At 39.0% G+C, this 72,089-nt stretch overlaps 1 protein-coding gene and 1 long non-coding RNA gene across 2 annotated transcripts; one reads left to right on the forward strand and one right to left on the reverse strand.

The window, feature by feature from the left end:
* Positions 1–15,554: 15,554 nt before the first annotated feature.
* Positions 15,555–18,199, reverse strand: LOC139784132 (uncharacterized). The gene is made up of 3 exons (XR_011721480.1): positions 18,039–18,199; positions 17,825–17,953; positions 15,555–17,739 (listed from the first exon to the last, which is right to left on the reverse strand). It is a non-coding gene; the product is annotated as an uncharacterized lncRNA (long non-coding RNA).
* A 12,202-nt stretch (positions 18,200–30,401) lies between these two features.
* Positions 30,402–33,062, forward strand: LOC139784134 (uncharacterized). The gene is made up of 2 exons (XM_071723300.1): positions 30,402–30,760; positions 31,676–33,062. Exons 1-2 carry the CDS (start codon positions 30,402–30,404, stop codon positions 33,060–33,062), a joined length of 1,746 nt encoding a protein of 581 aa, XP_071579401.1.
* Positions 33,063–72,089: the final 39,027 nt, after the last annotated feature.

Raw genomic sequence — 72,089 nt, forward strand, 5'->3', positions numbered from 1 at the left:
TCTAATTTTGAAAAGTCACTATTATTTTTTTAGTTTCTGTATAAGTTTGGTAATTTTTACATATAGAAAACTACGAGCTGGACAAAATGGAAAATTTTCTTCTCACTTTGTAAACCTGTCACGTGCACAAAAAAATCTGCGAAAATTTTCGACTTCCTAACCTGAAGCTTGAAGTTTTCCCTACATTTCCCTACAAAATCTTTTTTTAAAAATGTTTCTACGATTTTTTGTTACTGAGTTATCACGGATTGAATAAGAAATGAACATTTTAACTTCGATTGCTCATAACTTCGTTAAAAATCATTATACCGCAATTCAAAAAACAGATTCTTAAAGCTAAAAATTTGCTCTATTAAATGGTATAACTGCCAAATTTTATAAATAACATGTAGCCATAATACAAATGGATGAAAATAATGTAAAAATTAGCGATTTTTCCCTTTTTTATTTTGATCTAGAAAACAATTGTGCAGAACAACAACACAAATTTATTCTTTAATTTTTTTTGTACTTTTAAGTATTCTGCATTTAAAAAAATTTGCCAAATAGTTATGAGATTTTTTTCATGGTACCCACTATGGTTTTATAGGGCAAAACGTACAAAAGATTGTGAAATTGCTTAAGGAAAGTATGCAAAATTGAGGTTTTGAGAACTGTTAGGGGAACAAATAAATCTTACGTATTCTTACGTATTTTGAGTCGTATAATCCGAAAACGGCAATAAAGGTCGGTGGTTCTACATTAGTCGCAAGCAATCCGTATTGTCGCAAGTTACAAGAAGCTTGCGATTTGAGTTTTTACATTACAGTCGTAGAGAATTGTTTAAAAATGTCATTTTAAGCAAGCAGAACTACTAGTAGTACAAGCAAGTAGTACTGTTTTCTTCGCAAGCAGTATTACTTCCGGTCGTAACGTAGTCGCAAATAGCAATCGCAAGGTTTGATCAAATCCAAAATTTGCGTCTCTACGATTTGTGACAGGTAATATAAGCATCGAGCTCCGTTGTCACGGCATCGAGCTCCGTTGTCTATTTGGCTTGCTCGTTCGTTTCGTGTTTTATTGTAACCCGCAAAGATATTGATAAGTTAGAAAATTTTATTTTTATAATAAGTGATTTAGAATGGAATCAAGATGAATCTCTGGACGCGAACGTTTATGAAGATGACGGCAGAGAGGCAAATTTTGGATTTGATCATACCTTGCAATTGCTATTTGCGACAGGAAGTAGTACTGCTTGCGTTCATGTAATTATCTGCTTGCGACTAATGTAGAACGATCATAAAAATTACGTCTGTAGCGGGGAAATCGTAGTAAATGAAGAAAAATGGGAAAAAACATGAAATCGTTTAAATTCCCAGTAATTTTGGGAAGTAATACGGAAGTAATTATATATAATTATATATAATTACTTCCGTATTACTTCCCAATATAATATATTTATCTTGATACGATATAATTAAATTATATATTTATAATATATAATTATATTTGATGAACAGTGGTATAAGAACGGTATCAGACACGGCAGTGTCGTGCTAAGTTGCGCCAAGTTATGTAAATCGTGGAACGGCACAACTTTTGTATCGTGGAGTCCTCTTTTATAATAAAGTGGCACATTTAAAAAATAACATTTGAAAACAACAATTTTCTGCAGTGGATGGACACCGGATTGGATCAGATCTACTCATGTCTGATTGGATCTGAGCAGATATAATAGATTATTCTCGTTACATATCTGACTCTATCCGCTAGGATCGGATCAGATCTACTCATGTCTGATTGGATCTGATCAGATAGGGCCAATATTTTGATCAAACCAGGTCTGAGTGGATCGGATCTGATGAGATCTGATCAAGTTTGTTCAGATCTCTTCCATTTTTTCCCGGGGTGCCAAAGTTATAATATATGGAATAAATCATTTCACTTTTGATTCTATAGCTTTTGAAAAAATATAAATCTTAATTTATCAATGCTTTATTATCAAAGTTAACAGTTCTTTTTTAATATATATTGACTATATATGGTCATATTGGTCATATATGATTATATCTATTTACATATATATAATCTCATTATATATGTTCATATATGATTATATATGATTATATATAATTATATATGATCATATAGAGACAAAATTCATATATAATTGCATTATATATTTATATATAATTATATATAATCTTTTTTTCCCGGGCAGTTGCTAAATATCGGAGGGTTGCACTCACAAGGGAACGGTTGGAAGTGTCCCTACCCGATTTGGATGCGCTTTGGATATGTTGTTGAGCATCAAAAAATATTAGACACGTATTTTTTTTAGCGGCTTATCTCGACGTTTAGGGGTTGGAACAACCCCTCAAAAATAACAGATTTTATAGTTTTTAGCGAATATCTTCGGAAATATAAGGCTTAACGACAAAAAATTTATACGAAATGTTTATGGCTTTTTGTGCTCTTTACAATGGCGTAATCAGATTTTTCAAATTTGTCAAATTTTTTAATTTAACCCCACCCCCACCTATTATTTTGCCAAATATAACAATTTTTTCAACGCAAATTTAAGAGCGTCGAATTCCAAATACATCCATGTATATTTTTATTATGATACCATTATTCGATTTTTGGCAAGACGAGATGATATGTGGTATAGGCGTCGCGCGCTGTAGGTAGGTGTTGCGTTATTTCTGTTCAGTTGCGCCGTACGCTTAAAAATTTCCATTTCAACCCCGGGATGATTGATGCGAAGGCCAGCGCAAGGCGCTGACAGCGAGAGGTTAACGCTATTTCGAGAGTCCTGGACTAGCAACTGAATGTCGACTCCGAAATTATAAATACCGCCGAATTGTAAGATCGGGCGGGCAGTCGCAAATCATAATCTGAACGAACACGTGCGTCACATTAACCGCTACAATAATATACTATCCCGGTTACGGTACAACAAAATCAACAACCAAATTCACGCATTTGAATATCATTTGCTCGTGTCATAATTCCTGAAAGCAAGCATTTCAGATCGTAAGTTTAAAGTGTAAAGAACTGTGTGTTGTACGCTGTCGTTTTGTGAACATGTAAGTGCATTTTTATTGTTAACTTTTATTGGTTTCTTACGCTTGTTACTTTTTCCTTTAATATTGAATATTTAATATAATTTTTTATTCAGCTCTTACTCAATTCTTTGCCAGTTTTGCCAGTGACTATATAATCTTCTGGGAGAGGTGCACTTGGACACGGTACATTTGGACACCGTTCATTTGGACATGATCAATTGGACACCGTTTATTTGGACACGGTTCATTTGGACACCGTTTATTTGGACACGGTTCAATTGGACACGGTTCGTTTGAACACCGTGTGTTTGGACACGGTTTATTTAGACACCGTGTATTTGGACACGGTTTATTTGGACACGATTCATCTGGACATTGTAATAAATACGGCCTGTGCAGTTGGACACCGTAAAAAATGCGGCCTGTGCAGTTGGACACCGAAATGCGCGACCTGTGCAGTTGGACACCGAAATGCGTGTGCATGGGGGGTGCAGGGGGGGGGGCAAAGCCCGCCCCGCTCACGCTTAAAGCGAGGTACATTTCCTACCCGGGCACGCCGAAAGCGTGTCCTAGGTGGGTGCGGGGGGGCGTAGCCCCCCTGCCTACGCTTCAACGTCACCCACACCAACACGTGCATGGGGGGTGCGGGGGGAGAGCAAAGCCTCCCCGCCCACACTCCTAGGTCCACTCATACCGACCATGGGGGGTGCAGGGGGAACGAGGTTGCCCCCCCGCCTAAGCATGTACTTTGAAATATTATATAGGATATATTGACGAGTAAGGATATTAACATAATTTATGCAACAATATTAACATAATTTATGATTAACATGTCTATCATTTTCGTGTCCATCTGCACAGGTCGCGCATTTCGGTGTCCAATTGCACAAGTCGCGCATTTTCGTGTCCATCTGCACAGATCGCGCATTTTGGTGTCCAACTGCACAGGCCGCATTTTTTACGGTGTCCAACTGCACAGGCCGTATTTTTTACGATGTCCAGATGATTCGTGTCCAAATAAACCGTGTCCAAATACACGGTGTCTAAATAAACCGTGTCCAAACACACGGTGTTCAAACGAACCGTGTCCAATTAAACAGTGTCCAAATGAACCGTGTCCAATTGATCGTGTCCGAATGATCGTGTCCAAATGAACGGTGTCCAAATGCACCGTGTCGAAATGAACGGTGTCCAAATGAATCGTGTCCAAATAAACGGTGTCTAATTGATTGTGTCCAAATGAACGGTGTCCAAATGCACCGTGTCCAAATGCACCGTGTCCAAATGAACATTGTCCAAATGCACCGTGTCCAAATGAACATTGTCCAAATGCACCGTGTCCAAATGAACGGTGTTCAAATGAACCGTGTCCAAATGAACCGTGTCTAAATGAACCGTGTCCAAATAAACCGTGTCCAAATGAACCGTGTCCAAATAAACGGTGTCCAATTGATCGTGTCCAAATGATCGTGTCCAAATAAACAGTGTCCAAATAAACCGTGTCCAAATAAACGGTGTCCAATTGATCGTGTCCAAATGAACCGTGTCCAAATAAACCGTGTCCAAATAAACGGTGTCCAATTGATCATGTCCAAATGAACGGTGTCCAAATGTACCGTGTCCAAGTGCACCTCTCCCAGAAGATTATATAGTCACTGGCAAAACTGGCAAAGAATTGAGTAAGAGCTGAATAAAAAATTATATTAAATATTCAATATCAAAGGAAAAAGTAACAAGCGTAAGAAACCAATAAAAGTTAACAATAAAAATGCACTTACATGTTTACAAAACGACAGCGTACAACACACAGTTCTTTACACTTTAAACTTACGATCTGAAATGCTTGCTTTCAGGAATTATGACACGAGCAAATGATATTCAAATGCGTGAATTTGGTTGTTGATTTTGTTGTACCGTAACCGGGATAGTATATTATTGTAGCGGTTAATGTGACGCACGTGTTCGTTCAGATTATGATTTGCGACTGCCCGCCCGATCTTACAATTCGGCGGTATTTATAATGTCGGAGTCGACATTCCGTTGCTAGTCCAGGACTCTCGAAATAGCGTTAACCTCTCGCTGTCAGCGCCTTGCGCTGGCCTTCGCATCAGCGTTTTCGGTCATCCCGGAGTTGAAATGGAAATTTTTAAGCGTACGGCGCAACTGAACAGAAATAACGCAACACCTACCTACAGCGCGCGACGCCTATACCACATATCATCACGTCTTGCCAAAAATCGAATAATGATATCATAATAAAAATATACATGGATGTATTTGGAATTTGACGCTCTTAAATTTGCGTTGAAAAAATTGTTATATTTGGCAAAAATAATAGGTGGGGGTGGGGTTAAATTAAAAAATTTGACAAATTTGAAAAATCTGATTACGCCATTGTAAAGAGCACAAAAAGCCATAAACATTTCGTATAAATTTTTTGTCGTTACGCCTTATATTTTCGAAGATATTCGCTAAATACTATAAAATCCGTTATTTTCGAGGGGTTGTTCCAACCCCTAAACGTCGAGATAAGCAGCTAAAAAAAATACGTGTCTAATATTTTTTGATGCTCAACAACATATCCAAAGCGCATCCAAATCGGGTAGGGACACTACCAACCGTTCCCGTAAAGAGAAATAATAATTCCTACATAACCACTTCCTGCATTCGAACATAATTTTGAAAAGATCTTGGATCTTTAGGTCTACAAGAAATACAAAAAGCAAGAAATACAATTTAAACATATAAGACAGTAAAGGTAAATACCACGAAAAATTATATTTACCCGAGTTCTTTAAATAACATTGTAAGCACACTCATATCGCATTGCTGCAACCATTGTCGACTCCACAAACGTCGGTGACGTTGGTTCCGTCGTAATTTATCTATAATTAGAAATAATGCAATTGCATTTTTTCGACGTTGTACTGCAGTAGTAATGGCCAGTTCCATATTTATTTACTGGATGCCAGTACGAAAGCCAGTACGAAAGCCTGCATCGTCTGACGCCAAGCCAGCAACACGGTCAGCAGCACTGCCAGCAATGTTGCCTACAAGGTAGCAAGCACGCAAATCCAGCTAGCAATCCAGCAGATAAAATAGCATCGTGTGCCGCTATCGCGGAGATCGAAGGCGCGAATATCGCAGCGGAGATATGTATAGTGATGGTCGCGGAGATCGAAGGCGCGAATATTGCAGCGGAGATATGTACAGTGATGGTCGTGGAGAATCGAAAGCGCGAAGATCGCGGAGATCGAAGGCGCGAATATCGCAGCGGAGATATGTACAGTGATGGTCGCGGAAATCGAAAGCGCGAATGGTGAAGCGGGAATACGGACAGCGATTGGCTACGCGGAACGATGTACAGAGAGTACACGGATTTGTGAGCGCGGGTTGGCGGGCGCGGTGCTTGCAGAATGCGGCGCGGGGATTCGTCGACGGTCGGCGTGGGAGCGCGGATTCGGACGCGGAGGTGATCGGACGTGATGATACCCGAGCGTGAAGACGGGATCGTGCGGCTAAGACCCTTAGCGAGTACAAAGAAGGGCTCTTTATACTGGCGCGCAGCGATGCGTCAATCCGGAGGCGGTACCGGGCGGCCAAGACCTTTGGCGAGTAGAGAGTAGCTCTTTTACCTTCGTTTTGCGTCGGTACCGCGTGCTGAAGAGGTTAACCGGGCGGGATCGAATCGACTGTCAAGATGCTTCACTTGACGGAGCCAGAGAGTGACTCTCTACCTCCTGGTTGATTCGTTTGGCAGGATTTTGGGATCCGTGAGCAGCGGAGAATCGGTCGGGTCGGTTGATGGCTCACGGCGGAATTTGATATTTCTAAAAAGATCCGAGCTTATATACCTCGGCGCCGTCAGGTGGCGGCGGGGATATCGGCAACGGCGATGGCGAGCACCGGGATAAATCGGCGGTATGGTCGAGTATTATACGGGTACCCCGACGCCGCGATCGCGTTCGGCGGCTCTCGGCCGTGTTCGGCACCGCTCGGCGCTCCGAGTTGGTTGCCGCGGTAAGGGTAAGTCCTTTCGAGGACTTATACGCGAGATGGTATAATTAATAATGGGCACACCGTGCCTTTTCTCGCCCGGCGGATGTTCGGCCGGGCGGCATCCGGCTGGTGTTCGCCGGGAACGATGCATTTCGGGGTGCATCGTTACAAGTATCCACATCAATAATTTTCCAAGTTTACAAACATTACATATAAGGAATATCTACATATTTAAAAAATATTTAACTGATAAAGTATGACTGATAAATTCTTCTTTTAATATAAGATATAAGCTTTGAAGAAAACAATTGTTCCGTTCACATATCTATTAACATCTGCTAATATTATAACAATTGATAAATGTATGGTAATATGGTACCAAACCCTTTACCGGACAATTACCAAGTAAGATAATAATGGATTTTAATGTGCTTTGACTTCTGATTATAATTTTAATTATTTGGCAAATAACATTTTTGTTATCGCAGTATTTTACTACTGTTTTTGCATATAGTACATATAATTGTTAAAATAATATATTTGCAATCACAACATTTCCTATACGGTTGGTAGTCCTTTCGTGAGAATAAGTACCCGGGAAAAAAAGATTATATATTATATAATTATATATAAATATATATGATTATATATAATGCAATTATATATGAATTTTGTCTCTATATGATCATATATAATTATATATAATCATATATAATCATATATGAACATATATAATGATATTATATATGTAAATATATATGATCATATATGACCATATATAGTCAATATATATTAAAAGAGAACTGTCAACTTCGATAATAAAGCATTGATAAATTAAGATGTATTTTTTTTAAAGCTGTAGAATCAAAAGTGAAATGATTTATTCCATATATTATAACTTGGCACTGCTTGACGTGAGACAGTGCCGTGTCTCTTGATACCGTTTTTATATTACTGTTTGTCAAATTTTAAATACGAGAAACGAATCCTATTGAATGCCATCTATTGGATAATCCGAATTTAAAGTTTATATATGATTATATATAATCATATATAATCTACATGGGTAAATGCTTCTTATATATAATTTATATATAAATTATATGAACTCATATATAATCATGTCAAATTGTATATGAAACATTTATACATATTTAAATATATTTTAATCGCCTGTATAATTATATATATATATATATACTCCGCTATTATATGTAGGTATTTAATTTATTTTTTGTATATACGTTTAATTTTACCGATTTTCATGCATTCTGTTATTGATTTTTTGTAGTTTCGCTGAAGATGGTCCAAAAATTCGGACCGAAACGTACGTTTTTTAAAATTTGATATCATAAACAAAGAAATAACCTTTGTGCACCGTCAACAGCGCTTGGCTCTTACTTAGCCCGTTCCACACTCTCTTTGATAAAATATATTATTTTTGAAGATTTTTGCTCGCTGAAAATAAGCGTCGAGCGTCAACGTGAAATGGCATCTTAGAATTGAGCGGTCCGTTCCAGTTCCGTTCCGTAACAGTTTTCTCTACCAGTTCCATGTAGCAAAAACGGAACGGAATCTGGTTACAAAATATATTTCACTCTTACAATTCAATATTTCAGAGTATTCGCAACAATGTTATCGGCAAGATAATTGCACAAATTATGTATGTTATTGCTTCAGTCGCATCAAAATAACGAAATATCGACGAATCAAACACATTTACCTGCGACCGAAGCGACATTTCGATCCGTTTTTGCTACATGGGACTGGTAGAGGAAATTATTACCGAACGGAACAAAAACGGACCGCTCAATTCTAGTGAGAAATCCGATCCGTCATTCCGATCCACGCTTAATGGGACTGCACCCTAACCCGACTCTGACCCGATTCTAACCCTCGGTAGAATACTCATTGAAATAAAATGTTCTTTCGTTGCAATAAAATACTTTTTAAAATTATAACTTTAAGTTTTATTAACATAAATCTTTTATTTATAAACCAAATTTATATAAAATATAAAGAACAAATACATGTCCACAATATGATTTTAAAAGACGACTAAAAGATGTCTAATATCGGATGTCTTTTAGTCATCTTATAAGTTTTAGCTATAAGACGACATTTAGTGGGACATAAGTCATCTTTTAGTCATCTTTTAGTTGACTTTAAGCTCTAACAAAAAGACATCTGTGCCGAAAATTTGTCATCTTTTAATCATCTTTTAGACATCTTTGTGCTGTCTGGGAATGCATAGTTGCTTTTAAAGAAATTTTGTATTTTGCAACACGCAATTACATATTTGTCAATCACCATACAACTTTTGTCTGAAATACGTTTGCTTACCGGATTCAGTTTTCAAGCAATTTGCCTGAAGAAAAAGTAAAATGGAACTCTCTGTATGGTAGGTCATATATGATATTCAAATAGAGGTGTGCGAATAGTTCGAATTCGAATCGAATCGAATCGCAGTGGATTCAATTCGATTCGTTTTCGAATCTGAAAGAGCATTGATACATCTAAGGCTGTATTCGGGGAGCCGCGCTATTAGCATTTATTTTATACTTGTTTTATACCTAATGAGCAATAAAGATAGAATGATGCAATAGCGCCTAACATGCGTTACTTTAAGAGCAAAGTTAACGGAAAGTCGACTTTCAGTCGACTTCTAAAAATAACGGAAATTCGACTTATAAAAGTCGACGGAAAGTCGATTTATAAAAGTGCTGTATACTTTAACGTAGGTTGATTCTCTCGTTCTTTATTCCGTCTCATCACACGAAGCCAGTTTCGCAGAACAGAAACCGGGAGAGCTTACACACCCCCCCCCCCCCCAATCAACTCGCGCGCCAACTTTACCGCCAATCATTGGTCACGCCGAAAGGCGCATCCGCAAAGCTATCCTACCTTAATCCTACTTCTAAAATCACAACGCTTGGTTGATTAATTATATTGCACCAGTTTTCCTCCCCTTTAATTATATTCCTTAATATATATGTTTCTTATAAATCTAATCTTTCGGGCTTTCTTATCGTACGTTGAGATCTTCTTACAATGCCCGGAAGCGCTATGTCCGGAGACTCGTTTTGCACATGAATCGGTGTCCTATCAACTACTTGCCGATCTTGCGTTTTTAGATCCGCTCGCGTTGTATCTACAATGCGTTTCGGGGAGTTCTCTGGTAAACTTAGATGCGAATCGCTTAACCTGCTACAATTGTCGTTTTGTGTCCCTAACAGACCTGCCGCCACAGGTTTTCCGAGTGTCCATTTCCAGATTGGGTATCGATGGTCGACGATGGTGCATCCTGTCCGACTTGTGTCAGTTCTAGTTCGGTACAATTTTCTTTAATTTCGCCTGCGTGGACGACACGCTCTTTGCCCTTCGCTCATACTAAATACGTAACTGGACTTTCTCGCGCAATGATTTTCCTCGGCCACCACTTAACATCTTTTTCTCCTGACGTTTTTATAAATACTGTTTGTCCTGTTTTAAACTCGTTTATTCTCTTACTTTCGGTTAATTTTTTCCCGCTATTATAGTCAGGTTTGAGTATGGACAATTTGGTTCGTGGTAATTGTTTTAATACAAATTCTGCTGGAGCTACTCCAGTTCTTACACACGGGGTATTTCTCACATACAATAAAAATCGCGCTACCTTGCTTTCCATGCTCAGACCTGTTTTACATTCGAGTAATTGCTTCTTTAGATTCTGTTTGATTGTTTGTAACACTTTTTTGCCATACCGTTACTCTTAGCGTGATAGGGAGGACTGTGTGTTAATCGAATGCCATGACTTTGACAAAATTGTACGAACTTTTTTGCTCTAAATGGAGGGCCGTTATCTGAAACTAACTCTTGTGGGTAACCTAGCATACCAAAAATTATACGGAGCTTACTCAATGTTTTTTCGCAGTCCGTACTTCGCATAACGTGAGCATCAATCCATTTGGAGAAACTGTCTACTATTAAAAGTATCTTATTATCGTGTATATCCAAGAAGTCAATGTGTACTCTTTCCCATACTCTACTCGTATTATTCCAACTTAATATGTCTTTTGAATTGGGTACATTCTGCAAAAGTTGGCACTCGATACAATTTTTTACCCCCCTCAATATCCTGATTCAAGTTAGACTAAAAAACATGCGCTCTCGCTAATATTTTCATTCGCACTACTCCAGGGTGCCCTTCATGTAACAGTCGTAACACTTCAACTCGCAACTTTTGAGGAATTACAATTCTATTCCCAAAACATACACAATTTTCGCTTAGAGACAACTTTTGCCGTTTCGCAAAGAACGGTTTCAGTACCTCATTATTCATATGACTTGGCCACTCCCTTTTAGTTAAATCTAAAACTTTGCTTAGGACTGGATCTCTTAATGTTTCATATCCGATGTCCAAACTGGAGAGAGGCTTTCAATTCAAATTTGTAAAACTTTGTCTTCAGTTTTTTCCGCTACTGGTCATCGTGAAACCATATCGGCGCACTTTAAATTAAATCTAAATATTAACTAAGAATAAGCGCCCAACGTTGTAGCCGGCTTGCTGCCAGCGATGGAATTCCTGATTTTGATCCTAAGATCTTCTGCAAAAGTTGATTATCCGTAACTAGAACAAATTTTCTGCCATAGATATACTTGTGGAATCTTTTAACTGCAAAAATTAATCCTAAAGCTTCGCGCTCTAATTCGCTGTAATTTTGTTCCGCTCGTGATAACGTTGTTGAAACACAACGTATAGGCCGTTGCTCGCCATTGATAATATGATATAACACTGCGCCAATGCCATGACTCGCGTCTGATTCCACGTAAATTTGAGAGTTAACATCGTAATGAGTTAGCAATTTATTCCGTTTTAACGCTTCTTTGCTGGCTTTGAAAGCCTTTTTGCAATTTTTTGACTAAGAAAATTTTACCTTATTTCGTAATAATGCGTACAGCGGACTTAACAATGTACTGAGATTTGGTAAAAATTTCCCGTAAAAATTTAACATGCCTAGATATGACTTTAGTTTAGTGACGTCATCAGGACTGGGACACTTTAGAATGGCATTCAGATTCAAATTATCCTCTTTTGGTCTTATGCCTAAACCGTCAACTACATGACCTAAATACTCAACCGTTCTTTTAAAAAACTTGCACTTTTCCAGATTTACTTTTATTTGAAACTTCTGTAACTTTCGTAAAACTGCAGCACAATGTCTTTCTCTACACTCTTATTCATCTTTTCCGCTTATTACTACATCATCAAGATAACAGCACACCCCTTTCATTTTCCCTAATATCGTATCCATGACGGACTGGAAAATTCCAGGCGCGCTGGAAACCCCAAACGGTAATCTATTTGTGCAAACAATCCTCTATGAGTATTTATAACGAGTAACATTTTACTTCTCTTGATAACCTTAATTGTGTATACACCGATGACAAATCTAATGTACAAAAAACCTTACCTCCTGATAACGAAGTAAAAATATCGTCCATTTTTGGAAGTGGGTGCATATCTCTTTCAATATTTGGATTTACCGTCCCTTTGTAATCTACACAATACCGAAGCCCGCCGGTTCTTTTGTCCACTACCACCAACGAGGACACCCACTCACTGCATCGGACTGGAACCCATAACCCCTTTTCCACGAGTTCATCAATTCTTTTGTCCACTACCACCAACGAGGACACCCACTCACTGCATCGGACTGGAACCCATAACCCCTTTTCCACGAGTTCATCAATTTTCTTATCGACCTCCTCTAAAATCTTATATAGTATTTCGTATGCTTTTTTAAAAACTGGCGTTACGTTTTCTTTAAGAAATATATTCGCTTCAAACCCTTCTATACTGGCCTGACTATTTACTTTGAACACTTGTTTAAATTCTTCCAATATCCTTAAAACTGTACTCCAATTTTCTTTTATCGTATCAATGTGTAAAATCTCAGCTCTCCAATTTGGACGTAAAAGATTCAGGCAATCCCTACCTACTCAGATAGCCAAGCGTGATAGAGCATATTGAGCAAACTAATGCATTGCATGTGTTTTCATATATTTGCTGTAAATTTGCTGACATCGAAATAGAACACGTTACAAATACAGCTACATGACTGCTTATACATGCAATCAGTTGACGCAATTTCAAGAGCAAACGAACCGCAATATTGGTACGTTATGTTGTCTGCAACATGTCAGCAACATGACAGCAATGAATGATTTATTCCATCTTGAGCATCATGATGCAAACATGACGGCAACAACACATATATAATGATTTCCATCCGTTATTGTGTACATGTCATCAAGCTATAAAGTTTTTTAATTGTATCTCGTTGCTAACGAAGTGTTGACAATATGAAATTGTCACAAATCCCTCACAAATTGATGCTGTCACGTTGCAATCAATTTACTGTTAATAGAAATATAATTCATATGAGTTCAACCCGACAAGCATAATGCTGTCTCACCTTGTCCCGAGTTTGTCAAAATTAGTTGCATTAACGACAAGCTGCTTGTTGGCAACATGGCAGCAAACTCACAGCATTTGGCTATCTGGGTAATAACGGTATCTTAATGCTGTCCCGTATCACGATAAAATTGATTTCACTCGCGCCTTTTCTTTCTCAGCCACCATCACCTTCGCTCTACCTATAACATTCAATAGTTGCCCTGAAGCTGATTGTAACGATATATTTTTCTACATGAACGGTATTTCCGAAATTTTGCTTAAACTGACTTAAACTCATTACTGTAACCGCTGGCGCTCTGCTCCGGTAACCTCAAAACTAATTTTCTTATTTTGTACATACAAATCTTTCTCGAGTTCAGTATGATCGACGTCCACGACGTGTATACGATTTACATTTGCCGTACACTGCATACACTCGCACTCCTCTTCTTCTGTAGCGGTCGCTGCCTGCTGATTTCCACAGATTTTATTAACGTGTCGATGTTGCTTCCTTCTGCAAACCCTTGCATAATGACCAATAGTTTCGCACTTGTTGCACTTTGCTTCTTTGGCTCTGCAACGCTCAAGGTGCTCTGGAATCCAATTTCCTCCGCAGCGCATGCACGTGTTCCTCTTCCCGTCCTTGTCAGGTTGTGACTGCTTACTTCTGTGTGGTTTGAGATTTACTCAATTGTCTACAAGAACTGTAGAAAGATGTCTACAGTTCTTGTAGACATCTTTCCTACTCTTAGATCTTCTCCATCCGTCATCGATCTCATCTGATTCTCTGCTAACTCCATGGATACGGCAATTTTCACTGCCTCGTTAAAGGTTAAGTTTGATTCGACCAACAATTTCTGTCGAACGCGTTAATTCTTGACTCCGCATACAAACTGATCCCGCCATGCGTCGTCGAGGAAAGTCTCGAAGTTGCATTGTTGAGCTAGGCTCTTTAATTCAACGCAAAAATGTGTAATTGGTTCTTCGGGTTTCTGTATTCGCTTGTAAAAACAATAGCGTTCAGCGATTATACACTTTTCCGCGTAGTAATTTTTAAGACCTTTTTTAGTTCTGCGTATGTCTTTGTGGCCGGCGCATCTGGAAACAGGCTATTTCGCAAGATTTCGTAGCATTTGGGGCCGATTATTGTTAGAAACAATGGAATCTTCTTCTCTTCCGCTACATCGTTCACAATAATGTACTTCTCGAAACGTTCAATGTAGGAAGAAAATGGTTCTTTATCGCTGTATTCTGCGATTGCACGATCGTAATTATAGCCATTTCTTATACTTATATACACTCTGTTTGTGCACGATCGTGACGTTTGTCAATAACTCGTCGCCAAATTGCTGTATACTTTAACGTAGGTTAAGTAAAACACCCCAGCTGATTCTCTCGTTCTTTATTCCGTCTCATCACACGAAGCCAGTTTCGCAGAACAGAAACTGGAGGAGCTTACATCCCCCCAATCGACTCGCGCGCCAACTCTACCGCCAATAGGTTACGCCAAAAGGCGCATCCGCAAAGTTATCCTACCTTAATCCTACTTCTAAAATCACAACGCTTGGTTGGTTATATTGCAAAAAGGACGGAAAGCAGTCTAGCAGTCATTTTTATTTTATATTAAGCGGCGCGCCATGCATCATCAATATGGCGGCGAATCTCGAGGAGAAGCAGAGCTTACGCGAATGCGAGGAATACGTGCCGCAGGACACGACATGATGAGGCGTCGTAAAGTTTTTAAGAAAAATCATTTTTATGCTTATATTCTAGACACTTGTATAATTACTAGTTTTATAACCCATACAGCAAAAGTAGATACTGAGAATGTTCGAAGGATATCTCAGCAGTAGATTGCGTATATTCTCACAACATTCGAGATACGTACCACGATTTTCTGAGAACATACTCAGAACATTCCTATTTCCGCCCCACCTAGTTTATTAGTATCTACTGAGAATATCCCGCAGTAAATACCAAGAATATCTCAGGTATCAATATAGAACCAAGGATAGAATATGCACGGTATATACTTATTACGTTCGATTAGGGTTAAATAATTGGTACTCTTTTATATTTTATAAATTTATATTTATTTATATGTGCATTGTAAATTATTGTCAATGTGTGTACATTATACACTACAAATATTAATACTGACAATTAATACCGCAATAACGCCGAGTTTAATGCTTATATTACTTCGAGTGTCATACGTGATGAGAGAATTGCTATAGAATAATAGATTACTGCCTGTTTTATGTCACATACGATTTCCTTATAGAATATTGCAGTGCTGTCGAACTTTAAATCACATAGTGATTTGAGTACATATGAAGTACATATTTAAAACTAGCGAAAATAATCGTTTTCTTAAAAAGGATTGCACATAAGTAAACCAAAAGGAAATAGGAAAGTATGCATTTTTTACATGTGTCGTGTATCTAATGACGCTTATTTAGAACAAAAGGATAGGAAAATGTATTATAGTCACACGACTTGTTGGAAAGATTTAAAAATCTGAGTCCTCACTCGTAAGTTATCGTTTGTACAGAAAAATGTACTTACAAATTAAGCGTGATTTAAAATTCGAGAACACTGCAATCGTTCAAATATCTCGTGAATACATTTTCAATTGAATAATACATTAATCATTTACATAGTCGCGTAAGTAATTATTATTTTGTTTATCCTATACTAGAGATGGGCGATACAGCCTGAAAGTCGTGGATGAATAATAGATTACTGCCTGTTTTATGTGACATACGATTTCCTTATATTGCAGTGTTCTCGAACTTTAAATCACATAGTGATTTGAGTACATATGAAGTACATATTTAAAACTAGCGAAAATAATCGTTTTCTTAAAAAAAGGATTGCACATAAGTAAACAAAAAAGAAATAGGAAAATATTTAAAGTTCGAGAACACTGCAATATCGTTCAAATATCTCGTGAATACATTTTCAATTGAATAATACATTAATCATTTACATAGTCGCGTAAGTAATTATTATTTTGTTTATCCTATACTAGAGATGGGCGATACAGCCTGAAAGTCGTGGATGAATAATAGATTACTGCCTGTTTTATGTGACATACGATTTGCTTATATTGCAGTGTTCTCGAACTTTAAATCACATAGTGATTTGAGTACATATGAAGAACATATTTAAAACTAGCGAAAATAATCGTTTTCTTAAAAAAAGGATTGCACATAAGTAAACAAAAAAGAAATAGGAAAATATTTAAAGTTCGAGAACACTGCAATCGTTCAAATATCTCATGAATACATTTTCAATTGAATAATACATTAAGACAAACAATTCTTACAGTGCAAACATTTATCTTGTAAGTTATGTCAGACGGTAATCTCGATATTTCGAATAGAAAATAATTAGAATGGACTTTATAACGTAATTGCAGCGCATTTACAGTAAGCGGCAAGTTATAATTGTACGAATGATACATATATATGGCAAGGGAAGGCATCATATTGTCCGTGGATGTTTCAATACGTGTTGTATTATGTTACAAAATTCTTTCCATATACGGACCATCCTTCAGTATACATAGATGTACACACACATATATACATAAGTATACATATATCATGTTACATACGTATGTGCACATGTCTGTACATAATATATTTTTAAGAAAAAAAAACATTATGGGATATTCTGTATATATGGAGAACCAATAGAGACGTAATATCGGTGAGCATAGCATTGAAACATCCTCCTCTATAGACAATATGACACTTATTCGCACGACAGCGCATATTATATATAATCCTTTCCGCCGTCACTATTAAAAACCTGACTACATGTCATCCTCTCGACGAAACATACCTATTACAAAACGAGAAGACGAAGCAAAATTCGTTGAGCTGTTGGTATGTATTGCACAAATACACAATTGGTATCACAAATTGACTCCAACGTATGCGAGCCAAACACTTCGTCGTCGCACGCAATCTGTTTTATGGGAACAAGAACCAGCACGCGAAACAGGAGCGATAAATGGAATGCATCTCGCGTTTAGAAAAGTAAACAAATAAGCTGCTCCTCCAGACACAACGTTTTAAATGTTCCAATAATCTAAATGTGAATAATTCTAAATGTAAATATTTTCCGTTCTTTACGAATGTAGAAGTGAACGAAAGGCAAAAGCGAGAGGCTGACGCAACGTTTCAGCACGACACACGAGATACGTCCGTGTAAGATAAACGGAGGAAACACCGGTCGTCGAGTCTGAAAAATATAATAACAACAGTGACATTAATTTGTGCCGATTCTCGCTCGATTCACTATTTACGAATTATGATAATAAACTTACCAATATTTTCCGTTCTTTACGAATGTAGAAGTGAACGAAAGGCAGAAGCGAGAGGCTGACGCAACGTTTCAGCACGACACACGAGATACGTCCGTGTAAGATAAACGGAGGAAACACCGGTCGTCGAGTCTGAAAAATATAATAACAACAGTGACATTAATTTGTGCCGATTCTCACTCGATTCACTATTTACGAATTATGATAATAAACTTACCAATATTTTCCGTTCTTTACGAATGTAGAAGTGAACGAAAGGCAAAAGCGAGAGGCTGACGCAACGTTTGAGCAACGTTTTAGGACGACACACGAGACACGTATCCGTATACGTGCTGTCGTACGTTGCTGTTGAACGGAGACAGCCGTTTCTCGCACTCGCGGATCGTTTCCTCGCTCGCGTGCACATACGCGAATAATGACCGAATTAATAAAGACGGGGCCAAAGAAGCCGCGAAAGGTTATGTCGACGAGACCGTCGCGCACATGAACAGCCAATTCTCGCACTCGCGGATCGTTTCCTCGTTCGCGTGCACATACGCGAATAATGACCGAATTAATAAAGACGGAGCCAAAGAAGCCGCGGAAGGTTATGTCAACGAGACCGTCGCGCACATGAACAGCCGTTTCTCGCACTCGCGGATCGTTTCCTCGTTCGCGTGCACATACGCGAATAATGACCGAATTAATAAAGACGGGGCCAAAGAAGTCGCGGAAGGTTATGTCGACGAGACCGTCGCGCACATGGACACTATGGACAGCCGTTTCTCGCACTCACGGATCGTTTCTTGTCCTCGCGCGCTTCTCGCTTGCGTGCACGACACAACTTCGACAAGATGTCCGACCGCCGACGTCCGACTTCGTGTTCGTGGCTTCGTGCCCGATCAACTCTCATCGGGGCGACTTCGGCTCGCCTAGCGCGCGCATCAACACGCCGCCTTCGGACTTAGCCGATTTGGCGTCGTCGGTGAAAGCAACACACCGCGAGCGGACACTTTATCTTCTGATCCGTATTAATTTATATATTCTGAGTAGTATACGAGAATTTACGAAAAATAATGTACTACTGTGAGATATTACAAGTACATCCTGAGAATTTACGAAAAATAATGTATTACTTTGAGATATTACAAGTACATCCTGAGAATTTACGAAAAATAATGTACTATTAGAGATGTTATAGAAATGTTCCAGGTATATTATATACGGTACGTATATGTACAGTACGAGTACAGAACATTCGAAAGATATCATGTGCTGTATGGGAATGTAACTTTTCATTCGATTATGTATCAATTTATCTACTGATAAATGTAAACAGTTCAAGATTTGACTTCAGTTGACATTAGTACAAGAGAAATTTCGCGACTTTGCATCTCTTCGCTGTAGGCAGCTATCATATGCCAGTGCCATGTGTTTGAGTGAGGTTATGTATTGTGTTTACGTTGAAAAATAATGGAAGGTAACAAATAATTTCGATAATGGGAGATTTGCTTGCAAAAGAATAGGCCTGTGGAAAGAAAACACTACACGGCGTGGCGTTGCCACATGTTCACGACGCGTACAGTTGATCGAAAGGCCGACAAGAAACGCGACAATTCATCAAGTTTTGATTACATTTTTGGACTTATTACACGTCAACGTCGTTTTGTCTTATACTTAACAAGTGCTAGAAGAATTAAACAATGTTATTTTCAATTTTTTGAACTTATTTCTTTACAGATAGTGAGTGAAATTCTCGAAAAATGTATGTGTTTGATACAATTTCCCATAAAACCTATGTTAAAAATGTCAACTTTGAGATTTAATATCTCAAAAACTATATGTCAAATTTTCTCAAAATTGAAAATTTAAGTGTATTTAGGTTTTCTTTATAACATATTTTTAATTCAGAATTTTTTCTTTGACATGCTCTGATGGCCGAACCACCTTAATTATTATTATTATTAGTTTTAAGAATATTTTAATTTTACAGAAAATTAGACATTTTAAATAATTAAAAAAATCATTTATTTGCAGATACGAAATTATCAGTAGCGGTGCAACAAAGGAATTTACGTACAAACAATCGCTCGCGAAGATGATAAGTGATTGGGACAACATTTTTTTTATTACTATGACATACAAAGATATCCATGTTCCGATTTTAACGCAACTTGATGATATATTGATATTGCTGGAAGAACACATAGTCAAAATACAAGCAATGCAAGGATCAGCTTTCATAAAAGTCATCGAAAATGAAGTCAAGTCCTTTTATGCATTATTACTTCGTATACAGTCAGCGATCGACGAATGGACAAAAGTAATTTTACAATCTTTAAAAATCAAAATAAAGTAAGAACTGAAACCTTATAACCCGACTTTTTAAAGGACCTCGCAACTATTCTTATGGAAATGGGATCTTGGTCAAATTGGCTGAAATTTTGATATGATGTAGGCTTTAAGTTAACAAGACACTTAAATAAAAGATTCCGGTCAGCGTTACCTGTACCCAAAATTTTGAAGCATTATTTTTTTTACAGTGCCAGCATCTAAAAAGTTATTTCTGAAACGATTTTCGAATAGTATAACCTTCGGCTCGGGCGGCAATCACTGCACGAGTCTGAAAAAAGCTTTCTCTCCGTGGTACACATACGATATTTTTCACAATACCTTTACGGAAATGTTCAAATTTTGATGCCTGTAGAGCGAGGTGACAGTGGCCAATTTCACGCCAGGGCAGCTTACTTTCTCTCCCTAGGGAGGAAAAGTATAAAGTCCTGGTGTGAAATTGCGGGCATCACTTTCGTCCCGCTCTACAAGCATCAAAATTCGAACATTTCCGTAAAGGTATTGTGAAAAAAATATTTTTTTTTAATATTCAATATGTTTAACAATATATTAAAATATTGTTAAAAATATTGAATATTTAAAAAATCTGTATTAAAATAAGTACAAAAATGTAGGAAGTTTTTATGCAGATACCGTAAATGAAATTTCAAATAAGATATTGAAAATTAAAAAAGTGGTATTTCGAAAATAAAAGTAACGTGCATTAATATTACTATGCGCATCTGTTTGAAAAATCAGATACTTGTAAAGCAATTTTGACCTTTAAGTATATGTAAATTAAGAAACAGGTCTCGGAATTCTCAGAATCAAGACCATACAATTAATGCACTGTATGACACTTTCGTGACACTTGTTTCTATAATGTTTCTACAGATTTGTCCCGTAATAACCACTATGTATATTGATAATAATATTCCAACATAGTAAAATTACAATACGTATGTACTTGAAATTTATTTAGTCTTGAGACAATTCTCAGGTCAATGTTCATAAAAATTAGAAAACCTGTTTCTTAATTTAAATATGCTTAAAGATCAAAATTCATTTACAGGTATATGAATTTGCAAACAGATGAGCATAGTAATATTACTGCTCAATACTTTTATTTTCGAAATACCACTCCTTCAAATTTCCATTTCGTATTTGAAATTTCATATACGGTATATGCATAAAAATTTCCTACATTTTTATATTAATTTTAATACAGATTTTTTTTACAGTGTAAACATGAAGTCACATTTTCCTTAGAAAATACGAACTAATAAGAAGATATTCCAAGGTTTCGTCATGTTTCTAAACGTTTTGCATTATTCGCACGAGTTTTTCGAAATTCGTGAGTAGCTACTAAAAAACCCTAAAACATTGAATTTCAGAAACATAGAAACTATATCGTTATACTTAATTCAGACTTTGGCAATTATAAGATCATTTTTTGCAACCCTTGGCCGCTATATTGAACTTTAACAATGTGATCAAGAGATCAGCGATTGAAAAAACGCTGCAGCATTTAATTTAATGAGCCTGGAACCAACAGTATAAGTCTCAGTTAATAATATCGTCATTTTCTACCATTTTCTTGGCATTTGGCCGCCATTTTGAAATTTGATATATTTAGTACAAATTCGTTACTAGGAACAAAGAAAACACTGTACCACTGGATCTCTAATGAGCGATATTGCTTTTTAAAGTTCAGTTTCCCCAGGTTTTAGCCGCCATATTGGGTCCGCCATATTGGTTTTTAAAAAAGGCCGGAGTTAAAATGAAAGTACATGCATGTAGCTATAAAATGAGCCCTAAAAGAAATTTTTCGGTTGCCCCCATTTTTGGACAAGGGGGGTGTCCGATTTGACAAAGAATGCCCCATATATACAGGGTGTCCCAGAATGTTTGGTACTTTTTTCATATTTAGATAGAGCGAGCCAAACTGAGTCGAAAAGTCATGTACCATTTTGCAATTTTCGCAATAGTTGATGAGTTATTAATGATTAAAAATCGCCGTATTGGCCCGGCCCACCGCCAAATCCAAACGCGCGGCGAGATGCGGCCGCCCCGCGGTCGGCGCGCGGGCAGTTGTTTTCTACAAGCGGCGATGATTACGCACGAGCGGCGCGTAACGCCGGGCCCCCGTCGTGAGCGATGATAGTTTCTCGCCTTTTTTAAATAGAAATAAAATTTTCTAACAACATAAAAAAATTTTTTGTGCGTACGTATGTACATACGTGTGTACATGCATTCACAGGGAAATATCAATTGTACTGCTTAAAAAAGCGATTACTCAATTTACTTTTTTTCTTTTAGTAAGTAACGGTTGTCTTTAAGAAAGAATATTTTCTTGATAATAGTCTTAAAATGTACAAATTTTAGAAAGAGTCTTTATCATGTACTCGAAAGAAGAATTTATACTCCTTCAAAGAACATAATAAAATTTTATGAAAGAAAAGTTAAAATAATAAATAAAGTAATATGAGGACCCTCGAGATTAAAATAAGAGAAGTCAAGGCTATGAGGGTCAGAGGCAGATCACAGTGCGTAATATCAGAAATAACTGATTTATTCGTCGTTTTGATACATTACATCGATCCGTACGTTTCGGCTCAGTTTTGAGCCATCTTCAGCGGCAGTTACAGAAATTAAGTTACACGTTCTCCGTACCGTATGGTGAGTTTACCGATTCAAAGTATCAGAAACATAGACCAATTGATCCATATCTGTAAATTTGTTCAATTAATGTTTAGATATTAAAAAGATTCCTTAGGAAACTCACCATTCGGTCTGAATAACGTGGAATACAGAGCTATGTACATAATGAATACTCTCTGCGAGAAGACTTGACGATCTTATCGACACGACACATGCACAGCAACGATATGGAAGGTCTTGCAAGAAGAGGCATGTCGTAGGTCAACACACCGGCGAGGATTATAACAAAGCACGATTTGACACCGTCTCAAAATGACACGGATTTTTTGCATCATGCATATGTCACGGTTTTGAGCAAATTGTAATCCATGCTCATGAACTTTGGTCGTTGGCAAATCGGGGTTTTACTATTGGTATACATGCAATATTGTGACAGTGTCAAATCGTGCTTTGTTATAATCCTCGCCGGTGTGTTGATCTACGACATGCCTCTTCTTGCAAGACCTTTCATATCATTGTGTGTCGTGTCGACAAGATCGTCAAGTCTTCTCGCAGAGAGTATTCATTATGTACATGGCTCTGTATTCCACGTTTTTCAGACCGAATGGTGAGTTTCCTAAGGTATCTTTTTAATATCTCAACATTAATTGAACGAATTTACAGATATGGATCAATTGGTCTATGTTTCTGATACTTTGAATCAGTAAACTCACCATACGGTACGGAGAACGTGTAACTTAACTTCTGTAACTACCGCTGAAGATGGCTCAAAGCTGAGCCAAAACGTACGGATCGATGTAATGTATCAAAACGACGAATAAATCAGTTATTTCTGATATTACGCACTGTGATCTGCGTCTGACCCTCATAGCCTTGACTTCTCCTATCAAAATAATTAGCAAATCAAATTTTTGTTTTAATTTTATATTCTTAACTGAAGAACTGAATAATTAGAATTTAGAATATTATTTATTTTAAGTAGTATTATCAAGAAAACATTGTATGTAAAGATCATCGTTACTTAAAAGAAGAGAAAACTGAGTAATTGGTTTTCTTAGCACTAGAATGATATTTTTTGCGTGTGCGTATACGGCACGCCATTTTACTATTTAATACCATCATAAAAATTCTACCAAATTAAATTGATACTCAAAGAAAAGAAATTATTATTATGTCTAGACATACTTATAATTCATTGAATTATTATTAAGCTATAATTGAAAATGCAGAATTACAATTATGTCTATTAGACAAAATATTAATTCTGAATTTATTTTACGTTATGACATAAAAAATTTTCGAGAATTAAAATTATGTACATAATTGTAATTCCCAAATTTTACTTATGTACGCAATTTTAATACTTGAATTTCTATTATGTACACAATTGTAATTCTGGAATTACTTTTTTTCTTTTGGTAAGTATCGAGGTTCTTTAAGAAAGAATATTTTCTTGATAATAATCTTAAAATGTATTCATCACAAATTTTAGAAAAAGTCTTTATCATGTACTGGAAAAAAGAATTTATACTCCTTCAAAGAACATTATAAAATTTTATCAAAGAAAAGTCAAAATAATAAGCAAATCGAATTTTTGTTTTAATTTTATATTCTTAGTTGAAGAATTAAACAATTTGAATTCAGAATATTACTTGTTTTAAGTAAAGAGAGTAAACAGTTACTTAAAAGAAGAGAACTAAAATAGAGAAATTGGTTTTCTTAGCACTAGAATGATATTTTTTGCGTGTGAATTGTGCATAAATAGCAATCGCGATATAAGATCGCGAGGTAAAAAATAATTATTTTTTCTTTCTGTGGCAAGAAAATGATAGAGCGCTATCATTTCCACACACCACCTTGCGGCAGATAGCATGGCGCATTTTTTTAAGTGGTACCCCCCTTAGGAAAATTTACTTAAAAAAACTTAAAATCAACTAGAAAGTTTACCAAAGAAATTACTATTGATAAACTATTGATAAACTAGAAGTGATTTCGAACCAAACTTTAAGTATTTCTATAATATACTTTAAAGGTTACTTTAAGTTAACTCATGCAATTACTATTAATCACCCCAAAAAAAATATTCTGTCATTTAGTGGCTCCCGCTTGATTTTAGAGGATTTTCCTCTGAAATACGGTCTCAAGAAGATATTTTAAAATCTAGAGGAATATCCTCTAACCATGAGACACTAGACTTAAGATTGCAGTCCTCTTAATACTAGAGGACACTGATTTCCGATATTCACCCGGAATAAAAAAAAATTATTTATTTCGAAATTTTATTACTATTTTATAACTAAATTTGTTTCTTAAGATGCAGTCTATGATTATAAATATTTTCTCGTATTTGAAAAACACACTTACCTTGGTGGGATTCGAACTCGGGACCTCTGGATCGTGAGCCAACTGCCTTACGTGGTAGACTACTTCTTAATTTGATGTAAGTGTTATATATAGTCTACATATGTCATAACCAGCGCAAATATATAATTTTCCAAAAATCATCTTAAGAAACAAATTCAGTTTAAAAAGAGTAATAAAATTTTGAATTGGATATATGATATAATATTTCTTAATGTCTCGTGTGGTGCAAGTGTGGTGAGAAAGGGAACTTGTCTTTTTAAGTATACTGTTGAAACAACACGCATAAGTTAAAATCAGCTTTAAGTATTACCTTTATAAAAAGTAAATTTAAAGTATATTTATAAGTATTACGTTTGTTAAAAGTAAATTTAAAGTATATTTGCGACTTGCTTATAAAGTTTTTATTCAGGTTAATAACTTAAAGAAAACTTTACGCTCGGCTGTCAGTATACTATTAGTCTACTATTATACTATTAGTATACTATTATTACGCCTAGTATACTTTATAATACTTTAAAATACTTTAAGTAACTTTAAAAAACTTTAAGTAAATTTTCCTAAGGGCCCCCCCCCCCCCCAGTAGGTCTAATCCAATTTGCATTAAAATATTCTCACATTTTAAGGCTCCTGGGTAGTCACCGCGGCCATATTGGATTCTTACTATCGAGGCGAGGAAAACACCCAATTTTGTTGTGCGTGCCATTTTCAAATAAAAAGACATTTCAATAAAACATCACTATAGATCGTTTCAGAACACTTCCAAAATTGGCCGAAAACTACCCTTTTCCCTCGACAATAAACAAACAGCCATAAAACGAAGCCTAAACATACGGGAAAAACAGCCGTTTAACGACTATCGAAAGGAGGTGAAAACGTTCCTTCCGCGTGCAAATCTTACTTTTCGGCCAATTTTACGACTTTCACGAATACGTTAAACGTTAGAGCACAAGCACAGAGCGAATAATAAAGAAATAGCACGCACAACAAAATAGGCTTGTCAACATGTCACTTTCCACGCCATTCCACGCCTTATAGTTCATTGATTTGCAGGCGTAAGGCGCTGCACGATTCTTGACATGTCGGTAACATGTCAGCAGCGTACGCACACAGAGATGCTTTGTCTCCGTGACGATGCGCGCTCGGCTAAGTTCGGCGCGCCGTGCGAGCGAGCGAGAGAGAGAATATCATTCCCTCCTTCTCGCTCTGACTCTGATGCGTCGAGGCTGCTAGATTGCTTTCTCGACGTGGTCCGGCGATCTGAAAAAGAGGGTACACGTCGAAAAGCGCAGATGTGCACGATACTTTAATAGTCTGCAAGGGAAGAACCTCAGAGTATATAGATAAGATATTAGTTGATACTAAGCATTCGTTGCAAAGTTATAAACAAAAAAGGATTTCAGCGTTACATATATACCCGTGCGGTAACGTTCAATCCCGAAATGGTGTGTGGCAGCGCGGTAGGGCGTTTGCCTGCTAAGACGCTGGGCCGGGTTCGTTCCCTGGTGCTTCCTTTTAATTTTTTTTTCTTTTTATTATAAAGTAATAATTATTTAATTATTTTAAGAACAAAAGAGCATGTAAAAAATAATTTAATTTATAGTCAAAATGTATTGATTTTTTTTATAACATTCGAACACGACATAATACAGGAACGCACGCGTTTTGGGCACAAGACGATTCCGAAGAGGATGAGAAAGAAAATCGAAATGACCCGTCAATAATTTTTTCAATTAATTGTGAAAGTTGAAACAAAAATTTATTTGTTATAAGGTGTAAGAAATACTATTCTCCATTAATCACACCGTATGACTAAATATATTTGTGTAAGGGAAAATTAGTTACTAATTATTATCCTTCTCCTCACCTCCCTTATTAAACTTTTAACGTTATGTAAAAAATCATTACATTCATATCATTCGATTACACACACATTTCCAAATTTAATTATTTTTTACATGCTCTTTCGTTCTCGGAATAATTACATAATTATTATATATATTAAAAAAAAGTAAAAAAATAAAAAAAAGCACCGGGAAACGAACCCGGGCCAGCGAATTAGCAGTCAGACGTCTTGCCGCGCTGCTACAGGCTATTTCGAGACTGAGTGTTACCGCACGGGTATATAACACGCTGATATCTAATTTTTCTTTTGCATTCTTCCCTTTTGTCTCTCTCTCTCTCTCTCTCTCTCTCTCTCTCTCTCTCTCTCTCTCTCTCTCTCTCTCTCTCTCTCTCTCTCTCTCTCTCTCTCTCTCTCTCTCTCTCTCTCTCTCTCTCTCTCTCTCTCTCTCTCTCTCTCTCTCTCTCTCTCTCTCTCTCTCTCTCTCTCTCTCTCTCTCTCTCTCTCTCTCTCTCTGTTTCTGTAAATTGTGAGATTTTGTAATTAAAACATTGGATACACATTATATGGTAAATATATTTCTTTATTGTGAATAATGAAAATAAAAAACAGGGCCTGTAGATCCAGGCCATATGCGCCCCATATCCCATCCTCGTCTCTGTCCTCTTCCTCTCCATCCTCTTCCTCTCCATCCTCCTCCTCCTCTCCATCCTCCTCCTCCTCTCCATTCTCTTCCTCTCCAACTTCCTCTGCTCCTCATCCCGTGCCGTGCTCTTGACGAGTAATAGCTATACAGAAATCATAAAGCAATAAATTATTTTATAAAATAGCAAACTTTTTTTAACTGTAATTGGATTCAAAAATATTACATACATTTTATTTCTTTCCTTCAATTTTTCCCCCCCTCTTTTTTTTCCTTTATTTTCTTTTTCTTCCTCGTTTACACTCATCCTTTCTTCGCTGTCTTCCTCCTCCCCCTCCTTCCTCCGTTCTTGTCCTTCACTTCGCCTTTCTCGATCCCTCTCTCTTTCCCTTCCTCGTTTCTCGTCTTTCGCATTCTCCGGTCTCCTCTAATTCAATTATGTTTATAACGTTTATTATAAAAGAAATGTGTAGTGATAAATAAATTATATGAACTGTTTTGTTATAAACTACATGTGCAATTTATGGTATTACACATCATAGAAGCGCGCTACTTAGTTTTTTAGCTATTTTTATTTTTTACTTTTTATAAAGAAGTATATATAAATCGGTCACATGCATTGATCACATGAAATTACAATGATAACCTAACATTTATACAAACTGTCAAAGTATACACTATCTCTGCGCTGACAGCTACTTGCAACATGAAGTGAGCTAAGCGAGAGAATCAATCACGGAAAAGCGTTAACAATAAAATCTTTTACACGGCTTCTTTTTACAGAAAAAGAAAGAGAAAACTGGGTGTATGGGTGAAATCTAAAAATAAAGTAATAGTGTACTAACCTTTTCGAACTTATTACTTTATTTTCGTCCTTCTTCTTCTCTCTCCTTCTATCTTCTTTCTTTCTCTCTATCTCCTTCCTTCTATCTTCCTCTTTCTTTCTCTCTATCTCCTTCCTTCTATCTTCCTCTTTCTTTCTCTCTGCCTCCTTCCTTCTATCGTCTTCTCTTGATCGATTCGCTCTCATGATGTCCCTTCTGCTTTTGCTCGACCTATTTTACACACAATATGCACACATCTATCTCTCCTATGCGGCGGTAGACGATCGACTGATTGTTCTTTTGTTTACACTCGCTCGGCCCGGTGAGTCCGAGCCATGTATGTGTAGCCATGTATGAGTAGACGCACCGTCGCATTCACATTTACACGCACACCACTATTCCTCGCGCAATCTTTGTTTTCGGTGCTTTTTGTCGCATCTCGCGGATTGCGTGAAAAGACTATTGTCAAGCGAGCATAACAAGCGAGCAGATAAGGATTACGGTTTATATACTAGGTTAGCGCGTTATATATACTATCGTTACTGTATCGTAATTCTTTGTGCAAAGCTATTTTCATAATTATGGAGGCGCGTAAAACCGATGTCGAACGTAATTTTATCTGTGATCGTGCGAAGAAAGAAATACATGCAATGCCAAAATACGACAGTTATGGAAGACTGTATGGAAGGAGTGCCAAAGGGAAAAAATATCGAACATCGGTTAAGCGGTTAAGCAGGCGAAAGTCGCGGATTAATAAAAGGTAATAACATATGTATTGCAGTAACAAAAACTGTTGCCTACAAAGGATACTTTTGCTTGTAAGTAAATACAGAAGTGCTATATATGCGCGTCATAGCTGATATAAAGTTGTCCCTTTTGATTTACGCGGAGTATTCGTTCAGCATGATTTGTTTTACGTGATATTGACATCACGTAAATATAATGTACCAAGTACTAAAAAAAAAGTTAGGAAAAAGTCATGCATGTTGTAAAAATATTTTGGTTGAATAAAATGTACATTTAAACATTTATTAAAGACGGTAACTTTTAACGGCTCATTCCGTTTCATTTCTATTCATTTTCCTTATAATATAAAAATTATTAATTACGCTGCTCTCCTCCGCGATTTGTGGTAATACGTACGATATGCGCTAAAGCAAGCAAACTTCTAAAAAAGGCATGTCGATAGTGATCGCATTTATGAAACCCGCGATGCCGATTACTTCTCTTCGTACACGCTTGCTTCGTGTAACTGTCATCGAATATTTTGGCAGTTGTGTATCGGGTTAAAAGTGTAATAGTAAGAGTATAATGCTAAGCAGGCTAAGTAGCGCGTATACGAAGCGCGAGTCTGTGGTGCCTAGTAAAGTCTTAAATGTTATAATAATAATACTAAAATAATAATTTGTTAACTGCATATACGTTGCCTAAATCATTCACTTGAATAACTTTTATAAATTTTGTAAAAATTTACGTGCCCAAAAAATTAGAAAAAGCTGGGTTGTAACGGGCAACGTGCAGCGTTTTAGTCCGACGTCTCATTCGCTGCGCTACGCTTGCTATCCAATTTTCGTATATTCGGTAAAAAAGGCGCAAAAAAATTTGTTTAATTTAAATGTTATCTGTTTGTTTAATCAATTATTAAAAATTGAGAAAAATGTTATTTATATTTCTAGAACTTTGCTTTGATTTTCGTCTGTTTATTCCAAAACGAGATAGATAGCGTGGAGTATTATTCTTTCTTTTTTGTAGTATTAATCAGGATAATATACTTGTGTATATCTAGACACATGTATCTGACGCATATTTATTTATAGGAGAGAAGAGAAATTACAATTACTACAGATTGCAAATAAAGAAGTCGTAACGGAAGAAAGAAATATCCATAGCAAAATATTAGTACAAACAAATGCAAATGCAGATATAGATGATAACACAATGCAGGTAGATAAAGATGAGCGAGCTCTTCATGATGTAATGATGCATAGCGAATTGGTTGCAATGAGTACTGAAATAGATGATGAAATAGATGTACATGAAAGTAAAATGCAGGTAGATAAAGACGAGCGAGCTCTTCAAGATGTCATGATGCATGCCGAATTGCCTGCAATGGGTATTGAAATAGATGATGATGAGGAAGAAAAAGTGACACGCACGTTAAGCGACAATGAATTTGAAAGAATATTAGCAGATGACAGGGAGACTGAAGAAATGGACACTTTAATAATAAATAGCGATATAGATGCATGCCGCGTTAATAGTGGGAGTATACCAGGAAAATGTATCGTAGATTTTATGTATGTTTTTGAACAACTGCATGAAATATTTGACGAGCACAGTCGCGGAGTAGAATGCTGTTTTCGCGATTTAACGTTTATCGGTGCCCTTGCGCACCGATTAAAAACTAAATTATTTTTCAAATGTCGAATGTGTAATTTTGAAAAGTATGTCTGGAGTGAACCGTCCCCTGAGGAAAGTTTAGATGTAAATACAGGGGCAGTGGCTGGCGCTATATTAACTGGTATAGGATTTACACAGTTGCAAGAAAGTTGCGCTGCTATGAATATTAAATGCATGGGAAGGAAAACATACGAAAAAATACATGAAACTGTTGGCGAAACATTCGCTAAAGCTGCTGAAGAAAGCATGAATGCTGCTGTGAATGAAGAACGTGAGTTAGCATTACAACATAATGAGGTAATAAATGGAATACCGCATATAGCAGTAATAGGTGATGGAAGCTGGATGAAAAGATCATACAGAACAGGACGATATGATTCTCTATCAGGTGTAGGCACAATATGTGGTGCACGAACAGGCAAAGTGCTGCACATGTCTGTAAGAAATAAATATTGTGCAGTTTGTGTAAAAGCAGAGAAACTTGAAAAAGAACCTGCAAATCATAAATGTTACAAAAATTGGGGGAGAGATTGCAGTTCAACAAGCATGGAAGCTGACACAATTGTAGAAGGATTTAAGACAAGTGTAGAAAAGCGCGGACTAATTTATTCGACATTTATAGCGGACGGAGATAGCAGCGTTTATAAAAAAATAATACAGACAAATCCGTACCCCAATATTTTTATAGAAAAAATTGAATGTCGGAATCACCTACTGCGCAATTTGGCGACAAAGATCAAAGAAATTTCAAAAACAAAAGGACGATTTGGAAAATTAAGAAATATTATTGGCAGTCGTGTACTTCGAATTAGAACAGCTGTGACAAAAGCTGTGCAGTACCGTTTGGAGGAGCAGAGTACAATGCAGCAAAAAATTGTGTCCTTAAAAATGGATCTAAATAATGTAATAAGTCACGTTTTTGGCGAACATAATGAATGCGCCAAAATAGGATATTTCTGCGATGGATCGCAGAAAGAAAACGAAGAAAATTATATTCCACAATTGAAAAAGTGTGGATTGTATGAAAAGCTGCAGAATGCATTGAAATGTATTAGTTGGAATGCTAAAAGTTTATTACAAGATAAAGACAGTAACAGAGTAGAAACTTTTAACTCTGTTATATCAAAATGTACTGGTGGAAAAAGAATAAATTTTGGTCTAAGAGGATCATACGAAGCGCGTTGTAATGCTGCAGTAGTCGCATTTAACACTAACGAGCCTATAAGTCGCCTAAGCTATGTTTTGGGAACAAAACCAGGAGAAATAGCTGAGCAGTTGGAAAATAAGAAAAAAAGACATGCACAAGCTGCGCGTGGCACAAAGAAACGATCGACACAACAAAATAAAAAGCGTGCAGTGGCAGACAAAGATTATGGTCCGCAGGCTGATAAACCTGATGCAACATCAGCCGAAATGGAATTAAGAAGAGCGCAACACATGCATATGCTGCAAGATTGGCAAATGAATCGAGTAGCAATAGAAGAAGAAACTAAGGAACAATCAGCAAGCGGTATTTGGCGATATTATCGTACAAAAATGATCACCGCTTCTCACTTTGGACACATATGTAAAATGAGAAAGAGTACTTCTTGCGCATCAAGAGTAAAGTCAATAATATATTCACAAGAACTAAATGTGGAATCAGTGCAATACGGCACAAAAAACGAAGACGTTGCACGTGAAAGCATTGAAAATGCACTGAACATTAGTATTAAGCGTTGCGGATTATTTATAGATTCTAAAATACCATTTTTAGGCGCTTCGCCAGATGGATTAATAGAAGATGATGGAATTGTGGAGATAAAGTGTCCTTTTGCAGCACGATTTTTAACACCTGAAGATGCCATTGAATCAAAAGTTTCGAATCTGCGATCATTGTATAACAATGGAAAAGATGAGAAAATGAAACGCAGTCACATATATTATTATCAAATTCAGGGACAATTGCATATAACGCAGCGACAGTACTGCATCTTCGCACTGTGGACACCATTAGGATTAAAAATGGAAAAGATTGTACGCGATGATATCTTTTGGACGAAAAATATGGTTGATAAACTAGTGCAATTTTATGAAGACTGTGTACTACCGGAATTACTTGATCCAAGACGGGAGAGAAACATGCCAATCCGTGATCCCGAATACATAATTAAAGCAAAGAGACAGAAAGTGATAGAAAAAGAAATGATGGATAAATAAAAATACATAGAAACAATGTAAGACAAACATTTAAAAAACTGTAATAATAGACAACTTATTGGACTGGAAAATTAAGAAACTAATTGCAATGTGCAATGAGTAATGTTGAAATGCATTCTGCGCTGTGCGCAGTGATTAGTATGAAAATGCATTCTGCGCTGTGCGCAGTGATTAGTGTGAAAATGCATTCTGCGCTGTGCGCAGTGATTACTGTAAAAATGCATTCTGCGTTAAGCGCAGTGATTACTGTGAAAATGCATTCTGCGTTGAGCGCAGTTTATAATAAAATTTACGCTCAGCTCACCTACCTGCATTCTGCTTTGCGCAGTAAATCTTAGCAATAAAAAATACGCTGCTACTTGAAATGACATATAAAGCAAACGCATTGGTTAATTTGATTTAACAAACCCCCAAGCATTAATGTATCCTTGATGTATACTGGGTACATGGACACATTAAGAAATCGTGCAAATTAAGTGAATTACTGATATGTGCGCATGGGTGCATTTATATCTTACCGTTTAGAGTACAAAATAGCTGTAATCTCTAATGGATAGATATGATTGCAATCCGTGTGTACTGCAACAGGATATCTACTATCCAGTAAGTAAATTGATAGCAAATTATCATCAAACTCGTTCACAAATTTGTGGCAAATTCGATGTTTTTGGTGTAAGTAATAAATTCGTTTTTTGCTAACAAAGCTTGCGAATATATCCTGACAGCAAATTGATGCAAAAAAAGAGCAAGATTTGCGTATATATTGTGTGTATCTGGGTCAGTTTTTACATATAAAATTTTGTTTATATAAAAAAATATATATATTGTCACGACTTTTTCACTCCCGGAGCGGTCCGGGACGTGTGCCGGATCAAAAGGGGAAAGGAGAGCAGGATGGTAGGCCTCCCCGGTGATTCTCTCGCACCTCCGACACTCCACGAAAAGATTCTAATGTTGGGCGCCAGACGCGTAAATTCGCGTCCGCGAAATCGCGAGAAACCAAAAACGAGACGCAAAACGAAATGAGTCGGTGTGCGAGGGAATGGCTAGCTCGACCTAATAGCAGGGCGGGGTTGATGAAGGGCAGCGCGGTATTCGGCGGGGTGACGCAAAATAATCAAGATCACGAACTCAAGCGGTTAACAGATAAAAGATAACATTTATTCGGTAGAAATTTCTGGATGGAACAGTAAGTGCCAATGTGGCTTTCAAAACAAAAGCAAATAGCAGGTGGTAGATAACGCGGGCGTCAAATTTCGAATACAAAATATGATAACGCGGACGCCAGAAATAAACGGAAAATTACGTTAACTCAGTAAACGCGCGGAAGGCGCAGCAAGAGAACGTGTGAAGAAAACTAAACTTACAAAATCATCGAGATCATATAATTTCACAGCTAATAATAGTAGACAAGTTCGCGGACAAATAACATAGAATATCGGTACAAATTACGACTGACTACGACATAACGGAAATAAACGCGAAATAATAGCGCGAAATACCGCGAAATGATAATGCGCCACGCTTGGAGCGCGTGAACGCAAGTTCCCAAACCCGTGCCGGGATTCTGTCGCCATAAGGATCTTACTCTAACGCAAGTAATAATCTCAATCTAACGCAGGGAATAATCTTAGACTAACGCAAAGAGTAATCTTAAACTAACGCAAAGAATAATCTTAAACTAACGCAACGAACGCGACGCGAGTAATGTCCCAACGCAAGAAGGAACGAACGCAACATGTGATATCGCCAGGGATATCCTCACGCGAAGAATAAGGCGCCGGGGCGCTTGACGTAACGCAAAATACTAAACTAACGCGAGAAAATATACGGGATTACCGCGACCAATACTATAACTAACGCGAAATGACCGATTTATCCTAACGCAAGAAACTGAGAATACGCAAGTGATTCTGATCGAACGCAACACCCGCGATCGTCAGCAATCGTCCAACGCGAAAAATGATGCGCCGAGACACTCGGCCTAACGCGAAATACTCGAATTAACGCGAGAAAGATTACGGAATTACCGCGAGTAATAACGAGACGCAACCTTAGGTCGACGCGGATGGTATCTTAAGGCGAACCACATCCTACCGCGAATAATATCTCAACGCAGCCGATATCGCGAGGATAGTCTAAATGCCCGAACGCGAATCGTAAGTAACGCAATTAAACCAACGCGAATATCCCTCTGACGCCATTAATTACGCGTGCAGAATCTAAGATTCGACCGGGCGAACTACTACGCATAACGAGACACGCGGTCGTGAACGCGAAGGGCGCGTGAAACGGCGTATTCGCTATCTCGAACGTCGTCATCGACGCGCCTACCGCGATCTCCAGAGGTTCGTATTTTCCGATCGCGATCCCACGGCCACGAGACCATTCCGGTGCCCCTCGCTCTCGCTATCGATCGCTAAATACGCCTTGTCGGCGGATACGCGAATTATCGCGAATTTTCCCGAGCGAGAGCGCGACCCGGGGAGCGGTGTCGTGGCTTTACATGAAATGCTACCGAGGCAACCTCACCGTAGGAAGATCCTCTCCCGAGGGTCCTCGCAGTCGTCCCAAGGGTCGCTAAGATAGCAGCCGGACGTCGTACTCAGCTCCGGAATGCGAGACAATACCGCGACTTGACTCTCGACGTGCGTCGATTACCGAGGACGATTTACGAATGCTCCCGAAATTTCGCTCGATGGCGGAATCGATAGCGCACCCCACCCCGGGCGTACGCGGCCCCGCGACGTTGGAGCGCGGACCAATGAGGGGTGAGCTCGCAGGCTCGCGGCGGATTCGTGCGTAGGGCCGTGAATTACGGCTTTCCGCAGGGCGCTAAACGGCCCTTCGCTCGCGCGGCAACTTTTCCGGGATTCTTCCCGGCGGCGGACGGGACGTGTCTGCCTCCGTGTTCCTCCTTTTCGGTTCGGGAATGGCGGCCGCCTATCCCGGAATCCGGTCAGCAGTGTGAGGAGGGCAGATGAGCTGATTTAGCCCCGGCGTCCCGGGGCCCTGCCATTATGGGTCCGCCCGCCGCTGTGTCACGCGCCGCGCGCGTGTTTTCCTGCGCTCCGTCGCTCTCGGCGGCCCGCGAGTCGCTTCGATCCGCTTTCCGTCGTCCGGTCTCTCGCCGTTACCCTTCTCGTCGACTCCGCTTTCGCGTCCTCTGCATCCTCTCAGGAAACTCCGGTCTTCGGCTCGGTGAGGCGCCACGCAAATGATACAAAATAAAATAAAAGGGATCAGTAATTTGTAACGCAATTATAATATGCCCCTGGAGATCTCGCATCGATTCGTTGAACCGTCCTCGGGCGTGAAAAAGGTCGCGAAACCCGCGCCTTGTGACGGCGGCGGGGCGCTGCAACTATGCAGCGAAACTGCAACGTCACAATATATATTTTGTAATACTTTTATTTTTTACTTTAAAAAATAAAGAAGTTTGTACAATTTAACAAAACTTTGCTCTCTTCATATAATTTATTTCGATTAAATTATCATAAAATCCCGACTATTAAAAGTCATGAACAACAAATAAAGAATGTATATATTATTTTATCTATAGATAATCGATTTTGCAATGCTTCTCTATAATAAACTTGTAGTATGAATTAATGTATTGTTCACGGTGTAGAAAAGCTTTATGTTTCTATGACGATTTAATGGAAATAAATGTAACATTTAAAATATATAAACGTTTAGAAAATTATTTTTTATTAGTTATTTATCTCAACTTTTATTATATGATTTTAATCGCTCAACAAAACGTTAATAGAAATAATATGTAAATTGTTTTTGAATCGAGATATAAAAATTAGACGATTTCGCTTCTATGAAATCGTGTAATATAAAAAAAATTAGATTTGTATTGTTTTTTTGAAGATAAGGTTTGCAAACTTTTGAAACATATAGATCATTACATACAGATATACCGCGAAAATAAGTATATGAAAATTTTTCAATTTTAGATTTTTTAATGTCATTTAGTAATACAGTAATAAAAAAATAAAAGTCATTTAGTAATAAAACATTACATTTACAGTATCTCACTTTATAAAATTTTATATTATTTTATACCACATTTTATATTACTCATGTGTGCAATTTTTTATTTAATTTTTTCTGTAAGTGACACAAATATATAGCCCTACGTACTTCACCTTATCTTCAAAAAAGCAATAGAAATATAATTTTTTTAATATTACACGATATCATAGAAGAAGCGAAATCGTCGAATTTTTATATCTCGATTAAAAAACAACTTACATATTATTTCTATTAACGTTCTGTTACGAAATAATAGTCATATATACTACGTTTACGCGAGCGTTACTTCTGTAGTAACTTACGATAATTCCTTCGCGTAAACGGGATTTTCTTTCGCGTAAACGGGATTTTGTAGTAACTTACGATAATTTACTCCGCGTAAACAAGTGAATTATCGTAAGTTACTACAAAAGTAACGCTCGCGTAAACGTAGTAATAGACGTATTGTCATGACAATTACAATGGCCAGTAGGGTCGATTAAAGTTTTCATTGCTGTTAATTTTTATTTAATGTTTATTTTTTAAATAGTAATTTAATATTATTTCTTTTATTAAATGTGTTATGTACGTTGTAGGATGGAAATTTTTCTCATCTATTCTGTACTATATTTTACAATTATAGATGTAAATATTTTTATTTATTTTAATATGATAAACATTATATATTTGACAATGCATGATCGATTCGACATCTGATTCTCAATCGTCACGTCGCACCGCCAAAGGAATCCTTCCTGGCGTGAGCCAGGCGTCACGCCGGTTACTCTGGCGAACAGCGATAAATTCTCGCCGAGGCGGTTCCGCAGCGTAAAAACATCGTCGATCGCGCGAGCTAAGTGAGAGCGACAAAGAGGGAGTGATATTCTCCCTCTCGCTCGGCACGGCCGAGCACTGCCGACACACCGATAGACCGAGCGTCACTTGTGTGCGTAGTGGAGGGGGAAATTCGCTGGCGTGCCGGGGCTCGAAATCGCAGCACTGCTTATCATGCGGTACTCTGTAAGAGTCGTAGGAGTTCTTATTCCTACCGCTGCCAGCTATGTCGCCACTGTCAACGCGGAGTTCACAGCTGAGGGACCAGGAGCCTTAAGGGGTCATATACGTTTCTCGGCCCTGAAAAGTGGTCCAATAATTATGAGGGATTGCCAGAAAACTATTAGACCGATTAAGTTGAATCTTTTTTTATTGTAAAGAGTGTCTTTTGCAGGAAAGAAAACATACACTAACAAGGGAACGGTCGGGGGTGTCCGAGACCGATTTGGATGCGCTTTGAATATGTTGTTGAGCATCAAAAAACCTTAGACACGTGTTTTTTTTTTGCGGCGTATCTCGACGTTTAGGGGTTGAAACAACCCCTCGAAAATAACGGATTTTATAGTTTTTAGCGAATATCTTCGAAAATATAAGGCGTATGAAAAAAAGTTTGGTACAAAAGGTTTATGACTTTTTGTGCTTTTTACAATGGCGTAATCAGATTTTTCAAATTTGTCACATTTTTTAATTTAACCCCACCCCCACCTATTATTTTTGCCAAATATAACAATTTTTTCAACGCAAATTTAAGAGCGTCAAATGCCAAATACATCCATGTGTATTTTTATTATGATATCATTATTAGATTTTTGGCAAGACGAGATGATATGTGGTATAGGCGTCGCGCTGTAGGTAGGTGTTGCGTTATTTCTGTTCAAGTTGCGCCGTACGCTTAAAAATTTCCATTTCAACTCCGGGATGACCGAAAGCGCTGATGCGAAGGCCAGCGCAAGGCTATTTCGAGAGTCCTGGACTAGCAACGGAATGTAGACTCCGATATTATAAATACCACCGCCGAATTGTAAGATCGAGCGGGCAGTCGCAAATTTGAACGTGCGTCACATTAACCGCTACAATAATACACTATCCCAATTATAACTCCGGGACAACCGAAAGCGCTGATGCGAAGGTCAGCACTAGGCGCTGACAGCGAGGAGTTTACGCTATTTCGATAGCGTTAGCACGAAAATAAATAAGCAGGAAGTCCGGAAGGTTATATGGAGTAGGGGAAAGCCTTCGCGCGTTCTGAAGGAAGGCACGGACGGACGGCAGATAGATTTGAGTCGCTGAGCGAGAAGTACATAATATAATTTGGAGAGAGAGAGAGGTGAATAGTTGAAAGCAGTGAAAGTTGCAGAAAGTAGCATTATTACATTGTATGGATTAAACTTCATTCTGAAAGATATTAAAATTAAATATTTGTCTCGAACTTTAATTATATAAATAAATACGCACTTTATAATTAATGGAGTGGTCTTTGTTAGGTTTGATACCGTCTCTTTCCAATTTGCGACTGCCCGCCCGATACAATTCGGCGGTATTTATAATGTCGGAGTCGACATTCCGTTGCTAGTCCAGGACTCTCGAAATAGCCTTGCGCTGGCCTTCGCATCAGCGCTTTCGGTCATCCCGGAGTTGAAATGGAAATTTTTAAGCGTACGGCGCAACTTAAACAAAAATAACGCAACACCTACCTACAGCGCGACGCCTATACCACATATCATCTCGTCTTGCCAAAAATCTAATAATGGTATCATAATAAAAATACACATGGATGTATTTGGCATTTGACGCTCTTAAATTTGCGTTGGAAAAATTGTTATATTTGGCAAAAATAATAGGTGGGGGTGGGGTTAAATTAAAAAATGTGACAAATTTGAAAAATCTGATTACGCCATTGTAAAGAGCACAAAAAGCCATAAACCTTTTGTACCAAACTTTTTTTCATACGCCTTATATTTTCGAAGATATTCGCTAAAAACTATAAAATCCGTTATTTTCGAGGGGTTGTTTCAACCCCTAAACGTCGAGATACGCCGCAAAAAAAAACACGTGTCTAATGTTTTTTGATGCTCAACAACATATTCAAAGCGCATCCAAATCGGGTAGGTTCTAAATCGGGTTTTTTCGACCAATAAACGTCGAGATAAGCCGCAAAAAAAATACGAGTCTAATATTTTTTGATGCTCAACAACATATCCAAAGCGCATCCAAATCGGTCTCGGACACCCCCGACCGTTCCCTTGTAAGTAAGAAGAAAAAATACAAAAAAATGTAGCGGCTGCGTGCCGACGTCTTTTTTCACGCAGGCACAAACGGTGGGCATGATAACTGCCTCAGCATTCGTCCGATTAACTTCATTTTTTAAAATACATATTCCTAATAAGATTCTTTATCGTGTATCGAGGGGGTTTTTTCGAAAAAAAAAATTACGGAAATGGTCACACTTTCAAAAAGTTGTCGTGATTTTTTCTGAAAAAGTCGTTACATTTTTTATTATTATTAAAACATGATTAAACTTATCAATAAAAGCCCTCGATACACGATAAAGAATCTTATTAGAAATATGTATTTAAAAAATAAAGTTAATCGGACGAATGCTGAGGCAGTTATCATGCCCACCGTTTGTGCCTGCGCGAAAAAAGACGTCGGCACGCAGCCGCTACATTTTTTTGTATTTTTTCTTCTTAGTGTATGTTTTCTTTCCTGCAAAAGACACTCTTTACAATAAAAAAAGATTTAACTTAATCAGTCTAATAGTTTTCTGGCAATCCCTCATAATTATTGGACCACTTTTCAGGGCCGAGAAACGTATATGACCCCTTAATGCAAGAACTGTTCGAAGTGCCTTTTTCCAAATGATTAGGCCACTTCGGCCCATCCATCTGTCTGGATATCGCGCGTCTAAAACATTTCGCGCCTTTCGCGAAAAATCCGCAGGAGCCCCATCGTATTAGAAAATGCATTTTTCGCGACAGGCGCGAAATGTTTTAGACGCGCGATATCTGGACAGATGGATGGGTCGAGGTGGCACAATCATTTGGCCGGCGCGGTCGCCGGATATTAACGTGCTCGACTATTTCGTTTGGGGTTACATCAAAGATTTAGTCGAGTACACCGGCGTGGTGGTACAGAAACTGAGGTACGAGAAGAAATTCTCGCAGCTTTTGATACCATCACGCCGGAAATGGCGCACCGCGCTACGCGCAATATTAATTGAAGGGCCGAACTCTGTATACGAGAACGAGGAAGGCACTTCGAACAGTTCTTTCATTAAAATATGAGAATATTTTAATACAAAGTGGATTAGACCTACTAAGGATACCACTTAAAAAAATGCGCCATGCTATCTGCCGCAAGGTGGTGTGTGGAAATAATAGCGCTCTATCATTTTCTTGCCACAAAAAGAAAAAATAATTATTTTTTGGCTCGCGATCTTATATCGCGATTGCTATTTATGTACGCAAAATTAACACGCAAAAAATATTATTCTAGTGCTAAGAAAACCAATTTCTCTATTTTAGTTCTCTTCTTTTAAGTAACTGTTTACTCTCTTTACTTAAAACAAGTAATATTCTGAATTCAAATTGTTTAATTCTTCAACTAAGAATATAAAATTAAAACAAAAATTTGATTTGCTTATTATTTTGACTTTTCTTTGATAAAATTTTATAATGTTTGTTTGGAAAATCGGTCTGGATCGGTGAAATAAGGTGTTCACTCACTTTGCTACAGCTTTCTCCTTTTGAACTAATATATATTTATTGAGTTATACCTAATTACCTCCATGATTCACATGGATACAAGTATACTCGTGATCAACTGAGTATCGTCTCCGCTTAGTTCAGCACCACACAGCGCTCTCCCGTCTCGCGACACGCACTGACACACTCTCGCGCATACAGCGCCGCACATCAGCCGATCACGTGTAGCGGAGAAATTACTCATATTCCAACACACCTCCTTAATTTATACGCTACACAATCTTATACTCGCAATACCTTTTATTTAATAATACACAATTAAATTTAAATAATTCTTAATAAATTTCTAAATTTCTCAAACTTAACTCTACCTAGAGCTTTTGTCAAAGTATCTGCCAGATTTGACTCTGAAACTACTTTCAAGATTTCTATAACACCTTGCTCATAACTCTCGTTAACAAAATGATGATGTACTTCGATATATTTTGAATTTTTAGTTAAGTTTCCAAATTTTGCTATCGCAATTACACCTGAGTTATCCTCAAATATTTTGATCGGTTTTTCAATTTTTACTTTAAAATCAATCAATAAATTTTTTACTACTTTAATCTCACTTACAAGTTCAGACAACGCTACATATTCAGCGGCGGTGGAGGATTTCGTTACACTGCCCTGTTTTCGGGATTTCTAATATATCACGTTTCCAGATAATCTAATGACATAGCCTGTTGTCGACTTACGATCTAACTTATCGCCTGCCCAGTCAGCATCCACAAAAGTCTAGAATTTCTGCATTTAAATCTCTTCTATAAGTTAGTTTCAAGTCTTTTGTCGAATACAAATATTTCAATATTCTTAATGCATATTTATAATGCGTCTCATCATAACTATTTTGAAATCTACTGAGATAGTTTACACTATAACTTATCTCGGGTCTCGTGCCTGTACTTATATACAGCAACGCTCCAATTATATTTCTATATTTTATATTCTCGGGTACTGACTGCGCGGGTTCAACGCTCAAATTTTGCTCCATTGGAGTCTGGTACAATTTTGCGTGTTCTAAATTATACTTAACTGCTAGTGACTCGATATATTCACTTTGGTCTAGTGTCATCTGACCATTCTTTTGATCATATTTTATTCTTATGCCTAAATATTTTTCTACTTTTCCTAAATCTTTCATGGAAAATCTTTTTGACAAACCCTTTTTTATTTCATCAATTCTTTTCTTATTTTTCCCACAAATCAAGAGATCATCAACAAATAATATTATAAAGATTGTTCCATCCTCACTAATATACAAGCAATAATCATTTTCGCTTCTCTTAAAACCTAAACTCTGGATATGCTCATCAAAACATTCATACCATTGTCTCGGGCTCTCTCTCAAACCATATAACGCTTTGATTAATTTGCACACTTTATTTGACCCATCTTCAAATCCGGGTGGTTGTTTTACATAAACTTCCGACTTCACGCTCCCATTCAAAAATGCAGTCTCAACATCCATTTGTTCAATATACATTCCGAACTGACAACAATATGCAAGCAATAATTTCAACGTTTGTACTTTCGCTACTGGCGAATATAAATCTTCTAAAATTTCGTCTTGTTGAAATCCGCGAACAACTAATCTCGCCTTTTTACTCTCATCGGATTTGCTCGTAAACACCCATTTTAGCTCTAATGCTTTTACACCCCCTGGTTTTTCAACAAGAATCCAAGTCTTATTTTTATTTAAGCAAAACATCTCTCTATTCATTGCTTCTAGTCATAATTTACTTTCGTCGCTATTTACCGCTTCAGCGTACGTTAGTGGATTTTTCGCACTTACTACATGAACATATGCAATTTTTGTTTCAATTGGATTTCCGTATCTCTCGGGTTTTTTCCTATCTCGCTTTGACCGTCTCGATTCATCATCTAAATAGTCTAAATCATCACTTCGATTCGAACTGTTACTTAGCTTTCTAGTATCTCTCTGACTATTAACATTAAGCCGATTGTTATTAACAATTTCTCTCTGAACCTTTTCTTCCTCGGAATTTTCTATTTCGCTATTTTCAAAATTTTCATCAAATTTATTCTCGGACTCACTATCATGTATCTCTGGATCACTAAAACCTACTAGATTTTCTTCATTTTCAACAATTTCTACATTTCGTGTTTTTATAATTTTATTATCAACCAGGATTCTATATCCATTTCTTTCATAACCTACTAAAATTCCTACATCTGCTTTCCGATCCCATTTTGAATCTCTCTTACCCTCGAAAACTCGGGCAAAAACTTTGCTTCCATACACCTTTAAATTTTTAATATTCGGTTTTTCGTTGAGTAAAATCTCAAATGGCGTTTTGTTTTCCATAGTATTTGTAATAGTTCTATTTCTTAAATACGCGGCTGTTTTAATAACTTCTGGCCAATACTTTCTCGGTAAATTTGACTCTTGTAAAAGACATCGTGCGGAATTCATTATAGATCGGTTGTACCGCTCTGCTGTTCCGTTCAGCTGATGCGTGTACGGTGGACAAGTATCTAGAATTATCCCTTTTTCATGTAAAATTTTATTCATATCATTATTAATAAATTCGCGCCCGTTATCACATCTCAGTTTCTTAATCCTTTTACCAGTAAGATTTTCAACTAAATTCATAAAATTTTCAAAACTTTTAGTCACTTCATTTTTATTTTTAATTGGATAAACTACTGCGCACTTACTGTAATCATCTATGAATGTTACAAAATATTTGGATCCGTCATAGCCGTGGTCGTGGTATGCGGTCCATTTACATCGGTGTGAACTATTTCTAAAATCTCTTGCGCTCTGTATCTATTATTTTCAAATTTTAGGTTGTGCATTTTATTTTGCAAACATGTTCCGCATTTTAAATGAATTTGTTCTAGATCCTCGGGCATTCCGTCAACTAATTTTTCTTTGCACATTTTGTTCAAGTACTGGAAATTTACGTGGCCTAATAATCTATGAAATTTTTCCTTTTGTGTCATTTGCTCGATAATTCCTACATACGAATCGGATTTACTACTGTAACTCTGGATCTTATACAGTCCATTATTTTTCACTGCAATTCCTATTAATTTTCCACTTTCATTATAAATTTTTGCAATACTACCAATAGATACTATTTTATTCCTATCAGTGACTTTTGCAAAGCTAATTAAATTCTTGTTCATTTCTCTGACATAGTAGACATTAATCAAATTAATTTTCATTCTTTTTCCGTTAATTTCAAAGTATGTAGTAACATTTCCTACTTTCGTACCATCTAAAGTCCTACCATCACCTACTTTTACTTTAATTGGATTTTTCAAAACAAAAAAATTCATCAAAAAACTTATCATTATTTATAATGTGATCTGAACATTCGCTGTCCAAGATCCATTCAATGTTGCATTTTTCGCTCGCGTAAGCCGCGGTCTCGGGTTCGTTCCCGGACTCGGGTGCACGTGCGCGCTTACACTCTACCTGCGCCAGGAATGTTGCCGAAGAGTCGTTGTCTCTCTCCGAGTAGTGGCCCGCTGCTCCGCCGCGCTGCTGCCAACTCCCTCTCCTGCCGCCACGACCGCCCCCCCTCGCAGGGCCTCTGGTCTGCTGGTACGGTTGCTGCTGCTGCTTGTGCGCACCTCCTTGCGCTGGCGCCCCTCCATGGTTGTCGCCACGGTTGCCACCTCTGCCGCTTCCGTTTCCGGCTTGCCACGTGTTTCGGCAAACTCTTTTGTAATGGCTGAATTTTCCACAATTATGACATGCTCCATTCCTTTTTTCAGTGTTGAATGCACTATGCTTCCCTTTTCCATGGTCGCTCCGACTTGACTCCCACATGGAAATTTCACTTTTCAGGAACTCACATGTCCTCTCTTGCTCTGGTTGTGAATCAATTATGTCGGCAAAATGGAACATTGATTCGGGCAATATTTTCAGTAAATAGTCTAATTTTTCTCTTTCATTTATATTAGCACCTGCACTTTTTAACTCATTGATCAACTTTTCATATTCGCAAAAAAATGCGCTCGCGTTGTCAAAATCACGCAGACTCAGTCTGTTCAATTTGCTTCGTACATTAAGCTGCAGGGCTGTAGATTCTCGTAGATACAGCTGATCAAATTTCTTCAATATTGCTCGGGCCGTAGTTTCGCCTCGCACAAATTCAAGTTGGTCGTCGGTGACACTGCAATAAATGATGTTTCTTGCCCTGAGATCTTTCTTCTTCCACTCAGCTTCTTCTTCATTTATTCTATCACGTGTCGCTGGTTCGAGACACTCTTTGTACTCCAGAAATAATAAAATTCTGTGTTTCCAAATGCTGTAGTTACTTCCACTAAATCTTGGGATCTTGAAATCGTCATTTGACGCCATTTCGATTTCTTCTTGTTCAATTTCAATTTCGACTCTGGAACTTTCTGAATCTTCGATCTCGTGCTTCAGTATACAGATTTTCTCAATCTCTTCTCTGAATAATTTCTTTAAATATTTTCTTAACTTTTTCAGTTTCTCTTCTGATTCTTCTTCCGAGTGTTCTTTCTTTCCGAAAAATTCGAAAGCACGTGTTAACATAACCCTTTTCACTCAGAACCACGCTCTGCTACCATGTTTGGAAAATCGGTCTGGATCGGTGAAATAAGGTGTTCACTCACTTTGCTACAGCTTTCTCCTTTTGAACTAATATATATTTATTGAGTTATACCTAATTACCTCCATGATTCACATGGATACAAGTATACTCGTGATCAGCTGAGTATCGTCTCCGCTTAGTTCAGCACCACACAGCTCTCTCCCGTCTCGCGACACGCACTGACACACTCTCGCGCATACAGCGCCGCACATCAGCCGATCATGTGTAGCGGAGAAATTACTCATAATCCAACAATGTTCTTTGAAGGAGTATAAATTCTTTTTTCCAGTACATGATAAAGACTTTTTCTAAAATTTGTGATGAATACATTTTAAGATTATTATCAAGAAAATATTCTTTCTTAAAGAACCCCGTTACTTACCAAAAGAAAAAAAGTAATTCCAGAATTACAATTGTGTACATAATAGAAATTCAAGTATTAAAATTGCGTACATAAGTAAAATTTGAGAATTACAATTATGTACATAATTTTAATTCTCGAAAATTTTTTATGTCATAACGTAAAATAAATTCAGAATTAATATTTTGTCTAATAGACATAATTGTAATTCTGCATTTTCAATTATAGCTTAATAATAATTCAATGAATTATAAGTATGTCTAGACATAATAATAATTTCTTTTCTTTGAGTATCAATTTAATTTGGTAGAATTTTTATGATGGTATTAAATAGTAAAATGGCGTGCCGTATACGCACACGCAAAAAATATCATTCTAGTGCTAAGAAAACCAATTACTCAGTTTTCTCTTCTTTTAAGTAACGATGATCTTTACATACAATGTTTTCTTGATAATACTACTTAAAATAAATAATATTCTAAATTCTAATTATTCAGTTCTTCAGTTAAGAATATAAAATTAAAACAAAAATTTGATTTGCTAATTATTTTGATAGGAGAAGTCAAGGCTATGAGGGTCAGACGCAGATCACAGTGCGTAATATCAGAAATAACTGATTTATTTGTCGTTTTGATACATTACATCGATCCGTACGTTTTGGCTCAGCTTTGAGCCATCTTCAGCGGTAGTTACAGAAGTTAAGTTACACGTTCTCCGTACCGTATGGTGAGTTTACTGATTCAAAGTATCAGAAACATAGACCAATTGATCCATATCTGTAAATTCGTTCAATTAATGTTGAGATATTAAAAAGATACCTTAGGAAACTCACCATTCGGTCTGAAAAACGTGGAATACAGAGCCATGTACATAATGAATACTCTCTGCGAGAAGACTTGACGATCTTGTCGACACGACACACAATGATATGAAAGGTCTTGCAAGAAGAGGCATGTCGTAGATCAACACACCGGCGAGGATTATAACAAAGCACGATTTGACACTGTCACAATATTGCATGTATACCAATAGTAAAACCCCGATTTGCCAACGACCAAAGTTCATGAGCATGGATTACAATTTGCTCAAAACCGTGACATATGCATGATGCAAAAAATCCGTGTCATTTTGAGACGGTGTCAAATCGTGCTTTGTTATAATCCTCGCCGGTGTGTTGACCTACGACATGCCTCTTCTTGCAAGACCTTCCATATCATTGCTGTGCATGTGTCGTGTCGATAAGATCGTCAAGTCTTCTCGCAGAGAGTATTCATTATGTACATGGCTCTGTATTCCACGTTATTCAGACCGAATGGTGAGTTTCCTAAGGAATTTTTTTAATATCTCAACATTAATTAAACAAATTTACAGATATGGATCAATTGGTCTATGTTTCTGATACTTTGAATCGGTAAACTCACCATACGGTACGGAGAACGTGTAACTTAATTTCTGTAACTGCCGCTGAAAATGGCTCAAAACTGAGCCGAAACGTACGGATCGATGTAATGTATCAAAACGACGAATAAATCAGTTATTTCTGATATTACGCACTGTGATCTGCCTCTGACCCTCATAGCCTTGACTTCTCTTATTTTAATCTCGAGGGTCCTCATATTACTTTATTTATTATTTTAACTTTTCCTTCATAAAATTTTATTATGTTCTTTGAAGGAGTATAAATTCTTCTTTCGAGTACATGATAAAGACTCTTTCTAAAATTTGTACATTTTAAGACTATTATCAAGAAAATATTCTTTCTTAAAGACAACCGTTACTTACTAAAAGATAAAAAGTAAATTGAGTAATCGCTTTTTTAAGCAGTACAATTGATATTTCCCTGTGAATGCATGTACACACGTATGTACATACGTACGCACAAAAAATTTTTCTATGTTGTTAGAAAATTTTATTTCTATTTAAAAAAGGCGAGAAACTATCATCGCTCAGGACGGGGGCCCGGCGTTACGCGCCGCTCGTGCGTAATCATCGCCGCTTGTAGAAAACAACTGCCCGCGCGCCGACCGCGGGGCGGCCGCATCTCACCGCGCGCTTGGATTTGGCGGTGGGCGGGCCAATACGGCGATTTTTAATCATTAATAACTCATCAACTATTGCGAAAATTGCAAAATGGTACATGACTTTTCGACTCAGTTTGGCTCGCTCTATCTAAATATGAAAAAAGTACCAAACGTTCTGGAACACCCTGTATATATATATAATCTGTATAATAAATAAAACTATATACTATATATATATACATATTATTACATAATATTTTTTCTCTTCATGGTTATAACTGACATAAATGCTTTGCTGTCGTAAAAAAAAACAATATTTTCTTGTATTATTGTTGTGTATTGTTTGATGAAGACTGACCAGCAATAACATAATTTGCAGCGTACAGCTATAGACTTTTTTTTTACTATTTTTACTATTTTTTTAGAAAAATTAAAATTTTTCTGCGGAATAATTTGCATGTAACTAAATTTTTGCATGGACCTTTATTTCGTCGTTAAAAACAATATGTGAAAAGTCCCCATCGATGTAACCCCTGCTAAAAATTTTACAAAGGGTCAAAGGTAAAGAAAAACAGTTTTTTGCGAATATTTCTTTATTCATTAGTCCTACGGAAAAAATAGTTATTACAAAATTTGTAGCTTATAAAATTCTCTACAAAAAATGTTCTATAAGTTTTTTTGTACAAGCAATACTTTTCACGTAATAAATTTTGCAAGATATGCGCGGTAAATTTACGGAGCGCGCTGACAGACGTCAAATAAATTAAAGCGTCGCACGCGCGCACAAAAAATGTCATATCTTTTGAACGAATCATCGTACAGAAATGATCAAAGAATCGTTGAAAAGCAGAAACTTTCAGCTTTTTAATGCAATTTGGTTCGTTATTCTATGATAATTTTTGAAAATTCTACGATGGTTTAAACAAATTGTTACAGGCATTTTTTGCTTTTTTTCATAAAATCAGCCACAAGTAGGTTCCAAATTGTTTAAAAAAAAAACGCCAGCAGGATATTACAGTATATACTTCATACTTTGACCCTACCAAAGGAAAAAAATTACAAAAATTTTTTGCTTTAAAATCAAGCTATTGACATTTTCAGTACTTTTTAAAATTTTTGATGAAACGTTAAAATTAAAATCATCATAACTTGGCGAAAAATTGCGCTAGAAAATTTTTTTAAAAACCAATTGAAAGCTTGGAATGTTTACTTTTAGGTCCTACATCGCAATAATCCGCCATTTTTTTGAATTTTTATTTATTTATATAAATATGCGAGTTGTCGCGAAAAATCCTGTTTAAACAAAGGACTATATATTTACTTATAGTAGTTTTGTATAAAAACTTACGTTTCTCAGAGATAATGCACTGTTTTCCACACCATCTCGGAGGTACAGTGCTAAGCGCGTTTTTTTTATGTGATGTCCCCATTAGGTCTAATCCACTGTTTTTTTAAGAGGAATAAAGCAAATCAATTTCTATGGCTTCCGCCAAGAAATCTGGAGATTCGTCTTCGTACCTGACATAGCATTTTTCGATTATATTAGGTGCTGCGTTAAGGCAAGTCTGGCCATGGCAATGTCCACATACTGCTGAACATTTTAAACCCATTTTTCTGCAGCCACAGTTGAATCAGCAATTTTTCGAGCAGTTGAAAAAAATGGAGTTTAACAGAGTGTCCGAAGCAGGTGGTAGCAAAGATGGAATCGACTCCAAAAAATATCATTCCTCCTTATCCATCCCCAGTGTTTAGGATTGAGATCGTTCCCAAGCCATGTTTTCACTTGATAGTACACCCGATACAAATGCTGTTGAGCAGCACTAGATGTTGGTGGAAGAGTAGATAATTTCAATGCCATAATAAGCCGCTTCAAATTAAAGTAAGCAACGTTAGTATTCGGTGATGTTTAGTTCTCGACGTGACATTTTCTGAAAACTACAAAAATGGAAGAATTGTGCTTCGTTTGCAGCAAATCGCTGTTGGAAGGTACAACTGTTGTTGTTGAGCGTGGTTTGAAAACTTTACGAGACACGAGTGTTGAAAGAAATGATGGGAAAATTGAACATTTGCGTAATGTCAATTCGATAAAAATTCATGTGCAGTGCCGTAAGAACTATACTCGAAGGAGTAGCATTTTGGCCTTCAAAAGAGAGCGAGATGAAGGTGCCAGCACGTCTACGAGTAGTCCACCACGGAGTAGGATGCGTTCAAGTGAACCAAGTTTCAACTTTAAAGAACTATGTATGTTTCGTGGTGAGGAAGCGTGTGAGGTGAAAGAGAAGAAAAAAACTCAAGAAAGTCGTCGGAAAATTTACCATGTTTCGACGTTTTCTTTTAAGAACTCCATAATTGCCGCAGCTGATAAGCGTGGTGACAATGTCGCAAAAGCCGTTAAAAAGCGGATTATCCTCGAGCATGACTTGGTTGCAGAACAGACCAAATATCATTACGAGTGTTATCTCTGTTTCATCAAGCCTATTACAGGAGGCAAGGTTGGTCGTCCAGAAGATAATAACGTTACACTCGCAATGGAAGACATCTTTTCCTACATTGAAAATAATGACGACAGTCAATTTACACTAACGGAACTGAAAGGTGTATGTAAAGATTTCATCCCGGATGAAAAAACTATAAAGAAGAAGCTGCTACAGAGATATGAAAAGAAAGTAGTCATAACAACGAAAAGTAAAAATTCTACCTTAATATGTTTTACTGACGTGCAGCATGACGTTTTACACAAAGAATGGTATGAAAATAGAAAAACAAATGGACAAGATGAACGTCTTAGAATTGTAGAAGCAGCCGCAAGTATTATTCGCGAGGATATTCGTTCGGTGCCCATGAATAACGATTATTATCCTCCCACTAATCAAATGTTTAATGACATCAACAATGACATTCCGAATACTTTGACTCATTTTCTGGAAAAAGTCATATTGAAAAATAAAAGAGGGAAATCGGATCAATTACATTTAAAATGCAGCGCTTTAAGCCATGCTATTGTGGCAGCAGTCCGTCCGAGATCATTTATATCTCGATTACAACTAGGTCTGTCGATATTCCTTCACAGGAGATTTGGATCTAAACGTATTTTGGATATTTTATCAAGTTTTGGTGTATGTGCATCATATAAAGAAACAGTTATGTATGAGGTTGCAACAGTGCACCATCCCCAGCCTCATATTTTACCCCAAACAGGAACGCTTCTTCAGTTTGCTGCTGATAACGCTGATATAAACGTTTATACACTTGACGGTCATAATTCAGTTCATATTATGGGAATAATTGAAATGATAATGCCAGCAAGTGCGATCATAGCAGAGGAACCGATAGCAAGATGGACGACCATGCCAAGTGCAAAGGACATCGCTGCAATAGCTCACGTGCCGATCCAAGTCTATGAAAATTATAGTGAATCAGGATTAAGCAAAATTAAAGTTGAAAATATCGATTGCGATGATGTAACGACAGTCTCGATGCTCCGTAAAACTGATATATTATGGATGTATGGAAAGTGGAGTTGTATATCAGGAGTACCAGGTTGGAACGGATATATAGAATGTTTAACGAAAAACGATCGGAATTTTTCTACATCTCGAATCTTGTTTTTACCATTCATTCATCAGCCAGCAACTGATTATAACACTATTTATACAACTTTGAAATGTGCCCTTGACAATGGAAAACGGTATGGCCATAATACATGTATTATCACTTTTGACCAACCTTTATACATGAAAGCACGAGAAATTGTGGCAGCATCACCAGATACGTCAGAATTATCAAAAATTATAGTGAGACTCGGAGGTTTCCATTTGCTGATGTCCTACCTAGGATCAATTGGTTATATAATAGCCGGAAGTGGTCTCAAAGAAGTACTTTGCGTTATTTATGCACCAAATTCTGTAGAAAAAATTCTAAATGGACACGCTTATGCAAGAGCTGTCAGAGCTCATACATTGCTTCATCTGGCTTTATCAACGATAGTATCAAACAATATTGCTATAGATGACGGTATTCGTGAAAATCTCAGAACCTCCATTGAAGATGTGATGAAAAGTATTACATCATATGAGGACATTGAAAATTCAGATTGTGATGTTCAATCATTACTGGATAAATTCAATGAAAAGTTACGTAAATATGAAAAAAGAGGTCCCACAGCAAGATTATGGGTACAATATTTTCGGATGGTATCGATTGCAAAAGAATTTCTAAGAGCCGAAAGAATGGGAGATTGGCAAGCACATTTGAATTCCATTTAAAAAATGCTTCCATACTTTCATGCTTCGGGACATTTTCTTTATGCCAAATCCGCTCACTTGTACCTCCAGGAAATGTTAAAATTACAAAATGTCATGGAAAAAAGTTTTTGAGAAGTTTACCAAGGGATTCTTCACAATTCGACGTTCTAATAAATCAAGTTGCGGAACTTGGAGTGATATGGTCATCGAACAGTCGCTGATAATGAAAACTGAAGGAGGTGTTTCTCGAGGAAGGAGTACTCAACAAAGTGTACTAAGTAAATGGATTTATGGCATGCATGCGATAAATAGTGTGTGCGAAGGAATAGAAAAACTTTGTAATGTTAGCTTGAATACAACAGATCAACATGTCGATGCAAGAGATTCACGCATTGTAAGAGACAATGAAGACGTACAAAAATTAATACAATGGTTTACGTCCCACAATCCTTTTCCAAACATCAATCAAATTATGTCAATAGCAAGTGGACTTGTCGGTGATGATAAAATAAATTGTTATAACGCTTATGAAATAGGTCTCATCTCCATGAGAAATATGACTGGCCTGCAATTTGATAACATCAAGCTGAAACGCGCTAACAGAGTACTTCCACTTTTAACAGTCTCCAGTTCTGTGAAAGTTCATGACACAAAAGTAGCCATAGATCCACTGTTGCTATTTCAACGAATTAGCATAACAAAGAAATTTGACGACCAACTCCAAGAATACTTGCAACATGAATTAGCTCCATACCCATTGGCACTTTTTAATGAGATGGGAATGCGTAAAACTAAAAAATCATCTTTGTTTGATTGCTTCGAAACAAAAGTTGTTGAATTCAATTCTGCAAATGATAAATATATCATCGATGGAGGATTTCTGTTACACCGTCTTATATGGAATCGAGACGCTACATTTAATTCAATTTTTGAGACGTATGTTAATTATATACAGAGACATTTTGGACTTAATACAATTATTGTATTCGACGGTTACAATGATAATAGTAAAAATATAAAAGCTACGGAACAACGTCGTCGATTTGCCAAACTTTCTACATCTACGGAAGTTCTCTTTGATGCATCAATGAATGTTCCAATGAGTCAAGAAACATTTCTTTCAAATAAAAGCAACAAAAGTAGATTTATTTCCATGCTGTCTCAAAAATTGGAAGCTGCTAACATCAACGTGAAACAAGCTCAAGACGATGCTGACGTTGTCATTATCGAAACAGCACTCGAACAGTCTCATACAAATACAAGCATTGTTGTTGGCGAAGACGTAGATCTGTTAGTACTGTTAATTGCACGAACTCATTTTGATAAAGAAATTTATTTTCTTAAACCAGGAAAAGCCAACATCAAAACAAAAATATATTCTTCGAAAAGTTTTGGCCCATATACAAATAGTAAAGACCATATTTTGTTTTTGCATGCAATCACTGGCTGCGACACGACATCCGCTCTGTTCAATAAAGGTAAATCGAAAGCTTTAAAATTATTAGAAAAACGTGATGATTTGAGAAATTCTGCGGAAGTTTTTAAAATAAAAGGATGTTCGCCAGAATTAATTTTTAGTAATGGAGTACGCTTTCTTTTGGCAATGTATGGCGCTTCACATAATGAGGAATCGATAGATATATTCAGGTATTATTGTTTTGCTAAATCAACGCGGCTTACTAAGGCAGTAAAATTATCTACTCTTCCACCAACATCTAGTGCTGCTCAACAGCATTTGTATCGGGTGTACTATCAAGTGCAAACATGGCTCGGGAACGATCTCAATCCTGAAGATTGGGGATGGATAAGGAGGAATAATATTTTGGAGCCGATTCCATCTCTGCTACCACCTGCTCCGGACACTCTATTAAACTCCATTTTTTGCAACTGCTCAAAAAGTTGCGGATTTAACTGTGGCTGCAGGAAAATGGGTTTAAAATGTTCAGCAGTGTGTGGACATTGCCATGGCCAGTCTTGCCTCAACACAGCACCTGATGCAATCGAAGATTGCTATATCGACAGCTACGAAGACGAACCTGCAGATTTCTTGGCGAAAGCCATGGAAATTGAAGAAGTTGACGCGGAAATTATGGATATCGAGCCAACGGAGGGAATAGAAGAAGAAGCAGAGACTTAATAGCAAAATTTGTGTTTTTTCACGTTTACAAAAGAATGTTTGCCATGGAAATTGATTTGTTTCATTTCTCTTAGAAAAACAGTGGATTAGGCCTAATGGGGACGCCACGTTAAAAAAAAAACGCGCTTAGCACTGTACCTCCGAGGTGGTGTGGAAAACAGTGCATTATCCCTGAGAAACGTAAATTTTTATACAAAACTACTATAAGTAAATATATAGACCTTTGTTTTAATAAGATTTTTCGCGACAACTCGTATATTTACATAAATAAATAAAAATGCAAGAAAATGAGAAATATTGCAATGTAGGACCTAAAAGTAGACATTTCAAGCTTTTGATTGCTTTTTAAAAAAATTTTCTAGCGCAATTTTTCGCCAAGTTATGACGATTTTAATTTTAACGTTTTATCAAAAATTTTAAAAATTACTGAAATTGTCAATAACTTGATTTTCAAGCAAAAAATTTTTGTAATTTTTTTCCTCTGGTAGGGTCAGAGTATGAAGTATATACTGTAATATCCTGCTGGCGTTTTTTTTTTTTAAACAATTTGGAACTTACTTGTGGCTGATTTTATGAAAAAAGGCAAAAAATGCATGTAACAATTTGTTTAAACCATCGTAGAATTTTCAAAAATTATCATAGAATAACGAACCAAATTGCATTAAAAAGCTGAAAGTTTCTGCTTTTCAACGATTCTTTGATCATTTCTGTACTCTCATAAACTATCTTTATTGCTTATCCCCGCAGGGTTTGCAAGGCGTTTTTATAAGGAACGTTACCCAAACCTTTACACTACTACCCTTCTCCTCTCACTTTAACCCTTTGGACCAACAGCTTAACGTCTCTTCCGAAAGACGGAGCCCCGTTTTCTCCGCACAAGAGCCTATCTTGCACGAAGGGGCGCAGCTGTCGGAAAAACATTCCATGTTTACAACCTGGTTCCTCAGATTACGAGTTTGGCGCTCTACCACTAGACCACACTGCCGCCCCCGATCATTTCTGTACGATGATTCGTTCAAAAGATATGACATTTTTTGTGCGCGCGTGCGACGCTTTAATTTATTTGACGTCTGTCAGCGCGCTCCGTAAATTTACTGCGCAGCGCATATCTTGCAAAATTTATTACGTGAAAAGTATTGCTTGTACAAAAAAACTTATAAAACATTTTTTGTAGAGAATTTTATAAGCTACAAATTTTGTAATAACTATTTTTGCCGTAGGACTAATGAATAAAGAAATATTCGCGAAAAACTGTTTTTCTTTACCTTTAATCTTCTGTAAAATTTTTAGCAGGGGTCACATTGATGGGGACTTTTCACATATTGTTTTTAACGACGAAATAAAGGTCTATGCAAAAATTTAGCTACATGTGAATTATTCCGCAGATTTGACATTTTTTTGTTTAATTTCCCTGTACTATATAATTTATCTGACAACATAAGAGATAAATGCTTTGCATCAATCTTCAAGTTCAGAATTGTTCCCTCTCTTGTTTTTAATGCTGATTTTAATACGCAAATAGCATTTGCAACGGCCGCCGATAATGCGTTTCGTTTATTTGTTTTAACATCTGTAAGAAACAAAAATACTCTTTCCGAGTCAGCTTTTGAATTTGGTAGTGATCTAATTGAATTCATGAGAGATTTTAATTTTGGATATTTCGTTATCTGCGTTTTTTTTTTTTTTTTTGCAAAATTTGTGTCCACTGTTACGTCTTTTTCTTTGTAAATCGCGCACGACGCGCAAGACGGATCAAAAGGGGTTAGGGAGACAAGGATGGCAGGCCTCTCCGACGGTTCTCTCGCACAGTCCGATGATTATGCTCGACACCAAAGTTGGACGCCAGACGCGTACGCTCGCGTCCACTAATTCATGCTAAGATCACGAAAACCCGAAAAGAAACACGAAAACGCAATTAATCCGGCGTGCGAGAGATCGGCCAGCTCGACCTAACGGCTATGGGTGGTTGACGAAGGGCAGCGCAAAATTCGGCGGGGTGACGCGTAAATCACACACTCAGATATTTAATAAGAATCAATAACAAGGTTTATTATAAGTTAGCAAGATTGTGAAATAGTTAGTAACAGTCTTTGGTATAATTTGGGAATACTATGAGATCGAATGGTAAAAATAATTATTAAATCGCGGAAGTCAGAAATTAAAATGAATGGATCCGACATTAAATTGTATTAAAGAGATTGAATTAACAGAATTAGATAATGTAGCGTGAGAGAACATTAATTTCGGAATCTACAATAATTAAACACAATAAAAGTGAGCGCGAAAGTAACAAAGTAAATAGGACGTAATATGGAACGTAAACTAGAATTACATATAATAGAACAAGAAACAGAAAATATGCTCGAATACGAAGTAGTAGAAATAAGCGCGAAATAACACAGTAAATAGGACGTAATATTGAACATGAAATATCATCGAACTCGTGCTGCGCCACGCTCGGCGCGCAAGGACTCGACGTCCGAAACCGCAAAGGGATTCTGTCGCCAAAGTATAAGACGCTCGCGGAAGGCGCGGGTTTCTAAACAACGCGAGCTATAATACGTCTATTAACGCGAAGGTATAACATACGCGAGAACACTTAGGACAACGCAAAATATAATACGCAAAGACACTCGACATAACGCGGAATACCGCACGCGAGTACAATGAATGAACGAGGACGGTGAACACGGAATTTCGCGCAAGACGAGGCTGAATCTAACACAATTAATTCCCGCGAAATCTATCACGCGATAACACAAATTACGACGCGCCAATTACGACAATAATACGTGCAATAATACACGCGGTCGCGAGCACAAATAGCGCGAGACATGGTGGATTCGCGATCTCGACACAGTCGCCTGCGTTCCTCCCGCGATCTCCAGGAGCCCGTAAGGTTAATCCACGATCCCCTGTAGCCAACGAGACTATCCTGGGGCCCATCGCCCTCGATGCCGACCACCAACGCCAAAACTATGCCTTTTCGGCAGCTAATTATTCACGCGTCGGCATTCGAGCGAGAGCGTGACCCGGAGGGCGGTGTCGTGGCTTTACATACGCGAGAATTTTGAGGCAACCTCACCAAAAGTCTGCTCCTCTCCTTCAACGGTTCTTCCCCGGGCTCGGGCTTCGGCAGCCGGCGGTTCGATAACCGGCTCGATAGCCGGGCAGGATTCTACACGCGTGCCACCAAAATCCACGTGTCAGCGCCGGAGGACGACCAGAAAGTGCTCGCGAAAATCCGCTCGATAGCGGAATCGGTCTAGTTTCCACCGAAGTCGTTAATTCGCTCTTAGTGCGACGTAGAACCAAATTTAAGTCAATGGAAACGTGACTGACTGCGCCTCGAGGCGCCTCGAGGCGCAGTCAGTCACGTTTCCATCGACTTAAATTTGGTTCTACGCCGCATTCGTATGTATTTGGCCGGAAATGAACGTCTTTTTAAAGAATCTCTATATGAAATCGTTTGTATTTCGTATGAAGACTTTTGAAGTGCAATTGAAAAGGTTTGTGAGTCATTCGTTTAATTGTAATTAATTATTTATTTTTACACCATGCATTTAGCCGAAATAGATAAATTAATAAGTTTTTATATGGAATCGTTTGTATTTTGTATGAAGAGTTATGAAGTGTGATTATATACAATAATCATATACAAAAGTATCACAAATAAGCTTAGACTAAAAATCTTAATACTAATTATAGAACTAACAGTAAACAAAGCATAATAATAAAATCATATACAGAAGTATCGCAAATAAGCTAAAGCAAAAAACCTAATACTAATATTAGAGCTAACAGTTCAACCGATCAGGACACAGACTCACAAGTGTGAGCGAATAGTATGCAAAAGAGCAGGCAATGTCAGTCGAACTCTAATGCAAACAAATACGAACGGAGAAGACTCTTAAAAGAGCCAAGAGTAGATGCAGATTTAACATTGTCAGGAAGAGAGTGCCAAAAGTACATTGCCGAGAGTCGGAAAGAGTTGCGATAGGTAGTGGTTCTATGGAGAGGAATGTGAAAGGTATGCGAAGATGAGGCCAAGCGGTCCGATCTCATCAACGCTAGATCAGGAGGAATGAAAAGTTCCTGAAGATAAGAAGGAGATTGCGTATAGAGAATGCGGTAGGTCTGGCAGCCAAAAAAATAAAGCCTTCTATTTCCGACCGAAAGCCATCCCAAACGACGCCTGAACGGAGTGATGTGCTCATCACACCTAAGATTGAAAATAAATCTAATGCAACAGTTAACCAGTCTCTGCAACTTAGTATTCAACTCACCACTTAAACTGTGATAAACAAGACAGCAGTAATCAATATGAGGTATGATCAGAGTATTCACAAGTCTGATTCTAAGCGCAGTAAAAAGGGAGTTCTTGTTAAACTTGAGTTTGTACAGAGCGTGATGCACATTCCGTGAGACATGTAAGACATGCTTTTTCCATGAGAGGTTGGACATAAAAATTACACCCAAATTTTTCGCATCACTCACAAAAGGGAGAGGCGTTTGGTCAACAATTATCGGTGGTAGAAGGGTGATGTCAATGTTGTTAACATGGGTTTGACTGCCAAATACAATAACCTTGGATTTAGCAAAATTGAGTTTAAGGCCATTTGCACTAGCGTATTCAAAAATGGCACGGGCATCCCTAGAAACCAGCTCAAGGCCACGAATAATATCAGCAGGTGGACATGAGAAATACTATATATCTGCTTGTCATCAGCAAAAAACATGTGGTTAGAGTAAGACAAAACTTTGCTAATGTCATTAATGAAGAGGGAGAACAGCAGAGGACCAAGCACCGAACCCTGAGGAACACCCAGGGACATTGATAGCCAGTCAGAACAATTCCCCACGTCATCAACCACGGCTTGAGAGCGGCCAGTTAAATACCAGAAGATCCAGGTAATCACGGCATCAGAGAAACCAATCTCCAGCAGCTTGGTAAGTAAAAGGAGATGCGAGACCGTGTCAAAAGCTTTGCTGAAGTCAAACAAAATCATGATGGTAACAAGTCCATTATCAATCCCCTCCCTGATGTCATCGCAAACACGCAAAAGAGCAGACTGCGTATTATAACCAGGGCGATATGCCGATTGTCTAGGATCTAAAATGTTATGCTCATTTAAATAGTCAGTAATCTGTGCGGCAACAATCCTTTCAAGGATTTTAGAAAGTTCAGGCAAGTTAGCAATCGGTCGCGTGTCAGACGGGGACAAGGGAGTGCGAATCTTAGACAGTGGACGAATTAAAACCCGCTTCCATTTAGAAGGAAACAAGGAAGACTAAAATGACTGATTGAAAAGTGCAGTGAGCCATGATGAGATACCAGGCCAAGCGATACGCAGAACCTGAAGAGGAATGCCATCTGAACCAGATGCATAGTTGGCAGGTCGAGCAACAATATGCTTAAAAATCATATTAGGTAGTATCGGAGAAAAGACAAACTCAGGTCGCTCAGGTGGGCGAGCAACACGAGAGATAGCTAAGATAAAATCATTGTAACTCAGCGGTGATGCTCGGGAAACTAAAGCGTAGTGAGCATTTAACTGATCCGGTGTGAAGAAGCGGAGAGGGGAAACAAAAGAAGACTTTGCAAGTCCAAGACAAGCCAACCCTCTCCACAACTCGGCCGGGTCAGTGATGCCACTCAGAGAACTCAAGTAAAACTCACTCTTAGCACGATTAATGTCCGCATTGAGCTGACCACGAAGGAGTCTATATCTCGCATATCCCAGCAAACTGTTCGAACGCTTAGCCTGTTTATATAGTAAATTTCGATCACGAAGACGCATCCTGAGCTCACGCGAGAGCCACGGCACAGGGCGCCTTCTTACTACGAATGCTCGAGCAGGCGCAAAAACATTAAGAACACCACGTAAAGTACGGGATAACAAAGCACAAGATTCCTCAACGTAAGAATCATGTGGCAGATTGCTGATTACAGATCTAGCATTATTAACACAAGGCTGAAGAAACTCAAGAAACTCAGAATCGACAATACCTTTATAATTTCGTCGTAGAATAGAGCGCCGAATGTTGACATTGAAATTAATTGAAAGCGAAAGTTCAATGAGATCATGACCGGCTATAAAAGGACACAAGGATTTGTTAAACGATAATACCTTGTCGCGATCATCAACTACCAAGACATCAAGCCATGAGTCAGAGGAAGCGGTGTGATGGGTGGCGTCCGAGTTCACAATATGTAACGATAAGCTAAACATTAGATCACGCAAGTAATTCGCTTCATAGTTATTAGCTAGTAAATTACAATTAAAGTCGCCACCAATAATGATATTCTTATAAAGATGTGAGCAGCCAGTCAACGACTCAACAAAATCACGGAGAAGGTGACCTTTTGGTCTCCTATAGACCGACGCAAACAAAATCGATTCGTTCTGAGGCGAGCGGACTTCAATAATTAAATATTCAGGATCGTTGACAAGGCCACCCACGGACGCAGCTATAACTATAGCTTTGAACGAATTATGGACGTAGACGGCAACACCCCCGCCAACCCGACCAACCCGATCATTGCGAATTAAAAAGTAATTATCCAAAGCCACAAGATCATCAGAGACGCCAGCGTGGAGCCAGGTCTCGGATACGGAAATAATGTGGTAAGAATTAGAGCTGAAGTGAAGTCGGATAAATTCGATATGTCCCCGCAAAGAGTTGGCATTAAATTGAGCTACACGAATTGAAACAGAACCCGAGACCAAGCCACGATGCGAGACGGAAGTTAACAAGCGATCAGAATGAGTGTGTCAAACAAGCTTATCAAGATCAGCTGCAGAATTAACCAAAACAGCGGGCTCACCATCAGAGAGTCTGACATATATACGACCCCCCTTGACCCAGACATATTTGTACAACTTATCCCTGGCAACACGCTTGGTACGCTGCAACAATTCATGCAACTCTTTCGGCAGAAGCTCATTTACATAAACGCTACGATCAGAGTCGTTTCCGCAAACTTCCCTCTGCATGAGTGCGCGACGTGCTCTCTTTTTAGAAATGACAGTGTCACGGACTGCACTCGAAGATAAGGTGACAATAAATGAACTGTTGGAAGAGACCGGCAACGATTGGTCATGCTGTGACGCCGGCAGAGGCCTACGAACGACAGCCCTGATGTCAAGAATATGACAAGTCAGATCCGAGACATCCAGGGTCGAGAACACGTTGCGAACACACGCCGAGGGGGGTAATAGGCATCACAGCAGGCACACCAGATATAATAATTTTGTTATCCACCTGAGTTTGCGGAGCAAGCTGAAAGCCACTCCGATCACTCACCAAATCACGGACCTCGTTAGTGAGAGCAACGCACTGTTGCTCTAACTCAGTAATACGCTGAGTATTCTGATCAACAATACTCGCAATGGCATTCAACCTATTAAGCTTGTCGTTAAGCTCATCGTTTGTATGCTGCTGACTTTCAATAAACGCAGATAGTGTGGCATTAGACTCCCGCAACCAATCACTAATCTCACCATTAGTACGCTGTTGACTGTCAATAAATGCAGAAAGTCGCCCATCAGACTCTTTCAACTGATTAATTAATTCACGAAGAAGCACATTAGTTGCGTCGTCACTCTGAGACTGCGATTGAGTGCAAGTGCCCACGGGAGTAGTCATACTTTCAAAATTAAATGACCGCGCAGTATTTTCTACCCCAGGTGTAAGAGGTAAACTTAATGAAGCGGTCAACGATTTGCAGCAAGTGTCCGCGTACTTTGTAAGAGAATATGACTTAATACAACCCGGATGAAACACCCTCGTGCACTCGCACTCAACCGATGTGGTCGCAATCGATTTTTTGCACCTAGTGCACGCACGCTGCATCCCCGTCAATCAAGTAAGCAATACAGATCGATCACAAAAGATGACGTAGAGTTCGATGTAAAGGTCAATACATATAGATCCGCAAGCACGGTGCTACGTTACACAGCCAATCAGTAGTCACGCAGACCCCAGTAGTTCATAAAAATCACACCAGGTGTCACTCAGGCAGCAGCATGCACAGGTGCAGAAAGAGCAGATCAGAGCAGCACAATCAGCATTCACTCAGGTAGCATGTGCTCCAACATCACACAGATAAGAAGACCGGTAACGATTTCAGGCGCATGCGCAGCAGAGGTTGACGTCATTCACAGGATAATTCCGAGAATAAGGTTATAATAAGCAATAACACTTGTCACCGAAATGTTCAGAATTAGGCAGCAAGTATCATGAAAATGAATATATCTCGTGACAGGCAACGAAAAACTTGCTTATACCTGCAACAATGCTGCCATTACGGCAGCAGTAATATTCAATTAAAGCAGGAGCAAAGAACACAGACAAATGATAATACTCACAGAGAGAGAGAGAGAGAGAGGAGGAGAGAGAGGAGAGAGAGTAGAGAGAAGAGAGAGAGAGATGAGAGCATTGGAGGAGAGAGAGAGACGATGAGATGAGATGGCGGAGCGACGAGAGAGGAGACGAGAATGCGAGAGACCGAGGGAGGAAGATGCTGTGACGAGAGAGAGATGGATGGAGAGGAGAGAGAGAGAGGAGAGGGAAGGAGGGAGGAGGGAGAGGGGCACGAGGGAGAGGGAGAGCGGACGAGGGAGAGGGAGAGGACGACGGGAGGGGAGAGGAGAGGAAGACCGGGAGGAGAGGGAGAGGGAGAGGGAGAGGGAGAGGTAGAGGGAGAGGGAGAGGGAGAGAGGAGAGGGAGAGGGAGAGGGAGAGAGAGAGAGAGAGAGAGAGAGAGAGAGAGAGAGAGAGAGAGATTGATTGATTGATTGGTTTATTTTATGCCATAGTCAATGACTTTAGGCAAGTAATGAATTACAGAGGTAGAACAACCGAAAAAAAACAAAAAAGTAGTAAACAAGAACAGAAGTAATAAAACAAAATAAGAGGTACAGTATAAAATAATATAATGTGGTAGCGACAGATGTGCATTGAGCCGCGACTAGCAGTGGAACTGCAACCCAGGCGGAGGATCGATAAAGTGAAGAAAACGGTTGAAGCACACCACTAATAGTACGCAAGATACAAAGAGCGATGGAAAAAGTCTCAGGTTCCACTCGCAAGAAACGCAAGAACAATTAATGAACACTAAAAGTAGCTTAAATTAAATGACGTGTAAGCGATAGGTTGACACTCCCAATAAGATCACGCATAAGGCAGAGACTAATAAGACTCTAGATAGAGCTACGCTCGAGCGAGAAAAGATGGTCGAAAAGCTTGCTCTTAAAAACGGCGACAGACGTTGATAAAACAACATCATTAGGAAGCGAGTTCCAAAAGTAGATGCCCGCTAGATGGAAGGACCTGCGATAGGTTTCGGTACGGTGGATGGGAACATGAAAAGAGTGCGGTAGCGCCAGTCGTGACGATCGCCTGACTGAAGGGTCATGATCAACGAAAATTTCAGAGAGGTAACTTGGAGATGAGCCGTGGGACACCTTAAACATTTCGATACCAAGGAAGTAAAGACGGCGGTATTTGACCGACAACCACCCCAGTCGATGCCGGTAAGGCGTGATGTGTTCGTCACGCCTTACATTAAAAATAAAACGAATAGCACAATTTAAGAGTCTCTGAAGCCTAGTATTTAGCTCCTCAGTCACGTCGTTGTATACCAGAGAGCAGTAGTCCAACAAAGGCAAAATCAAGGTGGTCACAAGTTTGACACGTAGATTAACAGATAATGAATTTTTATGAAATTTCAGTTTGTGAAGTGTGAAGTGCACCCTCCTTGAAATGTGTGAAACGTGACCCTCCCAAGATAAGTCGGAGCGCATGATGACCCCGAGGTTTCGAGTTTCCGTAACAAATGGGATGGAGGTACCGCTAACCGAAATGAGAGGTAGGTCATTTAAATTTAAGTGACTAACATGACTCCTGCTTCCAAAAATCAAAACTTTTGATTTCCTAAGATTGAGAGTCAATCCGTTAGTTGCGGCAAATTCTGAGATGACACCCACGTCGTGTGCAACGAGCTGTAAAGCAACGTTCAGTTGACTAAGGTGACTTCTGCGATAGATCTGTGTGTCATCAGCAAATATAATGCGCTCGATATACTCAAGGAAGGCACCAATGTCGTTAATAAATAAGGAGAAAAGGAGAGGACCTAGGACGGAACCTTGTGGAACACCAGAGGTAACAGACAGCCAGTCGGAGAAGACGCCCTCCAAGTCGACGACAGCCTGACATCGGCCTGTTAGATAGGAAAAAATTAACTTGAGGGCCGAATCAGAAAACCCTTGTCTGAGTTTGGTCAACAGTAGAAAATGACAGACCGTGTCAAAGGCTTTGCTGAAGTCGAAGAGGACGAGAATCAACACCTCACCCACGTCGACGCCATATTTAATGTCGTGGAGCAACCGCAGCAGAGCGGACTGGGTGGAATAGCCTTTCCGGTAACCGGATTGCCGATCATCGAGAATGTGATGAGTAGCTATGAAGTCCGAGATCTGGCGGTGTAGTATTTTTTCGAACAGCTTAGAGAGTTCGCACAGATTAGCAATGGGCCTCGTATCTGAAGGAGTAGCAGGAGATTTAACTTTGGAGAGCGGGCGAAGTATAGCTCGCTTCCACAAAGACGGGAAGTAACTGAATTTGAGACAACAATTAAAAAATGAGGTAAGGAGATTACCAATCTGAGGCAGGGCCAAGGCTATGGCGTATAGTGGTAATTGATCATGCCCCGAAGCAAGGGAAACAGAAGAAGTGGAGACAAAGGAGCTAAGGTCCTCAAAGGTGATCTGAGAAAAACTGAAAAGTGGTGCGTCGGGTACTATGGAAGAGATGATGTCGGAAAATTGAGAAGGTGAACAGGAAGAAAAGCAGTTGGAGATGGAGGCATAATGGGCATTTAAAATATCACGAGAAAAAAAGTTGAGCGGAGAAGATAGAGGAGACTCAATGAGGCCAAGACTGGCAAGTTCACGCCATAACCTGGATGGATCAGAAATAACGGTCAATCTCTCCATGTGATAGCGCTCCCTGGCCCCTCTCAAGTCATTCGTGAGATCATTTCTGTACTGCCTATAGATATGAAAATCAAGAATGTTTCGCGATCTTCGGGCAGTATTATAAAGACGGTTACGATGTTGAATTCTGCGAGCAAGTTGGTCGGTAAGCCAAGACGCAGCTGGGCGAGTAACACGAAAAGTGCGAATGGGCGCACACTCATCAAGACTGGAAGTGAAGTCGTTTGTTAAGGTATTTAAGATGTCGTCCAAGTCAGACTCACTAAGATTCATTTACCTGAAGTCCTCAGCGAAAGATGAGGACAACGTGGAGGTGAGAGTTTCAACGAATCCTGGCCCATTGAAATCCCTGTAGCTGCGTCGAACTAAAGTACGGTTCGAGGCAGATGGAACCACAAATGTGTACTTCAGCTCAATTAGGTCGTGACCGTTAATGAAGGGCGCATCCGATTTACGAAACGATAGGACTTTGTCAAGGCTATCAACTATAAAGACGTCTAACCATGAGTCGGAAGAGCGAGTGTGAAAAGTCGATTGCGAATCGACAATGTTGAGCGACAACTGCGAGACCATGTTTCTAAGGTGATCAGATTCGTAGGATGAAACAAGAAGATTACAGTTTAGATCACCTGAAATGATAATATTTTTATAGCTATGCATGAATGTAGTGAGAGTATCAACATATCTACAAAAGTTTTTTCTCCTTAGGTCTACGGTACATTGACGTGAACAAGAGAGGCTCACAATCGTCGCCCCGAATGTCCAGAACAAGAAATTCAGGCTCATTCGAGAAGACGAGAGGAGACGACGCCAGGACACGCGCTCGCAGCGAGTCGTGGATGTAGCAAGCGACACCCCCTCCCTCCCTGCCATCCCTATCAGCACGCAACAAATAATATCCAGGGATGCGAACTAGATCATCGGAGATGTGAGAGTGAAGCCAGGTTTCAGTAATCGAGATAATGTGAAAAAAGTTCAGTGCGATGAAGGCCTGGATTGACTCTAAGTGGGCAGGAAGGGAGCAGGCGTTAAAGCAAGCAATACCGAGGCAACCACGCGAAGCAGGAGGATCCACATCTGCCGCAACAGATCACTGAAGCTCCGCTAAGATCAGCCTCAGAATCAATAGTAATAGGGGGTAGACCTTGAGCCTTACGGACAAAGATGCGACCATCTCTAGTCCAAACATGTTTGTAAGAAAATTGCTTAGCCCTGGCTCGCGCTCGACGCAATAAGTTGTAGGTTTGAGCTGGAAGCAGTTCATTTATGTAAATGCTGCCGGGAATGCCCCCCGAGAACACATCGCTCACCGCAAGCCGGCGCTTACCACGGGTGGCCCGGATGATGTGGTCGCGGATCTCGCGCGATTTAAGCGCTACAATTATGGATCGCGTTCGATTAGCAGGACGGTCCTGCTCAAGGGCCGAACACGATCCTGACGCATCCCCCGGCGACACAGACACTCCACGCCCAGCCACGTCATGCGTCTCCAAAACATCCGAGATCAACCGAGGCATGCCCGAAACGACAATATCAGACGTTCGGGGGACGCGCGACGCAGCAGTCGGGGCGACATCAGCACCCTGAGAGCCAAGGAGCACAGAGCTCCGAGCCTCCAACGCAGCGATCCTATCCCCGTGACTCGCGACGAGTCTGATGACGTCAGGAAGCTGATTCAGCTTATTCGCGAAATCAGCGTTTACCGCCTCCTGACGAGTAATGAATGCGGAGATCTTCTTGTCCGACTTCTTGAACGCGGCACTGAAATTCTTGTCAGATTTGTCGAGCCTGTCAAACCTCTTGTCCAACTCATCCATCCTGGTTAAAATAGATCGGAGCATCGCATCGGTAGTAAGAGATTGGGCGCTAGGGGGAGGAACCACCTCTGCAAGCGGCGACGAGACAACATTACTGCGATCGCTGGCACGAGGTACATGAGCGTCAATGGGCAGCGATGGCACGGTCGGTAATCGAGCCAAGCAGCACTCACTGGCTGATTTCGTGTTAAGATACGCCTTAACGCAACCAGGATGAAATACTCTGGTACATTCGCTGCAAGAGACGAACTGCCCAGCAATTGATTTCGAGCATCTGAAGCATATTCGGTCGCGCTGCATGAGGGATGTAGGATTTCACTATCCCCAACCGAAAAAGCCCACGAGCACAAAGCTCCGCGACGGAGACACACAATTTCACAGTTGGCGATAAGAAGCGACCAATCAGGCAAAGGCAAGGCAGTCCACGCCAACACAGATCGCGACGGAGACGCACAACACGCTATACCGCGAGTTCACAGTTGGTAACACGAAGCGACCAATCAGGCAAGGGCGAGGCAGTCGACGCCAGTCAGGGCAGGCACACACCGCTCAGGCACACCGAAAAGCAGGCAGGCAACCCAAGAGCAGAGAGGTGCAGATAGAGCAGAAGGTGCAGGAAGCAGGCACATGCGCAACGGGTGGACTCGGCTCGGCTCAAGGAAAACCAAGATTTCACGACGATACCAGAAGTGAGGTTAGGATGACCAAAGAGATTTGACCCAAAAATGCTAGAAACTGGGAGGCAATCCCGCAGAAAATGAAAATCACACGCGTCAAGCAACCAAAGACTTGCAAGAATCTGCAAAAAAATAGCCCGAAGGCAATTAACGGCAGCAGAAATGTAGACTTGAACCAGGAGCAAGGAAATCAGACTACTGCCAATACTCACACGATGCGAGAGAGAGAGAGAGAGGGAGAGGGAGAGGGAGAGGGAGAGGGAGAGGGAGAGGAGAGGGAGAGGGAGAGGGAGAGGGAGGAGAGGAGAGGGAGAGGGAGAGGGAGAGGGAGAGGGAGAGGGAGGAGGGAGAGGGAGAGGGAGAGGAGAGGGAGAGGGAGAGGGAGAGGGAGAGGGAGAGGGAGAGGGAGAGGGAGGGGAGAGGGAGAGGGAGAGGGAGAGGGAGAGGGAGAGGGAGAGGGAGAGGGAGAGGGAGAGGGAGAGGGAGAGGGAGAGGGAGAGGGAGAGGGAAGAGGGATAGGGATAGGGATAGGGATAGGGATAGGGAAGGGATAGGGATAGGTAGGATAGGGATAGGGATAGGGATAGGGATAGGTAGGGATCGGGATAGGATAGGGGGATAGGGATAGGGATAGGGATAGGGATAGGGATAGGGATAGGGATAGGGATAGGGATAGGGATAGGGATAGGGATAGGGATAGGGATAGGGATAGGGATCGGGATAGGGATAGGGATAGGGATAGGGATAGGGATAGGGATAGGGATAGGGATAGGGATAGGGATAGGGATAGGGATAGGGATAGGGATAGGATGATAGGGATAGGGATAGGGATAGGGATAGGGATAGGATAGGGATAGGGATAGGGATAGGGATAGGGATAGGGATAGGGATAGGGATAGGGATAGGGATAGGGATAGGGATAGGGATAGGGATAGGGATAGGGATAGGGATAGGGATAGGGATAGGGATAGGGATAGGGATAGGGATAGGGATAGGGAGAGAGAGAGAGAGAGAGAGAGAGAGGAGAGAGAGAGAGAGAGAGAGAGAGAGAGAGAGAGAGAGAGAGAGAGACGAGAGAGAGAGAGAGAGAGAGAGAGAGAGAGATTGATTGCTTTTTATTATGCCATAGTCGAAAGACTTTAGGCAAGTGATGAATAATACAGAAAAAAATATAAAAATATAAAAGACAGAAGTTGATGTGAGTTTGATAGAAGTACAGTACTGTAAATACAAAGCATGAGCATGCTCTCTCTCATAAGACGAGCAACCAATGATCCTGCATAAAAACAATTGACAGGATGTAGAGTACGGTGCAATAAAATATAACCAATTTCAATAATATACACTATAAAAACTAAGAACTAACGCAACTTAACTAATAATAAGTACAATGAAAATAGAATATGATAAGAAGCAAGTAATACTAAGCGAACTAAATAGTGTATATAAAACTAAGAACTAAAGCGCATCGCAATCTACAAACTATACAATAACAAGGTAAGAAAGCACTAAGCCCTATAGCAAAAACTGAAAACTGATGTTATCCAATTCCATGCGCAAGCAAGTCGATATGTCCACAAAGGGAATTAGCGTTAAATTTGAGCAATACGGATAAGAAAATTTACATGTTGCATTATGCCGAACGATAAACGAGCTTAACAAGATCAGTATCGGAATCAATATGGATAACAGGTTCACCATCGGAATATTTAGCACATATCTGGCCGTTCGTTACCCAGACATACTTATACGACCTCTCCTTAGCAATACTTTTAGCCCGTTGTAATATATCATATGTGCTCTTGGATAACAACTCATTGACATAAATGTTACAATCTGAGTTACCACCGTATACGTCTTTTCGTTTAAGTACACCCTTTGCCCGCTTTTTGGAAATAACAAGATCGCGAACGGCACTCGAAGCCAAGGTGACAATGATCGAGCTAGAAGATGCAGCAACTGTGGAAGTCACTGACAGCGCTTTCTTAACAGCTCTAACGCCGAGAATATGGCATGATAAGTCCGGGACTTCTAATGCCTCTAGCACATTCTTGGCGAGCTCAGATGGAGCAACGGATAATGCCGATGGTAGACCAGATATGATCAACTCATTTCCACCATGAGTTCCCTGAAAAAACTGAGCAGACTTCGAGTCATGAATCTCACGAATAAGCTTAACATTATCTTGCTCCAATTTAGCATTCTGAGCCTCTAACGCCGCGATTCTCTCGCCGTAATTTGTAATGATTTTCAGGAGCTCAGGTATTTGATCAAGTTTTCGCGCAAAATCCGTGTTTACTGACTCTTGTTGGTCGATAGAGGCAGTAATTCTCTTGTCAGACCTGTCAAACCAGGCAGTAAATTTCTTGTCAGATTCATCGAGTTTGGACAGAATCAACTGAAGCAATGCATCAATAGATTGCGATTGGGCACCAGAAGGAGCAACAGCCCCCGCGCTCGGAGAAGCAGAGCTGTGGTGATCGGCAGATCGAGATATCTGAGGATCCTTAGGCGTAAGCGGCATGACTGACAAACAAGCTCTGCAGCAGTTACTAGCAGATTTAGTGATAAGGTATGCCTTGACGCAATCCGGGTGAAAAACGCGTTTGCACTCCACGCACGACACAGATAGACCAGCTATTGATTTAGTACACCTGGCACACGTACGCACCATGAGTTATCAGTCGTGTAATAGATCGAAAAGTGAAAGACACTTGGCACGTCACTCAATGCAGAACAAATAGATCACGAGAGATAACGCAGATCAAAAGTAGCCAATCAGAGATCAAAATAAAAGTCAGTTCACATCGAGCACCGTGTTGCGTATAGATCGCACGGGATGTCGCAGAGATCAACCAGAGCCGCCAATCAACAGTCGCCTCGATAGCACGTGCTCAGAAAATAGCGTGAAGATAGAGTAGATCGGCAACGACGGGCGCATGCGCAGCTGAGATCAACGTTTTCCACAGGAACAGCCAAGAGTTAGGTTAGACCAAACGATGACACTCGCCATAGAAATGCTCTTAATTAGGTAGCAAGCACCAGGAAGATAACAATTGTGCGTAACAAGCAGCAAAAGACATGCCAATACCTGCAACAAAATGGCCCGAAGGCAGCTTACGGCAGAAAAAAGATTCACTTGAAGCAGGAGCAAGGAGAATAGACAAGCAATGATACTTACAGAGAGAGAGAGAGCGACTCATTTCCACTATGAGATCCATGAAATGACTGAAATGACTGAGCAGATTTCAAGTCTTGGATTTCACGAATAAGTTTCACATTATCTTGCTCCAATTTAGCTATGCGTTGACGATTCTGAGCGACAGTGTCAGCAGGACGATTTAAGTGATTGAGTTTATCGCTTAGTTCTTTGTTAGTACGTTGCTGACTGTCAATAAACGCAGAAAACTTCGCATCTGACTTATCCATGAAAGCAGAAAACTTCGCATCAGATTTATCCATCTGCTCAATCAATCGACGCAAAAGATCATTGGTAGAGTCATGTGTAGTGTCATGCATAGTGTCATGCGTAGTGGAATGCGTAGTGGAATGCGTACGTGCACCGCCGAATG

The sequence above is a fragment of the Temnothorax nylanderi genome, unplaced genomic scaffold (genome assembly GCF_030848795.1).
Source record: "Temnothorax nylanderi isolate EJ_2023f unplaced genomic scaffold, tnyl_v1.0 TNYL_tig0589_pilon, whole genome shotgun sequence".
NCBI classification, from domain to species: Eukaryota; Metazoa; Arthropoda; class Insecta; order Hymenoptera; family Formicidae; genus Temnothorax; species Temnothorax nylanderi.

Coding starts and splice junctions, on each gene's coding strand:
- LOC139784134 (XM_071723300.1), top strand. CDS start 30,402: ATGCAGGTAGATAAAGATGAGCGAGCTCTTCATGATGTAATGATGCAT. Junction 30,761..31,675: donor AAATGTATCGTAGATTTTAT/GTATGTTTTTGA, acceptor ACTTCGAATTAG/AACAGCTGTGACAAAAGCTG.